This window comes from Pezoporus flaviventris, unplaced genomic scaffold (genome assembly GCF_033815535.1).
Source record: "Pezoporus flaviventris isolate CSIRO_AGI_PZ_B2104156 unplaced genomic scaffold, CSIRO_AGI_Pfla_v1 ptg000179l, whole genome shotgun sequence".
Classification (NCBI taxonomy): Eukaryota; Metazoa; Chordata; class Aves; order Psittaciformes; family Psittacidae; genus Pezoporus; species Pezoporus flaviventris.
The window spans coordinates 367,064-437,753 of record NW_026892727.1 but is presented as its reverse complement, the minus strand read 5'-3'; the positions used below and the strand labels follow the sequence as shown (position 1 = coordinate 437,753).

The 70,690-nt window shown below is 51.7% G+C and overlaps 3 protein-coding genes across 3 annotated transcripts; 1 reads left to right on the top strand and 2 right to left on the bottom strand.

Moving 5' to 3' along the window:
- Positions 1-2,691: 2,691 nt before the first annotated feature.
- Positions 2,692-3,734, top strand: LOC133262024 (olfactory receptor 14C36-like). Its single transcript, XM_061440896.1, has one exon. The coding sequence runs from the start codon at positions 2,757-2,759 to the stop codon at positions 3,732-3,734; it is 978 nt and encodes a 325-aa protein (XP_061296880.1). The 5' UTR covers positions 2,692-2,756.
- Positions 3,735-17,978: 14,244 nt separating this feature from the next.
- Positions 17,979-19,152, bottom strand: LOC133262023 (olfactory receptor 14A16-like). The gene has a single exon (XM_061440895.1). The coding sequence runs from the start codon at positions 18,954-18,956 to the stop codon at positions 17,979-17,981; it is 978 nt and encodes a 325-aa protein (XP_061296879.1). The 5' UTR covers positions 18,957-19,152.
- A 16,163-nt stretch (positions 19,153-35,315) lies between these two features.
- On the bottom strand, positions 35,316-36,581 carry LOC133262021 (olfactory receptor 14J1-like). The gene has a single exon (XM_061440894.1). The coding sequence runs from the start codon at positions 36,477-36,479 to the stop codon at positions 35,514-35,516; it is 966 nt and encodes a 321-aa protein (XP_061296878.1). The 5' UTR covers positions 36,480-36,581; the 3' UTR covers positions 35,316-35,513.
- Positions 36,582-70,690: the final 34,109 nt, after the last annotated feature.

The window sequence follows — 70,690 nt, the reverse complement described above, 5'->3', positions numbered from 1 at the left end:
CATTATTAAAAAAAGTATTTCATTTTCTACTTCCCTGTGTTCCAGGAGAAACAGCAACAAGGGCCTCCCCTTGTGCCGCAGCTTGTGACACTGTGCAAGACGTGACAAGAAAAACAGATGGGCTGGTACTTGTGGAGAAGCCTGTGGCCTGTAGAGCTTCATCAGGGACAAGGACAGGTTTCTGTGTAAGCACTGACTCAGTTCAGCCCAGCTGTGCTGTAGTGTAGAGCAGCACCCCTCGCTGCCCTGTGCAGACTCGGGGCTGGGGTTCATTCTCCCCACTCCTTCTCTCCTGCCTCCTTTGTCTGCAGTGAAACAGAAACTATGTTCTCTGAAGAAATTCTTTCCGGTGAGGGTGGTGAGACACTGGAATGTGTTTCCCAGAGAAGTCCCCCATGCCTCTTGTGAAACTGTTTAGGATTGCGGAAAGAATCACTTCCACAGACGCCGGCAGAAGTTATTTTAATGTGAATTTCTAAAAGCAGGATTCCTCAGGATTTGGTGGCGAGGCCCCACTGCACCATCTACAAAAAGAGATTGTGTCAGACTTGGCAAGGATTTATCCAGGACTGGATTCAAGTGATTTATATAGCATTGAACTGAAATCATGTGTACAGAAACTGCAGTCTCAGGCCTGGTATTCATCTAAAGGATCACAAATGCCAGCTAGCACAAGTTTGCATTTCTAAACTCAATCACAGGATTTCTAACAGCACTTGATCACTGAAGCTAATATACACGCACTTTCAATTAAATATCCAGCCTAACACAACACACTGAGATGGAGCTAGATGGCTGTGCACAGATCTAGATGCATTCCACCCTGTAACTAAAGTCAATCCATCTTTCTCAGAGTGCTGTGCTCACCTCTTGCCTCTGTGCCAACAAACAGAGTTGTGCTGAATTCCAGTTACAAATTGAGGGCAATGTTTGGTTGCTTTACTCAATTGTTAAGAATTTCTTAAATGAGTTTAAGTACAATTATATATATGGACAGGTTTCTGCATCAACATAACTTGTTCAGCTGATTTCTATGCTCTAATGTATAGCAGAATGTTTAACAACAAACAGAATAGGACATAAATTAGTGAAATTAAGGTAGGATGTAAAATTCAACTTTAAAGCCCCCGTTGCTGTTGCTGACCATCCAACTAGGGTATCCTACCAGAGATGTTTTCATGCTCAGTGTGTGGACTTCCCAGAGATAGGTTAATGGTTGGATTTGATGTTCTCAAAGGGCCATTTTCAAATTAATTGATTGATTGTAGGAAACAAAAATTTTTAGCCTTAAATCTTTGTATCATCAGGCTGTTTCCCATGGTGTTTCCCTGGAGCCCCAGGGAGCCCTGGAAGGAGCCCAGTGGGGCAGAGGCAGAGCCACCTTGGGCTGGGCCTCTGCTGCTGAGCTGGGACCGAGGGGAGACCTGCGAGACACAGGGAGCTTAAAGGCACTTGGCAGTGGAGGATGCTGAGGAGGAGGAGGAGGAACCTTCTGAAGGAGAAACCTTCCCCGCCCTGTCTGTGGTAAGGCACTGTGTGCAGGGCAATGCAGCTGCAGTTTCTCTCTGCAGATAAGGAGGAGGATGTGCTGCAGAGAAGGGTCTTCCCCCTGCACCATGCGAGGGGCAGGACAAGGCAGGTCCCTTGTGCCGGGGCTGGCTGCAGGGTGTGAATGTGGGTGTGCAGCCAGGGGTGCCCAGCGCTGCCCTTGCAGCAGGGTCCCTGCAGCCCAAAGGCTGTGTGCAGGGGCAGGGACTCTGCTGCATGCCAGGGTCAGCACTCGGCCTGCCCGGGAGCTCCCCGTGGAGCTCAGGGGGGGAGCTGAGGGGAAAGGAGAAACCCCTGAGAGGGAAGGGAAGTGCTGGGTGGGTGACGCTGCTCCAATCTGCCGTCACGCTGAGCACTTCTTCAGAGGGTCCCTCTGAAAGACACTGAGGCATCATTTACCTGATAGGGAAGGATCCTGAGCTTTGATGGTTTTCCCTCTTGGTGGGCAGGTTGGGCAGTGCGAGCTGGGAATTTACTTCTCTGCTTTGGGGGAGGCACCGAGAGCCTTGAGAGGGCTTGTGTGAGCTGCTCCTGAGCCCCTGCACAGGCAGGGGTGTGCAGGGCAGAGCTGAGCACACAGCCCATGGCATGGGCTCTGCGAGCACTGAGAGGGAGCAGAGCTGGGCACAGAGCAGCAGCTCCTGGCAGGGACAGCTCCAGGCAGCAGAGATATGGATGGGCAGGGAGTGGGGGAAAAGTGCAGCCCAGCCCTGGGGAGGGTGCGTTCAGGCAGCTCTCTTGGGGTCTGGCACTTGAGGTGACTGCTGCCCGTGCTCTGCTGCCCACAGCCCTTTGCTTCTCAGCGTGAGAGCTCTGTGGACTGTCCCTTGAAACCATTCTCCCCTGGTCTCAGCACAGGACACATGTTTGTGGGAGTTCTTAAGATCAATTTGTGTGTGAAGGCACCTTACAGGCAGTGCAAGTTTGAGCACAGGGCAAGTGGGAGAGGACTGATGGAAACTGCAGCTCTCTTGGTTCTGCAAAGAACTGAGACTTTTTGCCTGATGCAATGCTCTTCTGATTGTACCTAGGAGGAAGCCTCAGCAGTGTAATGACATCACTGGTAACGGCGCTGAACCTCTCCTCTCCTGCTAATATGTGCTCAGTTGTGAATGTGTAAACTGAACTTCTGTATCTGACATCCCTCCTGTCCTAACCTGTCACTGCCTTTTTCTCCTCTGACGGTGCCCCATGCCCAGAGGCAGCAGATGTCCAACGGCAGCTCCATCACCCAGTTCCTCCTCCTGCCATTCGCAGCCACGCGGGAGCTGCAGCTCTGCCACTTCTGGCTCTTCCTGGGCATCTCCCTGGCTGCGCTCCTGGGCAACGGCCTCATCATCACCAGCACAGCCTGCGACCAGCGCCTCCACACCCCCATGTACTTCTTCCTCCTCAACCTCTCCCTGCTGGACCTGGGCTGCATCTCCACCACTGTCCCCAAATCCATGGCCAATTCCCTCTGGGACGCCAGGGCCATCTCCTACGCAGGTTGTGCTGCACAGCTCTTTTTTGTTCTCTTTTTCATTTCAGCAGAGTATTTTCTCCTCACTGTCATGTCCTACGACCGCTACGTGGCCATCTGCAAGCCCCTGCACTATGAGACCCTCCTGGGCAGCAGAGCTTGTGTCCACATGGCAGCAGCTGCCTGGGGCAGTGGCTTTCTCACTGCTCTTCTGCACACAGCCAATACGTTTTCACTGCCCCTGTGCCGAGGCAATGCTGTGGAGCAGTTCTTCTGTGAAATCCCCCAGATCCTCAAGCTCTCCTGCTCACACTCCTACCTCAGGGAAGTTTGGCTTCTTGTGGTTGCCTCCCTGATTGCTGTTGGCTGTTTTGTTTTCATTGTGGGGTCCTATGTGCAGATCTTCAGGGCCGTGCTGAGGATGCCCTCTGAGCAGGGACGCCACAAAGCCTTTTCCACGTGCCTCCCTCACCTGGCCGTGCTTTCCGTTCTTCTCAGCACTGGCATATTTGCCTACCTGAAGCCCCCCTCCATCTCCTCCCCATCCCTGGATCTGGTGGTGTCAGTGCTGTACTCGGTGGTGCCTCCAGCAGTGAACCCCCTCATCTACAGCCTGAGGAACCAGGAGCTGAAGGATGCTGTGAGGAAGCTGGTGAATGGATGGGTTTCAGCAGATACACACTGCTTCCTTTACCCTGCAAAGGGCTTCCAGTGTAGCATATGAGAGGCCATGTCTTTCCTGCTTCAATTTGTGGTGATGTCTTCATGTAAATATCAGTTTTCATCTCCTGCTTAAGTAGCCACTCCTGTTGTCTGACACACAGACTTTGTGTCATGGGGGGTCTCTCATTGTATTTAAGCACAATAAACCATCTTGCAGCAACTTCTTCTCCGTGATATGTCCTCACATGGCAGGAATGAAAAGGAATGAAAGCAGCTTTCTGGCTGCTCCAGCTCTGGGATGGCTGCTCTGTGCCTGCAGCAGAAAGAGCTCTTGGGGAGCCCATTGAATGGGGCTGTTGTGCTGGTGTGGGGAGATGGGAAGGCATGGGGGGGCTGCAGAGCTCTCAGGGTGTCCTGGGCAGGAGAGCAAGGGACACAGGGGTCCCTGCAGGGGACTCCCCTGCAATGGCACGGGCTGGGGCTGCCAGGCTGAGAACAGCCCATGGGAAAGGTCTGGGTGGGCAGGAGCTGGACAGGAGGTAGCGTGTGCCCTGGCAGCAAGGGAGGACAGCAGCATCGTGGGATGTATGAGCAGGAGCATGGCAGGGAACAATGGACTGGATGCTCTGGAATCCTCCATCCAGGTTTCACATTCCCAACTCAGGAACGCTATTGGCAAGCAGGAGTGGGTTTAGTAATGATCCCTCAGGTCAGGAGATACTGGGGCACGGTGCCCGTGGGCAGAGTCTGGGGGAGCTGGGCTTCTCCAGCATGGAGAAGGGAAAGCTGATGGGGACCTGAGATCTTGGGAAGGGAAGGCTGTTGGGGACTGGCTGCCTGTAGCGGCAAGGAGGTCATGGAGAATACAGAGCCAGGCTCCTCACCGTGGTGCCTGGCGGGAAGACAAAAGGCAGTGGGGGATAGTGACAGAGGAGAGGTTCAGGCAGGACAGAAGGAAACCTTGTTCCCATCGGCTCAGGCAAGTGCTGCATCAGGTCACCCAGAGAGGCTGTGCAGTCTCTGGCCTTGGGAATTTCCAGCTCAGCCTGAATCGAGCCTTGAACCACTTGCTCTGACCCTGTTCCTGGTGGGTTTGGCTTGAGACCTCCTGGGGTCCCTTCCAACCCCTGTTCACTCTGATCCTACAGTGATGGGCTTATGAAGGGTCACAAAGATGCTCTAAGGGCTGGAACACGTCTCCAATGGAAATAGGCTTAGAGCTGGGGGTGTTCAGCCTGGAGAAGAGAAGGCTCCAGGGAGATATCTTAGCAATCTCTCCATATCTAAGCAGGGCCTACAAGAAATGTGGAGTGGGGTTTTTGCAAGGGCCTGCAGTGACAGAACAAGGGGGAATGGCTTTAAGCTGAAAAAAGGGAGATTTAGCTTAGACATTCAGATGAAGTTGTTCCTTTTGAGAGTGGTGGGACACTGGCACAGGGTGCCCAGAGAAGCTGTGTCTGCCCCATCCCTGGCAGTGTTCAAGGCCAGGTTGGATGGGAGTCAGCTTTGTTCTGAAGCAGTGCTTTGTCCAACTCCGATGTTCACAAGGGATGACAGATGAAATCCAACTTCATTGTAAATTTCACTACTTGTACTCATGACTCAAGTGAGTCTGGGCTGCACAAGAGAGGCTCAGCACGGCCTTAGAGTCATTTGGACTGTGTTATTTATTTACTGGCATAACACTGCTGAGGTGGTTTTTGTTTGTTTTTTTTTTTGGGGGGGGTGCTATAAAACATTTTTTGTATGACAAAAAACCAGAACAATATTGACACAAGGAGAAGTTCTCAGCTCCTTGTAGCTTAGTGCAGAGCAAGGAGAGCTGCAGTGTCCATCAGTCCTTTCCCATTTGCCCTGTGCTTGCAACACTTGTGTATGATGCCTTCACACACAAAGTGATCTTAAGAACCCCCACAAACACCTGTTCTGGGCTGAAAGCAGGGGAGCACAGTTTCAAGGGGCAGATCACAGAGATCTCATGGGGAGAAGCAAAGGGCTGTGGGCAGCAGAGCACGGCCAGCAACCACCTCCAGTGCCAGACCCCAAGAGAGCTGCCTGAACGCACCCTCCCCAGGGCTGGGCTGCACTTTCCCCCCACTCCCTGCCCATCCATATCTCTGCTGCCTGGAGCTGTCCCTGCCAGGAGCTGCTGCTCTGTGCCCAGCTCTGCTCCCTCTCAGTGCTCCCAGAGCCCATGCCATGGGCTGTGTGCTCAGCTCTGCCCTGCACACCCCTGCCGGCAGCAGCGCTCTGCCCAGGGCCATCTCTGCCTCTGCAGGAACCTCACACCTGGCACTCAATGGATCCATCAATGGTGAATGGAGAAACATGGTCAGCCCCTGAGGAAAGCCTTGAGAGCTTCTTAACTCTTCAGTTAGCTACTGTTGGCAATGAGCAGTGTGTAGGGAGGTGAGAGAGGGTGGAGGGAAGTCAGCAAGAAGCAAGGTGATGGTTCAGGGCTTTAACAAATCCTTACAAGTAGGACGGAGCCCAGCAATGGGGAGCAGTTGGTGTCAGTAGGTGGAGGATGATTAGGTGTTCCTGGAGGGTGGCTGCAGGCCCTGGACAAACGAGAGGCTATCTGAGAACTTTCCCTCATGGGAACATGCCTCAGCATGGCACATGGGGAATGCCCACTGCTGGGGGTGCCTGAACGCTGCTCATCATGCCCCATGAGCCCACCTTCCTGTCTCCCTCTCCTGCCCTACCCAAACTTGCCTGGAATGCAGCATCCATCCCTGAGCCTGGGGAATGCAGGAACCTCCTGCAGTGAGGTGTTGCTGCTGCAGGGGAAGTGCAAAGCTTCTGTGAGACACTTGTGAGTGCAGGCAGAGAGCGGGGTGTGTGCAGCAGAGAGGGTGCTACAGGCAGGAAGCTGTCCCAGATGAGGTGCCTGTCCCCAGAGCATGGGGTACCTTGCACCCAAGGACACCACCTTTCCTTTTAGCCCTTGCCAAGAAGTTCTCAATCCAGACCATTGCCTTTTCCCACTGATCTCCCATGGTGCTTAGTTCTCTATACTGATTCAATCACCCTTTCTTCTAGAAGCCTCCTTTAGGTCAGCTTGCTAAGGGATATTCACTCCACCTGCTGAATTGACACTGTAGTAGCAGCCTACAACTAGGTGAAATGTGGCTTCAGAGATGATGTAGTTTTTCTTGCTAGCAGGAAGAGAAGGAAACCTCTGCAAAGTGCAGCCTGGAAGCTTCAGACTCAAAGTTAGGAAAGAGAAATATCTCTCAAAAGGTGGACTTGTGGTGCAAGAGGTCACCCAGAGGGAGTCTGACTCAGCCCATGGCTTTGTGTTTCAAGGAACAGACAGCCATGGGTGCAGAGATGGGACTGCAGGTACAGAAATGCCAGGTGACAGCTGGGTGGGAAAGCAAGATGGGGGTCAACAGCCTGAAGGGAAAGAGGTGCAGGCATGGGCAAGTGTAGGACAGCCTGCAGCAGAGATGACAGGGTTCTGGCATGGCTGAAAGTCCCGAAAGAACAAAAGGCCTCTGTGCCCTGGCCTATGGCAGTTGCCTCTTTCATCAAGGCCTATGAGGAGAACTGTCTTGCTCAGAATTTCAGGCTCTGCTTCTCCAAGGGCTGTGGTCAGGGCTTGGCCTTTCTGCATCATCAAACAAACCAAGGGTTTTCTCACCATCAGACATCTGCACTTTGCCTTTGTCTCCCTGTAATCACAGCCTCCAGTTACTTGCTTTAACGAGTCCCTGGGGAGGCTTTGTCAGTTACAGCCCTCAGTGGGGTCCATTAATGCTGAAGGGACTTGGGGCTTTGTTTGATAGAAGTTATTTCAAAGGGTTATTTGAAAGGAAAATCTACAAAAGATGAGAGGAATGAAGGACGCGGTGTAACAGGCAGGGCAGTGGCAGTGCAGTTACAGGGGAAGATCAGCATTGGATTGGCCATTGGATTGGCAGAGGTCTCTTGGGAGGGAGGACAAGGACATGCTGCAGTTACCTTTGATAAAGGTGCCAAGGGCAACCCAGGGGAGCCCTGGCTGTATAAGCTGCCTTCAGTGAGGCATGTGCCAGCATCAGAGTCCTCTTGGGTGACACCTCTGGGCACCTAAAAGCTCTCCGAAGGGTAACTCCTGCCTGGCCAAGCTGAGAGCCTGCAGTTGTGCGTGAGGAGGCAAAGAGTGGATGTGGTTTCCCTCAGCTTCAGCACGGCTCTTGGCATGGTCTCCCTCAAGGCTGCTGTACCCAAGGGAAGCCATTGCAGCCTGGGTGGGTGGACAAAGAGGAGGGTGAAGCGCTTGTGTCAGCAGAGCCAGCTCCAACAGTTGAGGAGCCACCAGGGACATCCCAGGCACCAGGAGATGCAGGTGCCTGCTCCGGGGCTGTCACCTCCGCAGCCACCACGACACCACAAGAAGCAGCATCAGCCAGGGCCCTTCTCCTGCCCCTGTACCCACAGAGCCAGCAGTGCCACCATGAGTCAGGAATGTTGGGCACTGGGCCCCCACGTGAGGGCAGACCAGGTCGACAGCACCTCAGGCTGAGGTGCCTCTAGCCTCTGACGGTGGCAGCAGGAGGCCAGAGAGAGGCTGCTGCTGCAGTGCACGACTCTGCGTGTGCAAGGTGATCTCAGAGAAAACTCCAGGAACAAACTCACCAACAAAGTTTTCAAGCTGACAAGCAGGTATTCTTTCTTGTGGCGCCGGCAGACACGGGGGATAGCTCCTCCTAGCGTGTGTCTCTCAGTTGCCACACAAGCCGTCCTTTCATAGTCCCTGGGCATACATACATATTTATAAGGCTACATATGAATTACATCATTTTCCAGAGAGTTCCCCGCATGCGTACAGAATTGTGGTGGTGGTGTCTGAGGGTCATTTACTTCTTCCAACAATCTTCATCACTTCTGGCCACCTTGGAGGGATCATAGAGAAGTCATAGAGGAGTCATAGAGAAGTGATATAGGAGTCTTAGTATCATAGTCATAGAGGGATCATGCAGGAATCATAGAAGAGTCATAGAAGAGTCAAAAACAGTCCTAGAGGAGGCATGGAGGAGTCAAAGAGGAGTCATAGAGGAATCCTAGTGGAGTCATAGAAGAGTCATATAGAAGTCATAGAGGAGTCATGTCGGAGTCAGAGAGGAGTCATAGAGGAGTAATAGGGAAGTCATAAAGAGTCATATGTGTCATATATTCTTAGAGATTTCAGAGGAGCCATAGTGGAATCATAGAGGAGTCACACAGGAGTCATAGAGGAGTCATAGAAGATTAATAGAGGTGTCATACAAGAGACAGTGTAGTCATGTTGGAGTCACAGAAGAGTCATAGTGGAGTCCTTGAGGAGTCATAGGGTCGTAGAGGGGTCATCAAGAACCCATACAGAAGACATAAAGGAGTTATAGTGGAGTCATACTGGTGTCAAAGAGGAGTCATAGTGTCATAGAGAAGTCATAGAAGAATTGTAGAGGACTTGTAGAGGAGTCGTAGAGGAATCGTAGAGGATTCATAGAGGTGTCGTAGAGGAGACATGGAAGAGTCATAGTGGAGTCATAGAGGATTCATAGAAGAGTCACAGATGGGTCATCAAGGGGTCATAGTGGAGTCATAGAAGTGTCATAGAGGGGTCATAGAGGATTCATAGTGGAGTCATAGACAGGTCATAGAGGGGTCTTAATGGGGTCATTGTGTAGTCACAGGGGGTCATAGAAGCGTCTTAGAGGGGTCATAGAGGGGTCACAGAAGCGTCTTAGAGTTGTCATAGAGGAGTCATAGAGAGTAATAGTGTCAATGATTCATAGAGGAATTCACAGAGGAGTCATTGAGGAGTCATACAGGGGTCATAGTGGAGTCATAGAGGAGGCATAGAGGAGTCATAGAGGGGTCATAGAGGAGTCATAGTGGAGTAATAGAAAAGTCATAAAAGAGTCATAGTGGAGTCATATAGGAGACATAGTGTCATATATTCTTAGAGGTGTCATAGAGGTGTCATAGAGGAGTCATAGTGGAGTCTTAGACAAGTCATAGTGGAGTAAAAGAGGAGTCATAGTGGAATCATAGAGGTGTCACAGAGGAGTCATAGAGGAGTCACAGAGGAGTCATAGAGGAGTCATACAGACGTCATAGTGGAGTCATGTAGGAGTCATAGTGTCATATATTCTTAGAGGTGTCATAGATCAGTCATAGTGGAATCATAGATCAGTCGTAGGGGAGTCATAGAGGAGTCATAGAGGACTCATAGAGGATTCATAGAAGAGATGTAGAGTAGTTATGTTGGAGTCACAGAAGAGTCATAGTGGAGTCCTTGAGGAGTCATAGAGTCGTAGAGGAGACATAGAGGAGTCATATAGGAGTCATAGAGGAGTGATAGAGGTGTCATAGAGGAGTCACAGTGTCACAGATTGATAGAGGAGTCATAGAGGAGTCATAAAGGAGTCATAAAGGAGTCATAAAGGAGTCATAAAGGAGTCATAGATGAGTCATAGTAGAGTCATCTAGGAGTCATAGGGGAGTCTTAGAGGAATCGTAGGGGAGTGAGTCATGGAGAAGTTAGACATAGAAGAGTCTTACAGTCATAGGGGTGTCTTAGAGACATAGAGGTGTCATAGAGGAATCATAGAGGCGTCATAGGGGCATCATAGAGGAGTCATAGGGGCATCATTGAGGAGTCTTAGAGGAGTCATAGAGGACTCCTTGAGGGGTCATAGGGGGTCTTAGGGGACTCTTAGAAAGGTCATTGGCAAGTGTCCTGGGTTTAGCAGTAGCAGTCATTTTTCTCCTTCTTAGTAGCTGGTGCAGTGCTGTGGTTTTGACTTTTGGCCTGGGAACAGAGCTGGTAACACCAATGTTTTTAGTTTCTGCTCAAATGTTTTGGCCTGAGGAAGGACTTTGTGAGCCTCATGCTCTGCCAGGGAGGAGGAGAAGCCAGGAGGTAGCAGAGACAGGACACCTGACGCAAACTGACCAAAGAGGTATTCCATACCACCACACATCAATCCCAGGATGTAACTGAGAGTTACCTGGAAGGGCTAGGTCTCCAGGTTTGAGGAGGTATTGGTCGCTGCTTGGTGAGGCTGCGGGGTAAGTTATCGGTCGGCTGGTGCTGAGGTATTGTATTCTCTTCCCTTGTTACTTCCTTTATCATTATTATTCTTGGTGGTAGCAGTAGTGATTTGTGTTATACCTGAGTTACTAAACTGTTCTTATCGCAACCCGTGGGAGTTGCATCCTTTTCGATTGTCCTCTCCGTCCCTCTGGGAGTGGGGCGGGGCAAGAAGGGGGTAGTGAGTGATTGAGCTGCCTGACTAGTTTTAAACCATGACACTTGCCTTGCCTAGCCTTGCCTGACTTGGCCTGGCCTGGCCTTGATGTGCCTTCCTTCCATTGCCTTGCCTTGTAATGCCTTGCCTTGTATTGCCTTGCTGTGCATTGACTGGACTTGCCTGGCCTTGCCTGGCTTGGCCTTGCCAGGCATTTCCTTGCCTGGCCTTGTCTTGCCTTTCCTGGCCTTTCCTTGCCTTTCCTGGCCTTGTCTTGCCTTTCCTTGCATTGCCTGGCATTGTCTTGCATTGCCTTGCCTGCCCTTGCCATGCCTGCCCTTGCCTTGCTTTGCCTTGCCTTGCATTTCCTTGCCTTGCCTGGACTCCCCTAGCCTGGCCTTGCCTGGCCTTACCTCTCCTTGCCTTGTCTTTCCTTGCCTTGCATATCCTGGTCTTGCCTTGCATTGACTTATCTTTCCTGGCCTTTCCTGGCATGGCTTGGTCTGCCCTTGTCTTGCCTTGCATTGAATTTACTTGCCGTACCTTACATTGCCTTGAATGTCCTGGCCTAGCCTGGTCTTGCCCTGCTTGACGTGGCCTGTCCTGGCCTTGCAGGGCTTGCCTTGCCTTGCCTTGCCTTGCCCTTCCTGGGCTGGCCTGGACTTGCCTTGCCTTGCATTGCTTTGCCCATCCTTGCATTTCCTTGCCTTGCCTTGCCCTGCCTTGCCCTGCCTTGCCTTGCCTTGCCTTGCCTTGCATTGCCCTACCTTGCATTGCCTTGCCTTGCCTTGCCCTGCCTTGTCTTGCCTTGCCTGGCCTTTCTTTGCCTTCCCTTGCCTGGCCTTGCCTTGCCTTGCCTTCCCTTGCCTTACATTGCCTTACAATGCTTGGCCTGTTGTTGCCTGCCCTAGTCTGGCTTTGCCTGTCCTTGCCTTGCCTGTCCTTGCCTTGCTTTGCCTTGCCTTGACTTGCCTTGCTTTGCTTTGCCTTGCCTTGTCTTGCCTTCCCTTGAATTGACTTCCCTTGCCTTACCTTCCCTTGCTTTACCATGCCTTGCCATGCCTTTAATTCCCGTGCCATGCCATGCCTGGCCTTCCCTTCCCTTGCCTTGCCTGGCCTTCCCTTGCGTTGCCTTCCCTAGCATTGCCTTCCCTCACCTTGCCATGCCTTGCAATGACTTTCCTTCCCTTGCCATGCCATGCCTTGCTTTCCCTTGCCTTGTCTCACCTCGCCTCGCCTGGCTTCGCCAGGACTTTCCTTCCATTGCTATGCCTTGTCTTGCCTTGCCTTGCCTTCACATTGCCTCATCTTGCCTAGGCTTGCCATGCCTTTCCTTCCCTTGCTTTTTCTTGACTTGCCTTGCCTTGCCTTGACTTGCCTCAACTTGCCTCGCCTTGTCTTGCCTCGCCTCGTCTCACCTCGCCTTTTCTGGCCTTAAATGGCCTTGCCTTGCTTTTCCTTGCTTGACCTTGCCTTGTGTTGCCTCGCCAGGTCTTTCCTTCCCTTGCCTTGCCTGGCTTTGCCTCGCCTCGCTTTGCCTTCCTTTGCCTTGCCTTGCTTTCCCTTCCTTTGCCTTGCCTTGCTTTCCCTTCCCTTGCCATGCCTTGCCATGCCATTCTTGCCTTGCCATGCCTTGCCATGCCATTCCTTCCCTTCCCTTGCCTTGCCTCGCCTTGCCTTGCCTTGCTTTGCCTGGAATTGCCTCACATTGCCTCACCTTGCCTCGTCTAGCCTCGCCCTGCCTGGCCTGGAATGGCCTTTCCTTGCCTCGCCTCGCGTCACCTCGCTTCACCACGCCTTGCCTCGCCTTCCCTTGCATTGCCTTGCGTTGCTTTGCTTTGCCCTTCCTTGCTTTGCCTCGCCTCGCGTTGCCTCACCTCGCCATGTCTTTCCTTCCCTTGCCATGCCTTGCCTTTACTTTCCTTTCCTTGCCTTACATTGCCTTGCCTCGCCTCGCCATTACTTTCCTTCCTTTGCCATTCCTTGCCTTGCCTTGCCTCTCCTCACCTCTCCTCACCTTGCCTGGCCTTTAATGGCCTTGCCTGGCCATACCTTGCCTTGCCATACCTTGCCTGGCCATACCTTGCCTTGCCTAACCTCACCGTTACCTACCTTCCTTTGCTTTGCCGTGCCTTGCACTGCCATGCCTTGCATTGCCTTGCCTTGCCTTGCCTAGCCTCGCCTTACATTTCATAGAATCATAGAATCATTGAATCGTTAGGGTTTGAAAAGATCTTAAGATCTTCTAGTTCCAAACCCCCTGCCGTGGGAAGGAACACCTTATGCTAAACCATATCACCCAAGGCCTCGTTCAACCTGGCCTTGAACACTGCCAGGGATGGAGCATTCTCAACCTCCCTGGGCAACCCATTCCAGTGCCTCACCACCCTAACAGGAAAGAACTTCCTTCTTACATCCAATCTAAACTTCCCCTGTTTCAGTTTTAACCCGTTACCCCTTGTCCTGTCACTACAGTCCCTAATGAAGAGTCCCTCCCCAGCATCCCTATAGCCCCCCTTCAGATACTGGAAGGCTGCTCTGAGGTCTCCACGCAGCCTTCTCTTCTCCAGGCTGAACAGCCCCAACTTCCTCCGCCTGTCTTCATACGGGAGGTGCTCCAGTCCCTGATCATCCTCGTGGCCCTCCTCTAGACTTGTTCCAACGGTTCCATGTCCTTTTTATGTTGAGGACACCAGAACTGCACACAATGCTCCAGGTGAGATCTCACAAGAGCAGAGTAGAGGGGCAGGATCACCTCCTTCGACCTGCTGGTCACGCTCCTTTTGATGAAGCCCCGGATACGGTTGGCTTTCTGGGCTGCAAGCGCACACTAAAGCCGGCTCATGTTCATTTTCTCATCAACCAACACCCCCAAGTCCTTCTCCGCAGGGCCGCTCTGAATCTCTTCTCTGCACAACCTGTAGCTGTGCCTGGGATTGCTCCGACCCAGGTGTAGAACCTTGCACTTGGCATGGTCAAACTCCATGAGGCTGGAATCAGCCCACCTCACGTGTGTCAAGGTCCCTCTGGATGGCATTCCTTCCCTCCAGGGTATCAACTGAACCACACAGCTCGGTGTCATCGGCAAACTTGCTGAGGGCGCACTCAATCCCACTGTCCATGTCAGTGACAAAGATATTAAACAAGACCGGTCCCAACACCATCCCTGAGGGACCCCACTCGTTACTGGTCTCCAGCCGGACATTGAGCCATTGACCACAACTCTTTGCGTGCCGCCATCCAGCCAGTTCTTTATCCACCGAGTGGTCCATCCATCAAATTGATGTCTCTCCAATTTAGAGACAAGGATGTCATGTGGGACAGTGTCGAATGCTTTGCACGAGTCCAGGTAGATGACATCAACTGCTCTACCCCTGTCCATCAGTTCTGTAGCCCCATCCTAGAAGGCCACCACATTGGTCAGGCAGGATTTCCCCTCAGTGAAGCCATGCTGGCTGTCACCAAGCACCTTGTTGATTTTCATGTGCCTTAGCATGCCATCCAGGAGAATCTGCTCCAAGATGTTGCCAGGCACAGAGGTGAGACTGACTGCTCTGTAATTCCCCGGGTCATCCATTTTCCCCTTCTTGAAAATGGGGGTTATATTTCCCTTTCTCCAGTCGTCGCGAACTTCCCCTGACTGCCATGATTTCTCAAATATGACGGCCAGCGGCTTTGCAACTTCATTCTCCAGCTCCTTCAGGACACGCGGATGGATCTCATCAGGACCGACGGACTTGTGCACGTTCAGATTTTTAGGATGGTCTCAAACCAGTTCCTCTCCTGCAGTGGGCACAAGGTCTTCATTCTCACAGTCCCTGTATCTGTCCTCTCCATCCCTCTGGGAGTAGGGGGAGGGCAAGAATTGGGGGAGTGAGTGAACGAAATGCCTGACTAGTTTTAAACCACGACACTTGCCTTGCCTAGCCTTGCCTGACTTGGCCTGGCCTGGCCTTGCTTTGACGTGCCTTCCTTTCATTGCCTTGCCTTGTGATGCCTTGCCTTGTATTGCCTTGCTGTGCATTGCCTTGCCTTGCCTTGTTTTGCCTTGCCTTGCCTGGCCTATGAGGAGAACTCATAGGCCTTGATGAAAGAGGCAACTGCCATAGCCCAGGGCACAGAGGCCTTTTGTTCTTTTGGGTCTTTCAGCCATGCCAGCACCCTGTCATCTCTCCTGCAGGCTGTCCTTCACTGGCCCATGCCTGCACCTCTTTCCCTTCAGGCTGTTGACACCCATCTTGCTTTCCCACCCAGCTCTCACCTGGCATTTCTGTACCTTCAGTCCCATCTCTGCACCCATTGCTGTCTGTTCCTTGAAACACAAAGCCATGGGCTGAGCCAGACTCCCTCTGGGTGACCTCTTGCACCACAAGTCCACCTTTTGAGAGACATTTCTCTTTCCTAACTTTGAGTCTGAAGCTTCCAAGCTGCACTTTGCAGGGGTTTCCTTCTCTTCCTGCTAGCAACAAAAACTACATTATCTCTGAAGCCACATTTCACCTAGCTGTAGGCTGCTACTACAGTGTCAATTCAGCAGGTGGAGTGAATATCCCTCAGCAAGCTGATCTAAAGGGGACTTATAGAAGAATGGGTAAGGTCATCAGTATGGAGAACTAAGCACCATGGGAGAGCAGTGTGAAAAGGCAATGGTCTGGATTGAGAACTTCTTGGCAAGAGCCAAAAGGAAAGGTGGTGTCCTTGGGTGCAAGGTACCTCATGCTCTGGGGACAGGCACCTCATCTAGGACAGCTTCCTGCCTGCAGCACCCTCTCTGCTGCACACACCCCGCTCTCTGCCTGCACTCACAAGTGTCTCACAGAAGCTTTGCACTTCCTCTGCAGCAGCGACACCTCACTGCAGGAGGTTCCTGCATTCCCCAGGTTCAGGGATGGATGCTGCATTCCAGGCAAGTTTGGGTAGTGCAGGAGAGGGAGACAGGAAGGTGGGCTCATGGGGCATGATGAGCAGCGTTCAGGCACCCCCAGCAGTGGGCATTCCCCATGTGCCACGCAGAGGCATGTTCCCATGAGGGAAAGTTCTCAGATAGCCTGGGCAGGGAGAGTGGGGGGAAAGTGCACTAACCTAACCCTAACCCTAACCCTAACCCAGCCCTGGGAAGGGCACGTTCAGGCAGCTCTCTTGGGGTCTGGCACTGGAGGTGGCTGCTGGCCATGCTCTGCTGCACGCAGTCCTCTGCTTCTGCCCATGAGAGCTCTGTGATCTGCCCTTTGAAACCGTGCTGCCCTGCTCTCCACACAGGACAGATGTTTGTGGGGGTTCTTAAGGTCAGTTTGTGTGTGAAGGCATCTTACAGGCAGTGCAAGTTTGAGCACAGGGGAAATGGGAAAGGACTGATGGATGCTGCAGCTCCCCTGCCTCTGCACTAAGCTTCAAAGAGCTGAGAATTTCTCCCTGTTTCAGTACCCTTCTGATTTTCTTTCAAAGAAATAATGATTTATACCCCCCAAAACAACCTCAGCAATGTTGTGCCAGTAAATAAATAACACAGACAAAATGATTCTAAGGCCATGCTGAGCTTCAGTCGTACAGCCCACACGCATCCGAATCATGAGTACATGTAGAAAACTTTACAACCAAGTTGGATTTCATCTGACATCTGCTGTGAAAATCAGAGCTGGAGAAATCACTGCTTCAGAGCAAAGCTGACTCCCATCCAATCCAGCCTTGAACACTGCCAGGGACGGGGCAGCCACAGCTTCTCTGGGCACCCTTTGCTAGTATCCCACCACCCTCAAAGGGAGCAACTTCCTCCTAAAGTCAAGATAAATCTGCCTTTTTTTCAGCTTCAAAGACATTCCCCCTTCTCCTGTCACTGCACAGCCTCATAAAAAGCCCCTCTCCAGATTCTTTGTAGGCCCGGCTTAGACACAGGAAGTTTGCTAAGATGTCTCCCTGGAACCTTCTCTTCTCCAGGCTGAAGACCAACATCTGTAAGCCTGTCATCATGGGAGACATGCTCCAGCCCTCAGGACACCTTTGTGATAATTCATAAGCCCATCATTGAAGGATCATAAGAGAAGAGAGGTTGGAAGGGACCCCAGGAGGTCTCAAGTCTAAGCTGTCAGGACCAGAGTCAGAGAAGTGGTTCAAGGCTCGATTCAGTGTAAGCTGAAATCCCCAAGGCCAGAGACTGCACATCCTCTCTGGGTGACCTGATGCAGCACTTGCCTGAGCTGATGGGAACAAGGTTTCCTTCTGTCCTGCCTGAACCTCTCCTCTGTCACTATCCCCCACTGCCTTTTGTCCTCCCACCAGGCACCATGGTGAGGAGCCTGGCTCTGTATTCTCCATGTCCTCCTTGCCGGTACAGGCAGCCAGTCCCCAACAGCCTTCCCTTCCCAAGATCTCAGGTCCCCATCAGCCTTCCCTTCTCCAGTCTGGAGAGGCCCAGCACCCCAGACTCTCCCCACAGGCACTGTGCTCCAGTATCTCCTGACCTGAGGGCTCCTTACTAAACCCACTCCTGAACTGGGGATGTGAAGCCTGGATGGAGTATTCCTGATCATCCCTTCCCTTGTTTTCCTGCCGTGCTCATACATCCCATGATGCTGCTGTCCTCTCTTGCTGCCAGGGCACCCGCTGCCTCCTGTCCAGCTCCTGCCCACCCAGACCTTTCCCATGGGCTGCTCCCAGCCAGGCAGTCCCAGCCTGGGCCATTGCAGGCCAGTCCTTTGCAGGGACACCTGTGTCACCTGCTCTCCTGCCCAGGACATCCTGAGCGCTCTGCAGCCCCCCCATGCCATCCCATCTCCCCACAGCAGCACAACAGCCTCGGCACTTGGGCTCCCAAAGAGCTCTTCCTGCTACAGGCACAGAGCAGCCATCCCAGAGCTGGAGCAGCCAGAAAGCTGCTTTCATTCCCCTTCATTCCTGCCATGTGAGGACATATCACAGAGAAGAAGTTTCTGCAGGATGGTTTATTGTGCTTAAATACAATGAGACACCCCCCATGACACAAAGCCTGTGTGTCAGACAATACGAGTGGCTACTTAAGCAGATGAAAACTGACATTTACGTGAAGACATCACCACAAATTGAAGCAGGAAAGACATGGCCTCTCATATCCTACAATGGAAGCCCTTTGCAGGGTAAAGGAAGCAGTATATGGTTGCTGAAACACATCCATTCACCAGCTTCCTCACAGCATCCTTGAGTTCCTGGTTCCTCAGGCTGTAGATGAGGGGGTTCATTGCTGGAGGCACCACCGAGTACAGCACTGACACCACCAGGTCCAGGGATGGGGAGGAGATGGAGGCAGGCTTCAAGTAGGCAAAGACAGCAGTGTTGACAAAGAGGGAGAGAACGGCCAGGTGAGGGAGGCACGTGGAAAAGGCTTTGTGGCGTCCCTGCTCAGAGGGGATCCTCAGCACGGCCCTGAAGACCTGCGCATAGGACCCCACAATGAAAACAAAACAGCCAATAACAATCAGGGCACCAACCATAAGAAGCCCAACTTCGCTGAGGTAGGAGTGTGAGCAGGAGAGCTTGAGGATCTGGGGGATTTCACAGAAGAACTGCTCCACAGCATTGCCTCGGCAGAGGGGCAGTGAAAATGTATTGGCTGTGTGCAGCAGAGCACTGAGAAACGCAGTGCCCCAGGCAGCTGCTGCCATGTGGACACAAGCTCTGCTGCCCAGGAGGGTCCCATAGTGCAGGGGCTTGCAGATGGCCACGTAGCGGTCGTAGGACATGGCAGTGAGGAGAAAATACTCTGCTGAAATGAATAAGAGAAAGAAAAAGAGCTGTGCAGCACAACCTGTGTAGGAGATGGCCCTGGTGCCCCAGAGGGAATTGGCCATGGATTTGGGGACAGTGGTGGAGAAGCAGCCCAGGTCCAGCAGGGAGAGGTTGAGGAGGAAGAAGTACATGGGGGTGTGGAGGCGCTGGTCGCAGGCTGCGCTGGTGATGATGAGGCCGTTGCCCAGGAGCGCAGCCAGGGAGATGCCCAGGAAGAGCCAGAAGTGGCAGAGCTGCAGCTCCCGCGTGGCTGCGAATGGCAGGAGGAGGAACTGGGTGATGGAGCTGCCGTTGGACATCTGCTGCCTCTGGGCATGGGGCACCGTCAGAGGAGAAAAAGGCGGTGACAGGTTAGGGCAGGAGGGATGTCAGATACAGAAGTTCAGTTTACACATTCACAACTGAGCACATATTAGCAGGAGAGGAGAGGTTCAGCGTCGTCGCCAGTGATGTCATTACACTGCTGAGGCTTCTTCCTAGGTACAATCAGAAGAGCATTGCATCAAGCAAAAAGTCTCAGTTCCTTGCAGAACCAAGAGAGCTGCAGTTTCCATCAGTCCTCTCCCACTTGCCCTGTGCTCAAACTTGCACTGCCTGTAAGGTGCCTTCACACAAAAAATTGATCTTAAGAACTCCCACAAACATGTGTCCTGTGCTGAGACCAGGGGAGAACGGTTTCAAGGGACAGTCCACAGAGCTCTCATGCTGAGAAGCAAAGGGCAGTGGGCAGCAGAGCACGGGCAGCAGCCACCTCCAGTGGCAGACCCCAAGAGAGCTGCCTGAACGCACCCTCCCCAGGGCTGGGCTGCACTTTTCCCCCACTCCCTGCGCACTCCCTATGCATTAGAGCATAGAAATCAGCTGAACAAGTTATGTTGATGCAGAAACCTGTCCATATATATAATTGTACTTAAACCCATTTAAGAAATTCTTAACAATTGAGTAAAGCAACCAAACATTCCCCTCAATTTATAACTGGAATTCAGCAGTACTCTGTTGGCACAGCGGCAAGAGGTGAGCACAGCACTCTGAGAAAGATGGACTGACTTTAGTTACGGGGTGGAATGTGCTGATGCACTTCCCCCCCATTTCCTGGAGCCCTCTGCTTCCCCAGGAGTTCCTGTTAGGCCCCAGCCTTTGCACAGTGCAAGGAGTTGGATGCTGGCTGCTCAAATCAAGGCACAGCAAGGCAGGACAAGGCAGGGCAAGGAAGTTCAAGGCAGATCAAGGCAAGGCAAGGCAAGGTAAGGCAAGGCAATGCCAGGCACGGCAAGGCAAGGCAATGAAAGGCAAGTCAAGTCAAGGCATGGCAAAGCAGGGTAAGGCAGGGCAAGGAAGTTCAAGGCAGATCAAGACAAGGCAAGGCAAGGGAGGCAAGGCCAGGCCAGGCTAGGGCAGGCCAGGCAAGGCCAGGCAAGGCAAGGCAATGCAAGACAAAGGAAAGCAAGGCAAGGGAAGGCAATGAAAGGCTAGGCCAGGCAATGCAAGGCTAGGGAAGGCAAGGCAAGAAATGGCAAGGCAAGAAAAGGCAAGGCAAGGCCAGGCCAGGCAAGCCCGTGACAGGCCAGGCCAGGCCAGGCAAGTCAAGGAAATGCAAGGAAAGGAAGGCAAAGCAAGGCCAGACAAGGCAATGCTAGGCAAGGCAAGGCATATCCAGGCCAGGCTAGGCCAGGAAAGGGCTGTCAAGTCAAGGCAAGGCAAGGCAAGGCAAGGCCAGGCAAGGCAAGGCAAGGGAAGGCAAGGCCAGGAAAGGCAAGGCCAGGAAAGGCCAGGTCAGACAAAGCCAGGCAAGGCAAGGCAAGAAAAAGCAAGGGAAGGAAACGCAAGGCAAGGCAAGGCATGGCAAGGGAAGGAAAGGCATAGCAGGGCATGGCAAGGCAAGGGAAGACAGGGCAAGACACATGAAGGTGAAAAGTTCTTTTTGATGTTAGAGCTGTAAAGCCAGATTTACCTCCAAAGCAACTCAAGCATGGACCAAGGAAACAGGCAGGGAATTTTCAGCTCTACCTGCAGCGGCCTGCAAAGGCAAGGCAAGTCAGGGGCAGGATGCGCAAGGCAAGGCAGGGCAAGGCAAGGCAAGGCAGAGCAAAACAAGTTGTGGCAAGGCAAGGCAAGGTAAGGCAAGGCCAGGAAGGGCACGGCAGGTCAGGGTAAGGCAGGGCACGGAGAGGTAGGGCAAGGCGAGACAAGGAAGTTCAAGGCAGATCAAGGCATGGCAAGGCAAGGTAAGTCAAGGCAATACCAGGAAAGGCAAGGCAAAACAATGAAAGGCAAGTCAAGTCAAGGCACTGCAAGGCAGGGTAAGGCAGGGCAAAGGAGTTCAAGGCAGATCAAGACAAGGCAAAGCAAGGCAAGGAGAGGCAGGGCAAGGCAAGGCAAGGCAAGGCAAGGCAAGGCAATGCCAGGCAAGGCTAGGCATGGTAAAGCAAGGTAAGGCATGGTAAGGCAAGGGAAGGCAAGGGAAGGCAAGGCTAGGCAAGCCCAGAAAGGGCAAGGCAAGCCCTACAAGGCCAGGACAGGCCACGTCAAGCAGGGCAAGACCACGCTAGGCCAGGACAGTCAAGGCAATGCAAGGTATGGCAAGGCAATTCAATGCAAGGCAAAGCAAGGCCAGGCCAGGCCATGCCAGGAAAGGCCAGGCAAGTTAGGTCAATGCAAGGCAAGACCAGGCAATGCAAGGCAAAGAAAGACAAGGCAAGGAGAGGTAAGGCAAGGCAAGGCCAAGCTAGGCCAGTCCAGGCCAGGCAAGGCAAGGAAGTGCAAGGCAAGGCAAAGAGAGGCAAGGTCAGGCAAAGCAAGGCAAGGCAATGCCAGGCAAGTCCAGACAATGCAAGGCAAGGCAATACAAGGCAAGGCATTACATGGCAAGGCAATGGAAGGAAAGCGTCAAGGCAAGGCCAGGCCAGGCCAAGTCAGGCAAGGCGAGGCAAGGCAAGTGTCGTGGTTTAAAACTAGTCAGGCAGCTTGTTCACTCACTCCCCCTCTTCTTGCCCTTCCCCTACTCCCAGAAGGACAGAGAGGAGAATGGAAAAGAGTGCAACTCCCACGGGTTGCGATAAGAACAGTTTAGTAACTCAGCTATAACACAAATCACTACTGCTACCACCAAGAACAATAATGATAAAGGAAGTAACAAGGGAAGAGAATACAACACCTCAGCACCAGCTGACCGATAACTTGCCCCGCAGCCTGACCAAGCACCGACCAATACCTCCTCTAACCTGGAGTCCTAGCCCTTCCAGGTAACTCTCAGTTACATCCTGGGAATGACGTGTGGTGGTATGGAATACCTCTTTGGTCAGTTTGGGTCAGGTGTCCTGTCTCTGCTTCCTCCCGGCTTCCCCTCCTCCCTGGCAGAGCATGAGGCTCACAAAGTCCTTGGTCAGAGGAAACATGACTTTGCAAAAACTAAAAGCATTGGTGTTATCAGCTCTGTTCCCAGGCCGAAAGTCAAAACACAACGCTGAACCAGCTACTATGAAGGAGAAATACGACTGCTACTGCCAAACCAGTATAAAGCCCTTATTGCATACCATTCACGTCATGCTCAGATCCTACATTTTCAATGTGCCATTGCTCTTACATATATACATCCATATATACACAAAGACAGTGAGAAGGAGATCATTTCTTAGTGCATGGACCAATCCCTATAGAGCTGCTGAGTCCACTCGGTGCATGATATCACGTTTCATCTCTTATAACAGTCTTTCAGAACAGGAGAGGCTGTGTGCAGTGTTCACACACGTGAATCACCTGGGCAATAGCATCCATTGCTAAGTCCACCTCTCATCATGAGTCCATCTCTATGTTGCATCTCTGCCCTGATGGCCTGAAGTGCCATGGGCCCACCAGGCTCAACATACTTCACCGTCCCCTTCAGCAGTTTCTGCCCCTTGTTGCTGGGGACTCCATACAGCTGCCTTCCATCTCCGACACTTCCAAAGCACTGGAGGGGGCAACTGGACTAGATACTCTCCCATACTATGCCACACTCCCTGCCACTCATGACTGTACAGCCTTGGGGAAAGCCTCTTGGTCCCCCTATATCATCATCTAACCCTAGACAAGACCCAAACCCGACTCTGCTTAACTTTTCAGATCAGACAAAATGGTGGTGGGTAAAACACACTCTGTGTGTGTGCCAACATGCTGATCCCCACCACAATCAGCAGGCAGGTTCCAAGGGTACCCAAACGCTATTCAAAACCTTCAGACCTCTCAAACAATGCTGCTGTACTTGTCACTGGGGCTGGGGCAGCTCCTGTGCTTGCCGGCACTCCCACCAGCAGCTTCCCTTTTCCTGAGTTCAGATCTTCCTCCTCTGCCTTGCTGGGAAATGCTGCGTGGTCTCCTGCATCCTCCTGGGGCTCGGCTGGCAGCTTCCAGGGAATGCTCTCGGCTGTCGTGGGGCTGGGCTCGGTCACCGGTCTCGGCTCTTCCGCCGCCTTCTCCTGCTGCTCTGCAGCCACCTCCTTCTGCCCCTTGACAGCCCTGACATCCCCCACCAGCAGCCTCTGCCTGCCGGCCTCCAGCCCCGCTCCCGACGCCGCTTGCTCCCTGGGGTTGCCCTCCCAGGCCAGTTCGGCAGCTGCCGGCTCCCGGGGACTCTCCCCATTGGCTCCCCGCAGCCTCTCGAACATGGAGGTGAGGACGACAGCCAGGACGGGGAAGAACAGCATACAGGGACAGGTACAAGTCCACAGCCACGTCCGTCCCGCCCTGCTGCTGGAGCCCACCCGTATTACAAGTTATTGCCATAAAGCACAGTCAGACAAGAACCCTAGCCCAAACCCCACACTTGATAAACACTAAAACAGCAAATACTGGCTCTAAGTAAGTTACAACAGTCTGAAACTGTGAAATGAAGAGGAACAATTCTGAGAGACAATAAATTGGCATTGTGATGAGTGACTATTAATCCAGTCAGATCTGTCCTTATCTCAAACCCTTGTGCCCCACGTTAGGCGCCAAAAAGAACTGTTGTGGATTAAAACCAGTCAGGCCGCTCGTTCACTCACTCCTGCCCTTCTTTCCTGCCCCCTACTCCCAGAGGACGGAGAGGAGCATCGAAAGGAATGCAACTCCCTCGGGTTGAGATAAGAACAGTTTAGTAACTAAGGTCTAACACACATCACTACTGCTACCACCAATAATAATAATGATAAAGGAAATAACAAGGGAAGACAATACAACATCTCACCACCAACCGACTGATAACTCAACCCCCACCCCCCCCCCCCCCCGCACCCCTACCAAGCACCGGCCAATACCTAGTCCAACCCGGCAGTCCTCTAGCCCTTCTGGGTAACTCCCTGTTACATCCTGGGCATGACATGATGTGGCTTGGAATACTTCTTTGGTCAGTTTGGGTCAGGTGTCCAGGATCAGACTCCTCCCGGATTCCCCTCCTCCCTGGCAGAGCATGAGGCTCAGAAAGTCCTTCGTCAGACCAAAACATTTGAGCAGAAACTAAAAACATTGGTGTCATCAGGTCTCTTCCCAGGCCGAAAGTCAAAACCACCGCGCTGCACCAGCTACTAAGAAGGAGAAAAATGACTGCTACTGCTAAAGCCAGGACACTCGCCAATGACCTTTCTAAGAGTCCTCTAAGACCCCTCTATGAGCCCTCAAGGAGTCCTCTATGACTCCTTTAAGACTCCTCAATGATGCCCCTATGACTCCTCTATGATGACCCTATGACGCCTCTATGATTCCTCTATGACTCCACTATGACTTTAAGACACCTCTATGACTGTAAGACTCTTCTATGTCTAACTTCTCCATGACTCACTCCCCTACGATTCCTCTAAGACTCCCCTGACTCCTAGATGAGTCTATGACTCATCTATGACTCCTCTACGACTCCCCAATGACTCCTATATAAATCAATGACACTATGACTCCTCTAAGACTCCTCTAAGACTCCACTATTACTCTCTATGACTCCACTATGACTCCTCTCTGATGCGACTATGACTCCTCTATGTCTCCTCTATGACAAGTCAAAGAAACCTCTATGACCCCTCTATGTCTCCACTGTGACCCTGCTATGACACCTCTAAGATAGTTCTATGACCCCCTATGACTCCACTATGACCCCATTACGACCCCTCTATGACCTCTCTATGACTCCACTATGAATCCTCTATGACACTTCTATGACTCCATTATGACCCCTCTATGACACCTCTAAGATAGTTCTATGACCCCCTATGACTCCACTATGACCCCATTACGACCCCTCTATGACCTCTCTATGACTCCACTATGAATCCTCTATGACACTTCTATGACTCCATTATGACCTCTCTATGACCCATCTGTGACTCTTCTATGAATCCTCTATGACTCCAATATGACTCTTCCATGTCTCCTCTATGACACCTGTACGAATCCTCTACGACTCCTCAACAACTCCTCTACAATTCTTCTATGACTTCTCTATGACACTATGACTCCTCTTTGACACCACTATGACTCCACTATAACTCCTTTATGACTTCTGTATGAGTCCTTGATGACTCCTCTATGGCTCCTCTATCAATCTATGACACTATGACTCCTCTATGACACCTCTGTTAATCCTCTATGACTCCTCTCTGACTCCTCTATGACACCTCTATCACTCCTCTATGACTCCTATATGACTCCTGTATGACTCCTCTACGACTCTATGACTCCTCAAGGACTCCACTATGACTCTTCTGTGACTCCAACATGACTACTCTACGACTCTTCTATGAATCCTCTATGACTCCTCTATGACTCCTGCATGACTCCTCTATGACTCCACTATGAGTGATCTATGATTCCACTATGACTCCTCTATGACACCTCTAAGAATATATGACACTGTCTCCTCTATGACTCCACTATGACTCTTTTATGACTTCTCTATTACTCCTCTATGACTCCTCTATGACTCTTCTATGACTCCACTACGACTCCACTATGACCCCACTACGGCTCCACTATGACTCCTCTTTTGCTCTATGATACTATTACTCCTCTATGACTCCTCTATGACTCCTACATGACTCCACTGTGACTTCTATATGACTCCTCTATGGCTCTTCTATGACTCCTCTATGACTCTTCTGTGACCTCTTTATGACTCCTCTATGACTCCACTATGACTCCTCTATGATTCCACTGACTCCTCTATGACTCTTCTATGAACCTATGAAACTATGTCTCATATATGACTCCAGTATGACTCTATTATGACTTCTCTATTACTCCTCTATGACTTTTCTATGACTCCTCTATGACCCCTCTATGACCCCTCTATGACTCCTCTATGACTCCTCTATGACTCCTCTATGACTGTTTTTGACTCTTCTATGACTCCTCTATAATTCCTGAATGATTCCTCTATGACAAGGGGGAACGGGTTAAAACTTAAATAGGGGAAGTTTAGATTGGATGTAAGGAGGAAATTCTTTCCTGTGAGGGTGGTGAGGCACTGGAATGGGTTGCCCAGTGAGGCTGTGAATGCTCCATCCCTGTCAGTGTTCAAGACCAGGTTGGACAAGGCCTTGGGTGGTATGGTTTACTGTGAGGTGTCCCTGCCCAAGGCAGGGGGTTGGAACTGGATGATCTTCAGGTTCTTTCCAACCCTAATTGTTCTATGATTCTATGATTCTATGATTCTATGACTCTATGACTCTATGACACTAAGACTCCTCTATCACTTCTCTATGACTCCTCCATGAATCCTCTATGACTTCTCTATGATCCCTCAAAGGCAGCCAGAAGTGATGAAGATTGTTGGAAGAAGTAAACGACCCTCAGAGACCACCACCACGATTCTGTACGCATGCGGGGAACTCTCTGGAAAGAGAGTCAGGAGATACTGGAGCACGGTACCTGTGGGGAGAGTCTGGGGAAGCTGGGCTTCTCCAGCCTGGAGAAGGGAAACCTGTCCTTGTCCCTGATGAAGCTCTACAGCCCACAGGCTTCTCCACAAGTACCAGCCCAGCTGTTTTTCTTGCACAGTGTCACAAGCTGTGGCACAAGGGGAGGCCCTTGTTGCTGTTTCTCCTGGAACACAGGGAAGTAGAAAATGAAATACTTTTTTTAACAATGAAACCCATTCCAGTGACCATGGAAAATACGGAACAAGATGCGAGAGCCCTACAGGATTTACCAGGAAGAGCAACAATTAGCTAAAAATTCCCTCCTGTGCTGTTTCTTTCCCAGCCCATGGATACTTTCCTCAGTAACTTTCAAGTGCACATGACACAGAAGAGATCTGTGTGTCTGCTGCACGTGAAGGTGAACAGTTCCTTTTGGTGTTAGAGCTGTAGAGTCAGATTTCTCTCCAAAGCAACTCAACCATGGACCAAGGAAAGAGTCAGGGAATTTTCAGCTGTACCTGCAGCAGCCTGCAAAGGCAAGGCAAGTCAGGGCCAGGATGGGCAAGGCAAGTCAGGGCAAGGCGAGGCAAGGCAAGGCAGAGCAAAACAAGTTATGGCAAGGCAAGGCAAGGTAAGGCAAGGCCAGGAAGGGCAGGGCAGGGCAGGGTAAGGCAAGGCAGGGCAAGGTAGGGCAAGGCAGGGCAAGGAAGTTCAAGGCAGATCAAGGCAAGGCAAGGCAAGGTAAGTCAAGGCAATGCCAGGAAAGGCAAGGCAAGGCAATGAAAGGCAATCAAGGCAAGGCAAGGCAAGGCAAGGCAAGGCAAGGGAGGCAAGGCCAGGCCAGGCTAGGGCAGGCCAGGCAAGGCCAGGCAAGGCAAGGCAATGCGATGCGAGGCAACGCAAGGCGATGCGAGGCATGGCAAGGCAAGGCGAGGTGAGGCAAGGGGAGGAGAGGTGAGTCGAGCCGAGGCAAGGCAAGGCAAGGCAAGGCAACTCCTCATGAGGCGAAACGAGGTGAGGAGAGGTGAGGCGATGCGAGGCAAGGCAAGGCCATGTAAAGCAAGACCAGGGAAGGCAAGGCATTGCAAGGGAAGGAAAGACATGGCAAGGCAACGCAAGGCAAATCGAGGCAAGGCAAATCGAGGCAAGACAAATCAAGGCAAGACCAAGCAAGGCAAAGCAAGGGAAGGCAAGGCATGGCAAGGCAAGGAAAGGCAAGGCAAAGCAAGGGAATGAAGGCAAGGAAAGGGAAGGCAAAGCAAGGCATGGCAAGGGAAAGAAAGACCTGGCGAGGCAATGTGAGGCAAGGAAAAGCAATGCAAGGCAAGGCAAGGCAAGGCAAGGCATGGCAAGGGAAGGAAATGCATGGCGAGACGAGGCAACGCGATGAGAGGCAAGGCAAGGAAATGCAAGGCATGGAGAGGGAAGAAACGCATGGCGAGGTGAGGCAATGCGAGGCGAGGCAAAGCAAGGCAAAGCAAGGCAAGGCAATGCAAGGCAAGGTGAGGCAAGGTGAGGCAAGGACAGGTGAAGCGAGGTGTCGAGGCGAGGCAAGGAAAGGCCATTCCAGGCCAGGCAGGGTGAGGCTAGTCGAGGCAAGGCAATGTGAAGGCAAGGCAAGGCAAGGCAAGGCAAGGCATGGCAATGGAAGGAAAGTCCTGGTGAAACCAGGCAAGGCGAGGTGAGGCAAGGCAAGGGAAGGCAAGGCATGGCATGGCAAGGGAAGGAAAGGAAAGTCATTGCAAGACATGGCAAGGCGAGGGAAGGCAAGGGAAGGGAAGGCCAGGCATGACATGGCAAAGGAATTAAAGACATGGCAAGGCATGGCAAGGCAAGGGAAGGCAAGGCAAGGGAAGGGCAGGCAAGGCATGGCAAGTGAAGGCCAGGCAAGGCAAAGTAAGGCAAGGCAAGGCAAGGCAAGGCAAGACAAGGCAAGGCAAGGCAAAGCAAGACAAGGAATGTCAAGGGAAGGAAAATCATAGAAAGGCATGGTAACACAAGGGAAGGTAAGACAAGGGAAGTCATTTCAAGGGAAGGCAAGAAAAGGCAAGGCAAGGCATGGCAAGGGAAAGAAAGGCATGGCATGGAGACGCAAGGCAAGGCAAGGCAAGGCAAGGCATGGAAAGGGCAAGGAAAGTCAAGACCATGCCAGGCCAGGCAAGGCAATGAGGGGCGATTCAAGGCGATGCGAGGCAAGGCAAGGGAAGGCAAGGAAATGCAAGGCAAGGACAGGCAAGGCAAGGCAGAGCCAGGCAAAACCACACCAGGGAAGGGAAGACCGGCCAGGCCAGGCGAGGCAATGCAAGGCAAATCAAGGCAATGCAAATCAAGGCAAGGCAAGACAAGTCAAGGCAAAGCAAGGGAAGGCAAGGCATTACAATGCATGGCAAGGCAAGGAAAGACAAGGCAAAGCAAGGGAAGGACAGGCAAGGGAAGGGAAGACAAGGCAAGGCACGGCAAGGGAAAGAAAGGCATGGCGAGGCGAGGCAACGCAAGGCGAAGCAAGGCGAGGCAAGGCAAGGCAAGGCCATTCCAGGCCAGGGAGGGTGAGGCTAATCGAGGCAAGGTGAGGCTATGTGAGACGATGCCAGGCAAAGCAAGGCAAGGCGAGGCAAGGCACGGCAAGAGAAGGCAAGGCATTGCAAGGCATGGCACGAAAAGGGAAAGCAAGGCAAGGCAAGGGAAGGCAAAGCGAGGCGAGGCAAAGCCAGGCAAGGCAAGGGAAGGAAAGAACTGTTGTGGTTTAAAACCAGTCAGGCAGGTCGTTCACTCACTCCCCCCACTTCTTTCCCACCCCCTACTCCCAGAGGGACGGAGAGGAGAATCCAAAAGAATGCAAGTCCCACGGGTTGAGATACGAACAGTTTAGTAACTAAGGTCTAACACACATCACTACTGCTACCACCAATAATAATAATGATAACGGAAATAGCAAGGGAAGAGAATACAATATCTCACCACCAACCGACTGATAACTCAACCCCCCCCCCCCCCCCCCCCCCCCCAGCCCGACCAAGCACCGGCCAATACCTAGTCCAACCCGGCAGTCCTCTAGCCCTTCTGGGTAACTCCCTGTTACATCCTGGGCATGACATGATGTGGCTTGGAATACTTCTTTGGTCAGCTTGGGTCAGGTGTCCTGGCTCAGATTCCTCCCAGATTCCCGTCCTCCCTCGCAGAGTATGAGGCTCACAAAGTCCTTCGTCAGACCAAAACATCTGGGCAGAAACTAAAAACATTGGTGTTATCAGCTCTGTTCCCAGGCCGAAAGTCAAAACTACTGCGCTGCACCAGCTACTAAGAAGGAGAAAAATGACGGCTACTGCTAAACCCAGGACACTCGCCAATGACCTTTCTAAGAGTCCCCTAAGACCCCTCTATGGCCCCTCAAGGAGTCCTCTATGACGTCCCTATGACTCCTCTATGATGCCCCTATGACTCCCCTATGATGCACATATGACACCTCTATGATTCCTCTATGACTCCACTATGACTCCAAGTCACCTCTATGACTGTAAGACTCTTCTATGTCTAAGTTCTCCATGACTCACTCCCCTACAATTCCTCTAAGAGTGCCCTATGACTCCTAGATGACTCCTCTATGACTCATCTATGACTCCCCTACGACTCCTCTGACTCCTCTATGAATCTATGACACTATGACTCCTCTAAGACTCCAAGATTACTCCCTATGACTCCTCCATGACTCCTCTATGACGCGTCTATGACGCCTCTATGACTCCTCTATAACGACCCTATGATGTCTCTATGACACCTCTATGACTGCTCTATGAATCTATGACACTAGGGCTCCTCTATTATTCCAATATGACTCCCCTATGACTCTTCTTTGACTCCACGATGACTCCTGTATGATTTTTTTATGAGTCCTCTATGAGTCCTCGATGACTCGTCTATGGCTCCTCTATGAATCTATGACACAATGATACCTTTAAGTCACCTCTATGACTCCAGTAGGAAGCCTCTATGAACCCTCTATGACTCCACTATGACCCTTCTATGACCCCTCTAAGACACTTCTGTGACCCCCTACGACTCCACTATGACCCCATTACGACCCCTCTATGACTCCACTATGACTCCACAACGACTCCACAACGACCCCTCTATGACCCACCTGTGACTCTTCTATGAATCCTCTATGACGCCACTATGACTCATCTATGACTCTTCCATATCTCCTCTTTGGCTCTCTGATAATATGACTCATCTATGACTCTTCCATATCTCTTCTTTGGCTCTCTGATACTATGACTCATCTATGACTCCTACATTGCTCCACTATGACTTCCATATGACTCCTCTGTGACACCTACATGACTCCACTCTGATTCCTCTATGACTCCTGTTTGAATGCACTATGACTTGTCTATGACTCCACTATTATTCCACTGAGTCCTCTATGACTTTTCTATGAATCTATGACACTGTCTCCAATATGACTCCACTATGACTCTATTATGATTCTCTATTACTCCTCTATGACTTCACTATGACTCCTCTATGACTCCTCTATGACCCGTCTATGACTCCTCTATGACCCCTCTATGACTCCCCTATGACTGTTTTTGACTCTTCTATGACTCCTCTATGATTCCTTCATGATTCCTCTATGACTCTATGATGCTAAGACTCCTCTGTCACTTCTCTATGACTCCTCTATGACTTCTCTATGATCCCTCAAAGGTGGCCAGAAGAGATGAAGATTGTTGGAAGAAGTAAACGACCCTCAGACACCACCACCACGATTCTGTACACATGGGGGGAACTCTCCGGAAAATGATGTAATCCGTATGTAGCCTTATGAATATGTATGTATGCCCAGGGACTATGAAAGGACGGCTTGTGTGGCAATTGAGAGGCACACGTTAGGAGGAGCTATCCCCATGTCTCCCGGCGCCACAAGAACGAATACCTGCTTGTCAGCTTGAAAACTTTGTTGGTGAGTTTGTTCCTGGAGTTTTCTCTGAGATCACCTTGCACACGCAGAGCCGTGCACTGCAGCAGCAGCATCTCTCTGGCCTCCTGCTGCCACTGTCAGAGGCTAGAGGCACCTGAGCCCTGCGGTGTTGTCGACCTGGTCTGCCTTCACCTGGGGGCCCAGCGCGCAACATTCCTGACTCGTGGTGGCACTGCTGGCTCTGTGGGTACTGGGGCAGGAGAAGGGCCTTGGCTGATGCTGCTCCTTGTGGTGTCGTGGTGGCTGCGGAGGTGACAGCCCGGGAGCAGGCACCTGCATCTCCTGGTGCCTGGGATGTCCCTGGTGGCTCCTCAACTGTTGGAGCTGGCTCTGCTGACACAAGTGCTTCACCCTCCTCTTTGTCCACCCACCCAGGCTGCAATGGCTTCCCTTGGGTACAGCAGCCTTGAGGGAGACCGTGCCAATCTTCCCCTGTAACTGCACTGCCACTGTCCTGCCTGTTACACCACGTCCTTCATTCCTCTCATCTTTCATAGATTTTCCTTTCAAGTAACCCTGTCAAATAACTTCTATCAGATGCCCTTTGTAATCTTCCTGCACTTCGAAACCTCCCCAGTTCCCTGGAAGACAATCTGGAAGACTTGACAAAAACTACACGGTGAGACATGGCTCCTCAGGGTTTAATGAGTCCCATGGTGTATTTGGGCTGAGTCCGTGAACCTCAGGTGTTGAGAGAAGACTGAGGAAACCTCTCAAGAAGTCAAAGTCAGAAATAAAGCCCCAAGTCCCCTCAGGATTAATGGGCCCCACTGAGGGCTGTTACTGACAAAGCCTCCCCAGGGACTCATTAAAGGAAGTAACTGGAGGCTGTGATTACAGGAGACAAAGGCAAAGTGCAGGTGTCTGATGGTGAGAAAACCCTTGGTTTGTTTGATGATGCAGAAAAGCCAAGCCCTGACCACAGCCCTTGGAGAAGCAGAGCCTGAAATCTTGAGAATGAAAGTTCTCTTCATAGGCCTTGATGAAAGAGGCAACTGCCATAGCCAGGGCACAGAGGCCTTTTGTTCTTTTGGGCCTTTCAGCCATGCCAGAACCCTGTCATCTCTCCTGCAGGCTGTCCTTCACTGGCCCATGCCTGCACCTCTTTCCCTTCAGGCTGTTGACTCCCATCTTGCTTTCCCACCTATCTCTCACCTGGCATTTCTGTACCTGCAGTCCCATCTCTGCACCCATTGCTGTCTGTTCCTTGAAACACAAAGCCATGGGGTGAGCCAGACTCCCTCTGGGTGACCTCTTGCACCACAAGTCCACCTTTTGAGAGACATTTCTCTTTCCTAACTTTGAGTCTGAGCCTTCCAGGCTGCACTTTGCAGAGGTTTCCTTCTCTTCCTGCTAGCAAGAAAAACTACATCATCTCTGAAGCCACATTTCACCTAGTTGTAGGCTGCTACAACAGTGTCAATTCAGCAGGTGGAGTGAATATCCCTCAGCAAGCGGATGTAAAGGGGACTTATAGAAGAATGGGTGATGCCATCAGTATAGAGAACTAAGCACCATGGGAGAGCAGTGGGAAAAGGCAATGGTCTGGATTGAGAACTAATTGGCAAGAGCCAAAAGGAAAGGTGGTGTCCTTGGGTGCAAGGTACCCCATGCTCTGGGGACAGGGCACCTCATCTGGGACAGCTTCCTGCCTGTAGCACCCTCTCCGCTCCACAAACCCCACACTCTGCCCACACTCACAAGTGTCTCACAGAGGCTTTGCACACCTCACTGCAGGAGGTTCCTGCATTCCCCAGGCTCAGGGATGGATCTTGCATTCCAGGCAAGTTTGGGTAGGGCAGGAGAGGGAGACAGGAAGGTGGGCTCATGGGGCATGATGAGCAGCATTCAGGCACCCCCAGCAGTGGGCATTCCACATGTGCCATGTGGAGGCATGTTCCCATGAGGGAAAGTTCTCAGATAGCCTGGGCAGGGAGAGTGGGGAAAGTGCAGCCCAGCCCTGGGGAGGGTGCGTTCAGGCAGCTCTCCTGGGGTCTGGCACTGGAGGCGGCTGCTGGCCACGCTCTGCTGCCTACAGCCCTTTGCTTCTCCCCATGAGATCTCTGTGATCTGCCCTTTGAAACTGTGCTCCCCTGCTTTCAGCACAGAACAGGTGTTTGTGGGGGTTCTTAGATCACTTTGTGTGTGAAGGCATCATACACAAGTGTTGTAAGCACAGGGCAAATGGGAAAGGACTGATGGACACTGCAGCCCTCCTTGCTCTGCACTAAGCTACAAGGAGCTGAGAACTTCTCCTTGTGTCAATATTGTTCTGATTTTTTGTCATACAAAGAATGTTTTATAGCACACCCCCCCCCCCCAAAAAAAAAACAAACAAAAACCACCTCAGCAGTGTTATGCCAGTAAATAAATAACACAGTCCAAATGACTCTAAGGCCGTGCTGAGCCTCTCTTGTGCAGCCCAGACTCACTTGAGTCATGAGTACAAGTAGTGAACTTTACAATGAAGTTGGATTTCATCTTTCATCCCTTGTGAACATCAGAGTTGGAGAAAGCACTGCTTCAGAGCAAAGCTGACTCCCATCCAACCTGGCCTTGAACACTGCCAGGGATGGGGCAGACACAGCTTCTCTGGGCACCCTGTGCCAGTGTCCCACCACTCTCAAAAGGAACAACTTCATCTGAATGTCCAAGCTAAATCTCCCTTTTTTCAGCTTGAAGCCATTCCCCTTGTTCTGTCACTGCAGGCCCTTGCAAAAACCCCTCTCCAGATTTCTTGTAGGCCCTGCTTAGGTATGGAGAGATTGCTAAGGTATCTCCCTGGAGCCTTCTCTTCTCCAGGCTGAACACCCCCAGCTCTCAGCCTGTTTCCATTGGAGACGTGCTCCAGCCCTTAGAGCATCTTTGTGACCCTTCATAAGCCCATCATTGTAGGATCAGAAGTGAACAGAGGTTGGAAGGGACCCCAGGAGGTCTCAAGTCAAACCCACCAGGAACAGGGTCAGAGCAAGTGGTTCAGGGCTTGATTCAGTGTAAGCTGAAATCCCCAAGGCCAGAGACTGCACAGCCTCTCTGGGTGACCTGATGCAGCACTTGCTCGAGCCTGTGGAAACGAGGTTTCCTTCTGTCCTGCCTGAACCTCTCCTCTGTCACTATCCCCCAATGCCTTTTGTCCTACCACCAGGCACCATGGTGAGGAGCCTGGCTCTGTATTCTCCATGTCCTCCTTGCTGGCACAGGCAGCCAGTCCCAACAGCCTTCCCTTCCCAAGACCTCAGGTCCCCATCAGCTTTCCCTTCTCCAGGCTGGACAAGCCCAGCTCCCCCACACTCTCCCCACAGGCACCATGTTCCTATCCCTGCCTGTCCTGAGGGCCTGTTGCTAAACACACTCCTGCTTGCCAATAGCATTCCTGAACTGGGGATGTGAAGCCTGGATGGAGGATTCCAGATCATCCCTTCCCTTGTTCTCCTGCCATGCTCTTGCACATACATCCCCCGATGCTGCTGTCCTCCCTTGCTGCCAGGGCACACGCTGCCTTCTGTCCAGCTCCTGACCACCCAGAGCTTTCCCATGGGCTGTTCTCAGCCAGGCAGCCCCAGCCTGTGCCATTGCAGGGGAGTCCCCTGTGGGGATCACTGTGTCCCCTGCTCCCCTTCCCAGGACACCCTGAGAGCTCTGCAGCCCCCCCATGCCATCCCATCACCCCACACCAGCACAACAGTCCCTGCCCTTTGGGCTCCCCAAGAGCTCTTCCTGCTGCAGGCACAGAGCAGCCATCCCAGAGCTGGAGCAGCCAGAAAGCTGCTTTCATTCCCCGTCATTCCTGCCATGTGAGGACATATCACAGAGAAGAAGTTGCTGCAGGATCATTTATTTCCCTTAAATGAAGTGAGACACCTCCATTGACACAAACTCTATGGGTCAGACAACACGAGTGGCTACTTAAGGAGGAGGAGATGAAAACTGACATTTCTGTGAAGACATCACCACAAATTGAAACAGGAAAACAAATGTAAAGCAGGAAAGACAGACATGGCCTGTCGTAACCTTCACTGGGAGTCTTTTGCAGAGCAAAACAGGCAGTGTATGGCTGCTAAAACACATCTGGTCACGAGCTTCCTCACAGCATCCTTCAGCTCCTGGTTCCTCAGGCTGTAGATGAGGGGGTTCACTGCTGGAGGGACCACCGAGTACAGCACTGATACCACCAGATCCAGGGATGGGGAGGAGATGGAGGGGGGCTTCAGGGAGGCAAATGTGCCAGTGTTGAGAAGAACTGAAAGCACGGCCAGGTGAGGGAGGCACGTGGAAAAGGCTTTGTGGTGTCCCTGCTCAGAGGGCATCCTCAGCACGGCCCTGAAGATCTGCACATAGGACCCCACAATAAAAACAAAACAGCCAACAGCAATCAGGACACCAACCACAAGAAGCCCAACTTCCCTGAGGTAGGAGTGTGAGCAGGAGAGCTTGAGGATCTGGGGGATTTCACAGAAGAACTGCTCCACAGCATTGCCTCGGCAGAGGGGCAGTGAAAACGTATTGGCTGTGTGCAGAAGAGCAGTGAGAAAGCCACTGCCCCAGGCAGCTGCTGCCATGTGGACACAAGCTCTGCTGCCCAGGAGGGTCCCATAGTGCAGGGGCTTGCAGATGGCCACGTAGCGGTCATAGGACATGGCAATGAGGAGAAAATACTCTGGTGAAATGAATAAGAGAAAGAAAAAGAGCTGTGCAGCACAACCTGTGTAGGAGATGGCCCTGGTGCCCCAGAGGGAATTGGCCATGGATTTGGGGACAGTGGTGAAGCAGCCCAGGTCCAGCAGGGAGAGGTTGAGGAGGAAAAAGTACATGGGGGTGTGGAGGCGCTGGTCGCAGGCTGTGCTGGTGATGATGAGGCCGTTGCCCAGGAGCGCAGCCAGGGAGATGCCCAGGAAGAGCCAGAAGTGGCAGAGCTGCAGCTCCCGCGTGTGTGCGAATGGCAGGAGGAGGAACTGGGTGATGGAGCTGCCGTTGGACATCTGCTGCCTCTGGGCATGGGGCAGTGTCAGAGGAGAAAAAGGCAGTGACAGGTTAGGACAGGAGGGATGTCAGATACAGAAGTTCAGTTTACACATTCACAACTGAGCACATATTAGCAGGAGAGGAGAGGTTCAGCGTCGTTGCCAGTGATGTCATTACACTGCTGAGGCTTCTTCCTAGGTACAATCAGAAGAGCATTGCATCAAGCAAAAAGTCTCAGTTACTTGCAGAACCAAGAGAGCTGCAGTTTCCATCAGTCCTCTCCCACTTGCCCTGTGCTCAAACTTGCACTGCCTGTAAGGTGCCTTCACACACAAATTGATCTTAAGAACTCCCACAAACATGTGTCCTGTGCTGAGACCAGGGGAGAACGGTTTTAAGGGACAGTCCACAGAGCTCTCATGCTGAGAAGCAAAGGGCAGTGGGCAGCAGAGCACGGGCAGCAGCCACCTCCAGTGCCAGACACCAAGAGAGCTGCCTGAACGCACCCTCCCCAGGGGCTGGGCTGCACTTTTCCCCCACTCCCTGCGCATCCATATCTCTGCTGCCTGGAGCTGTCCCTGCCAGGAGCTGCTGCTCTGTGCCCAGCTCTGCTCCCTCTCAGTGCTCGCAGAGCCCATGCCATGGGCTGTGTGCTCAGCTCTGCCCTGCCCACCCCTCCCAGCAGCAGGGCTCTGCCCAGGGGCATCTCTGCTTGTGCAGGGGCTCAGGAGCAGCTCACACAAGCCCTCACAAGACTCTCGGTGCCTCCCCCAAAGCAGAGAAGTAAATTCCCAGCTCCCACTGCCCAACCTGCCCACCAAGAGGGAAAACCATCAAAGCTCAGGATCCTTCCCTATCAGGTAAATGATGCCTCAGTGTCTTTCAGAAGGACCCTCTGAAGAAGTGCTCAGCGTGACGGCAGATTGGAGCAGCGTCACCCACCCAGCACTTCCCTTCCCTGTCAGGGGTTTCTCCTTTCCCCACAGCTCCCCCCGAGCTCCACGGGGAGCTCCCGGGCAGGCTGAGTGCTGACCCTGATAGGCAGCAGAGTCCCTGCCCCTGCACACAGCCTTGGGCTGCAGGGACCCTGCTGCAAGGGCAGCGCTGGGCACCCCTGCCTGCACACCCACATTCACACCCTGCAGCCAGCCCCGGCACAAGGGACCTGCCTTGTCCAGCCCCTCGCATGGTGCAGGGGGAAGCCCTGCTCTGCAGCACATCCTCCTCCTTATCTACACATAGAGAGACTGCAGCTGCATTGCCCTGCACCCAGTGCCTTACCACAAACAGGGCTGGGAAGGTTTCTCCTTCAGAAGGTTCCTCCTCCTCCTCCTCAGCATCCTCCACTGCCAAGTGCCTTTAAGCTCCCTGTGTCTCGCAGGTCTCCCCTCGGTCCCAGCTCAGCAGCAGAGGCCCAGCCCAAGGTGGCTCTGCCTCTGCCCCACTGGGCTCCTTCCAGGGCTCCCTGGGGCTCCAGGGAAACACCATGGGAAATAGCCTGATGATACAAAGATTTAAGGCTAAAAATCTTTGTTTCTTGCAATCAATCAATTAATTTGAAAATGGCGCTTTGAGAACATCGAATCCAACCATTAACCTATCTCTGGGAAGTCCACACACTGAGCATGAAAACATCTCTGGTAGGATACCCTGTTTGGATGGTCAGCAACAGCAACTGGGGCTTTAAAGTTGAATTTTACATCCTACCTTAATTTCACTAATTTATATCCTATTCTGTTTGCTGTTAAACATTCTGCTATATATTAGAGCATAGAAATCAGCTGAACAAGTTATGTTGATGCAGAAACCTGTCCATATATATAATTGTACTTAAACCCATTTAAGAAATTCTTAACAATTGAGTAAAGCAACCAAACATTCCCCTCAATTTATAACTGGAATTCAGCAGTACTCTGTTGGCACAGCGGCAAGAGGTGAGCACAGCACTCTGAGAAAGATGGACTGACTTTAGTTACGGGGTGGAATGTGCTGATGCACTTCCCCCCCATTTCCTGGAGCCCTCTGCTTCCCCAGGAGTTCCTGTTAGGCCCCAGCCTTTGCACAGTGCAAGGAGTAGGATGCTGGCTGCTCAAATCAAGGCACAGCAAGGCAGGACAAGGCAGGGCAAGGAAGTTCAAGGCAGATCAAGGCAAGGCAAGGCAAGGTAAGGCAAGGCAATGCCAGGCACGGCAAGGCAAGGCAATGAAAGGCAAGTCAAGTCAAGGCATGGCAAAGCAGGGTAAGGCAGGGCAAGGAAGTTCAAGGCAGATCAAGACAAGGCAAGGCAAGGGAGGCAAGGCCAGGCCAGGCTAGGGCAGGCCAGGCAAGGCCAGGCAAGGCAAGGCAATGCAAGACAAAGGAAAGCAAGGCAAGGGAAGGCAATGCAAGGCTAGGGAAGGCAATGCAAGGCTAGGGAAGGCAAGGCAAGAAATGGCAAGGCAAGAAAAGGCAAGGCAAGGCCAGGCCAGGCAAGCCCGTGATAGGGCAGGCCAGGCCAGGCAAGTCAAGGAAATGCAAGGAAAGGAAGGCAAAGCAAGGCCAGGCAAGGCAATGCTAGGCAAGGCAAGGCATATCCAGGCCAGGCTAGGCCAGGAAAGGGCTGTCAAGGCAAGGCAAGGCAAGGCAAGGCAAGGCCAGGCAAGGCAAGGCAAGGGAAGGCAAGGCCAGGAAAGGCCAGGTCAGACAAAGCCAGGCAAGGCAAGGCAAGAAAAAGCAAGGGAAGGAAACGCAAGGCAAGGCAAGGCATGGCAAGGGAAGGAAAGGCATAGCAGGGCATGGCAAGGCAAGGGAAGACAGGGCAAGACACATGAAGGTGAAAAGTTCCTTTTGGTGTTAGAGCTGTAAAGCCAGATTTATCTCCAAAGCAACTCAAGCATGGACCAAGGAAACAGGCAGGGAATTTTCAGCTCTACCTGCAGCGGCCTGCAAAGGCAAGGCAAGTCAGGGGCAGGATGCGCAAGGCAAGGCAGGGCAAGGCAAGGCAAGGCAGAGCAAAACAAGTTGTGGCAAGGCAAGGCAAGGTAAGGCAAGGCCAGGAAGGGCACGGCAGGTCAGGGTAAGGCAGGGCACGGAGAGGTAGGGCAAGGCGAGACAAGGAAGTTCAAGGCAGATCAAGGCATGGCAAGGCAAGGTAAGTCAAGGCAATACCAGGAAAGGCAAGGCAAAACAATGAAAGGCAAGTCAAGTCAAGGCACTGCAAGGCAGGGTAAGGCAGGGCAAAGGAGTTCAAGGCAGATCAAGACAAGGCAAAGCAAGGCAAGGAGAGGCAGGGCAAGGCAAGGCAAGGCAAGGCAAGGCAAGGCAATGCCAGGCAAGGCTAGGCATGGTAAAGCAAGGTAAGGCATGGTAAGGCAAGGGAAGGCAAGGGAAGGCAAGGCTAGGCAAGCCCAGAAAGGGCAAGGCAAGCCCTACAAGGCCAGGACAGGCCACCTCAAGCAGGGCAAGACCACGCTAGGCCAGGACAGTCAAGGCAATGCAAGGTATGGCAAGGCAATTCAATGCAAGGCAAAGCAAGGCCAGGCCAGGCCATGCCAGGAAAGGCCAGGCAAGTTAGGTCAATGCAAGGCAAGACCAGGCAATGCAAGGCAAAGAAAGACAAGGCAAGGAGAGGTAAGGCAAGGCAAGGCCAAGCTAGGCCAGTCCAGGCCAGGCAAGGCAAGGAAGTGCAAGGCAAGGCAAAGAGAGGCAAGGCCAGGCAAAGCAAGGCAAGGCAATGCCAGGCAAGTCCAGACAATGCAAGGCAAGGCAATACAAGGCAAGGCATTACATGGCAAGGCAATGGAAGGAAAGCGTCAAGGCAAGGCCAGGCCAGGCCAAGTCAGGCAAGGCGAGGCAAGGCAAGTGTCGTGGTTTAAAACTAGTCAGGCAGCTTGTTCACTCACTCCCCCTCTTCTTGCCCTCCCCCTACTCCCAGAAGGACGGAGAGGAGAATGGAAAAGAGTGCAACTCCCACGGGTTGCGATAAGAACAGTTTAGTAACTCAGCTATAACACAAATCACTACTGCTACCACCAAGAACAATAATGATAAAGGAAGTAACAAGGGAAGAGAATACAACACCTCAGCACCAGCTGACCGATAACTTGCCCCGCAGCCTGACCAAGCACCGACCAATACCTCCTCTAACCTGGAGTCCTAGCCCTTCCAGGTAACTCTCAGTTACATCCTGGGAATGACGTGTGGTGGTATGGAATACCTCTTTGGTCAGTTTGGGTCAGGTGTCCTGTCTCTGCTTCCTCCCGGCTTCCCCTCCTCCCTGGCAGAGCATGAGGCTCACAAAGTCCTTGGTCAGAGGAAACATGACTTTGCAAAAACTAAAAACATTGGTGTTATCAGCTCTGTTCCCAGGCCGAAAGTCAAAACACAACGCTGAACCAGCTACTAAGAAGGAGAAATACGACTGCTACTGCCAAACCAGTATAAAGCCCTTATTGCATACCATTCACGTCATGCTCAGATCCTACATTTTCAATGTGCCATTGCTCTTACATATATACCTCCATATATACACACAGACAGTGAGAAAGAGATCATTTCTTAGTGCATGGACCAATCCCTATAGAGCTGCTGAGTCCACTCGGTGCATGATATCACGTTTCATCTCTTATAACAGCCTTTCAGAACAGGAGAGGCTGTGTGCAGTGTTCACACACGTGAATCACCTGGGCAATAGCATCCATTGCTAAGTCCACCTCTCATCATGAGTCCATCTCTATGTTGCATCTCTGCCCTGATGGCCTGAAGTGCCATGGGCCCACCAGGCTCAAAATACTTCACCGCCCCCTTCAGCAGTTTCTGCCCCTTGTTGCTGGGGACTCCATACAGCTGCCTTCCATCTCCGACACTTCCAAAGCACTGGAGGGGGCAACTGGACTAGATAATCTCCCATACTGTGCCACACTCCCTGCCACTCATGACTGTACAGCCTTGGGGAAAGCCTCTTGGTCCCCCTATATCATCATCTAACCCTAGACAAGACCCAAACCCGACTCTGCTTAACTTTTCAGATCAGACAAAATGGTGGTGGGTAAAACACACTCTGTGTGTGTGCCAACATGCTGATCCCCACCACAATCAGCAGGCAGGTTCCAAGGGTACCCAAACGCTATTCAAAACCTTCAGACCTCTCAAACAATGCTGCTGTACTTGTCACTGGGGCTGGGGTAGCTCCTGTGCTTGCCGGCACTCCCACCAGCAGCTTCCCTTTTCCTGAGTACAGCTCTTCCTCCTCTGCCTTGCTGGGAAATGCTGCGTGGTCTCCTGCATCCTCCTGGGGCTCGGCAGGCAGCTTCCAGGGAATGCTCTCGGCTGTCGTGGGGCTGGGCTCGGTCACGGGTCTCGGCTCTTCCGCTGCCTTCTCCCGCTGCTCTGCAGCCACCTCCTTCTGCCCCTTGACAGCCCTGACATCCCCCACCAGCAGCCTCTGCCTGCCGGCCTCCAGCCCTGCTCCCGCCGCCGCTTGCTCCTGGGGCTGCTCTCCCAGGCCAGTTCGGCAGCTGCCGGCTCCCGGGGACTCTCCCCATTGGCTCCCCGCAGCCTCTCGAACATGGAGGTGAGGACGAGGGCCAGGACGGGGAAGAACAGCATACAGGGACAGGTACAAGTCCACAGCCACGTCTGTCCCGCCCTGCTGCTGGAGCCCACCCGTATTACAAGTTATTGCCATAAAGCACAGTCAGAGAAGAACCCTAGCCCAAACCCCACACTTGATAAACACTAAGACAGCAAATACTGGCTCTAAGTAAGTTACAACAGTCTGAAACTGTGAAATGAAGAGGAACAATTCTTAATTAATCCGGTCAGATCTGTCGTTATCTCAAACCCTTGTGCCCCACGTTAGGCGCCAAAAAGAACTGTTGTGGTTTAAAACCAGTCAGGCAGCTCGTTCACTCACTCCCCCACTTCTTTCCTGGCCCCTACTCCCAGAGGACGGAGAGGAGAATCGAAAGGAATGCAACTCCCTCGGGTTGAGATAAGAACAGTTTAGTAACTAAGGTCTAACACACATCACTACTGCTACCACCAATAATAATAATGATAAAGGAAATAACAAGGGAAGACAATACAACATCTCACCACCAACCGACTGATAACTCAACCCCCACCCCCCCCCCCCGCACCCCTACCAAGCACCGGCCAATACCTAGTCCAACCCGGCAGTCCTCTAGCCCTTCTGGGTAACTCCCCGTTACATCTGGGCATGACATGATGCGGCTTGGAATACTTCTTTGGTCAGTTTGGGTCAGGTGTCCTGGCTCAGACTCCTCCCGGATTCCCCTCCTCCCTGGCAGAGCATGAGGCTCAGAAAGTCCTTCGTCAGACCAAAACATTTGAGCAGAAACTAAAAACATTGGTGTCATCAGGTCTCTTCCCAGGCCGAAAGTCAGAACCACCGCGCTGCACCAGCTACTAAGAAGGAGAAAAATGACTGCTACTGCTAAAGCCAGGACACTCGCCAATGACCTTTCTAAGAGTCCTCTAAGACCCCTCTATGAGCCCTCAAGGAGTCCTCTATGACTCCTTTAAGACTCCTCAATGACGCCCCTATGACTCCTCTATGATGCCCCTATGATGCCTCTATGATTCCTCTATGACTCCACTATGACTTTAAGACACCTCTATGACTGTAAGACTCTTCTATGTCTAACTTCTCCATAACTCACTCCCCTACGATTCCTCTAAGACTCCCCTGACTCCTAGATGAGTCTATGACTCATCTATGACTACTCTACGACTCCCCAATGACCCCTATATAAATCAATGACACTATGACTCCTCTAAGACTCCTCTAAGACTCCACTATTACTACTCTCTATGACTCCACTATGACTCCTCTCTGATGCGACTATGACTCCTCTATGTCTCCTCTATGACAAGTCTAAGAAACCTCTATGACCCCTCTATGACTCCACTGTGACCCTGCTATGACACCTCTAAGATAGTTCTATGACCCCCTATGACTCCACTATGACCCCATTACGACCCCTCTATGACCTCTCTATGACTCCACTATGAATCCTCTATGACACTTCTATGACTCCATTATGACCCCTCTATGACCCATCTGTGACTCTTCTATGAATCCTCTATGACTCCAATATGACTCTTCCATGTCTCCTCTATGACACCTGTACGAATCCTCTACGACTCCTCAACAACTCCTCTACAATTCTTCTATGACTTCTCTATGACACTATGACTCCTCTTTGACACCACTATGACTCCACTATAACTCCTTTATGACTTCTGTATGAGTCCTTGATGACTCCTCTATGGCTCCTCTATCAATCTATGACACTATGACTCCTCTATGACACCTCTGTTAATCCTCTATGACTCCTCTCTGACTCCTCTATGACACCTCTATCACTCCTCTATGACTCCTATATGACTCCTGTATGACTCCTCTACGACTCTATGACTCCTCAAGGACTCCACTATGACTCTTCTGTGACTCCAACATGACTACTCTACGACTCTTCTATGAATCCTCTATGACTCCTCTATGACTCCTGCATGACTCCTCTATGACTCCACTATGAGTGATCTATGATTCCACTATGACTCCTCTATGACACCTCTAAGAATATATGACATTGTCTCCTCTATGACTCCACTATGACTCTTTTATGACTTCTCTATTACTCCTCTATGACTCCTCTATGACTCTTCTATGACTCCACTACGACTCCACTATGACCCCACTACGGCTCCACTACGACTCCTCTTTTGCTCTATGATACTATTACTCCTCTATGACTCCTACATCACTCCACTGTGACTTCTATATGACTCCTCTATGGCTCTTCTATGACTCCTCTATGACTCTTCTGTGACCTCTTTATGACTCCTCTATGACTCCACTATGACTCCTCTATGATTCCACTGACTCCTCTAACAAGATGCTAGAGCCCTACAGGTTTTACCAGGAAGAGCAATAATTAGCTAAAAATTCCCTCCTGTGCTGTTTCCTTTCCCAGCCCATGGATACTTTCCTCAGTAACTTTCAAGTGCACATGACACAGAAAAGATCTGTGTGTCTGCTGCACGTGAAGGTGAACAGTTCCTTTTGGTGTTAGAGCTGTAGAGTCAGATTTCTCTCCAAAGCAACTCAACCATGGACCAAGGAAACAGGCAGGGAATTTTCAGCTGTACCTGCAGCAGCCTGCAAAGGCAAGGCAAGTCAGGGCCAGGATGCGCAAGGCAAGGCAGGGCAAGGCGAGGCAAGGCAAGGCAGAGCAAAACAAGTTATGGCAAGGCAAGGCAAGGTAAGGCAAGGCCAGGAAGGGCAGGGCAGGGCAGGGTAAGGCAAGGCAGGGCAAGGTAGGGCAAGGCAGGGCAAGGAAGTTCAAGGCAGATCAAGGCAAGGCAAGGCGAGGTAAGTCAAGGCAATGCCAGGAAAGGCAAGGCAAGGCAATGAAAGGCAATCAAGGCAAGGCAAGGCAAGGCAAGGCAAGGCAAGGGAGGCAAGGCCAGGCCAGGCTAGGGCAGGCCAGGCAAGGCCAGGCAAGGCAAGGCAATGCGATGCGAGGCAACGCAAGGCGATGCGAGGCATGGCAAGGCAAGGCAAGGCGAGGTGAGGCAAGGGGAGGAGAGGTGAGTCGAGCCGAGGCAAGGCAAGGCAAGGCAAGGAAACTCCTCATGAGGCGAAACGAGGTGAGGAGAGGTGAGGCGATGCGAGGCAAGGCAAGGCCATGTAAAGCAAGACCAGGGAAGGCAAGGCATTGCAAGGGAAGGAAAGACATGGCAAGGCAACGCAAGGCAAATCGAGGCAAGGCAAATCGAGGCAAGACAAATCAAGGCAAGACCAAGCAAGGCAAAGCAAGGGAAGGCAAGGCATGGCAAGGCAAGGAAAGGCAAGGCAAAGCAAGGGAAGGCAAAGCAAGGCATGGCAAGGGAAAGAAAGACCTGGCGAGGCAATGTGAGGCAAGGAAAAGCAATGCAAGGCAAGGCAAGGCAAGGCAAGGCATGGCAAGGGAAGGAAATGCATGGCGAGACGAGGCAACGTGAGGAGCAAGGGAAGGCAAAGCAAGGCATGGCAAGGGAAAGAAAGACCTGGCGAGGCAATGTGAGGCAAGGAAAAGCAATGCAAGGCAAGGCAAGGCAAGGCAAGGCATGGCAAGGGAAGGAAATGCATGGCGAGACGAGGCAACGTGAGGAGAGGCAAGGCAAGGAAATGCAAGGCATGGAGAGGGAAGGAAACGCATAGCGAGGTGAGGCAATGCGAGGCGAGGCAAAGCAAGGCAAAGCAAGGCAAGGCAATGCAAGGCAAGGTGAGGCAAGGTGAGGCAAGGACAGGTGAAGCGAGGTGTCGAGGCGAGGCAAGGAAAGGCCATTCCAGGCCAGGCAGGGTGAGGCTAGTCGAGGCAAGGCAATGTGAAGGCAAGGCAAGGCAAGGCAAGGCAAGGCATGGCAATGGAAGGAAAGTCCTGGTGAAGCCAGGCAAGGCGAGGTGAGGCAAGGCAAGGGAAGGCAAGGCATGGCATGGCAAGGGAAGGAAAGGAAAGTCATTGCAAGACATGGCAAGGCGAGGGAAGGCAAGGGAAGGGAAGGCCAGGCATGACATGGCAAAGGAATTAAAAGACATGGCAAGGCATGGCAAGGCAAGGGAAGGCAAGGCAAGGGAAGGCAGGCAAGGCATGGCAAGTGAAGGCCAGGCAAGGCAAAGTAAGGCAAGGCAAAGCAAGGCAAGGCAAGGCAAGGCAAGGCAAGACAAGGCAAGGCAAGGCAAAGCAAGACAAGGAATGTCAAGGGAAGGAAAATCATAGAAAGGCATGGTAACACAAGGGAAGGTAAGACAAGGGAAGTCAATTCAAGGGAAGGCAAGAAAAGGCAAGGCAAGGCATGGCAAGGGAAAGAAAGGCACGGCATGGAGACGCAAGGCAAGGCAAGACAAGGCATGGAAAGGGCAAGGAAAGGCAAGACCATGCCAGGCCAGGCAAGGCAATGAGGGGCGATTCAAGGCGATGCGAGGCAAGGCAAGGGAAGGCAAGGAAATGCAAGGCAAGGACAGGCAAGGCAAGGCAGAGCCAGGCAAAACCAGACCAGGGAAGGGAAGACCGGCCAGGCCAGGCGAGGCAATGCAAGGCAAATCAAGGCAATGCAAATCAAGGCAAGACAAGTCAAGGCAAAGCAAGGGAAGGCAAGGCATTACAATGCATGGCAAGGCAAGGAAAGACAAGGCAAAGCAAGGGAAGGACAGGCAAGGGAAGGGAAGACAAGGCAAGGCACGGCAAGGGAAAGAAAGGCATGGCGAGGCGAGGCAACGCAAGGCGAAGCAAGGCGATGCAAGGCAAGGCAAGGCCATTCCAGGCCAGGCAGGGTGAGGCTAATCGAGGCAAGGTGAGGCTATGTGAGACGATGCCAGGCAAAGCAAGGCAAGGCGAGGCAAGGCAAGGCAAGAGAAGGCAAGGCATTGCAAGGCATGGCACGAAAAGGGAAAGCAAGGCAAGGCAAGGGAAGGCAAAGCGAGGCGAGGCAAAGCCAGGCAAGGCAAGGGAAGGAAAGAACCGTTGTGGTTTAAAACCAGTCAGGCAGGTCGTTCACTCACTCCCCCCACTTCTTCCCACCCCCTACTCCCAGAGGGACGGAGAGGAGAATCCAAAAGAATGCAAGTCCCACGGGTTGAGATACGAACAGTTTAGTAACTAAGGTCTAACACACATCACTACTGCTACCACCAATAATAATAATGATAACGGAAATAGCAAGGGAAGAGAATACAATATCTCACCACCAACCGACTGATAACTCAACCCCCCCCCCCCCCCCCCCCCCCAGCCCGACCAAGCACCGGCCAATACCTAGTCCAACCCGGCAGTCCTCTAGCCCTTCTGGGTAACTCCCTGTTACATCCTGGGCATGACATGATGTGGCTTGGAATACTTCTTTGGTCAGCTTGGGTCAGGTGTCCTGGCTCAGATTCCTCCCAGATTCCCGTCCTCCCTCGCAGAGTATGAGGCTCACAAAGTCCTTCGTCAGACCAAAACATCTGGGCAGAAACTAAAAACATTGGTGTTATCAGCTCTGTTCCCAGGCCGAAAGTCAAAACTACTGCGCTGCACCAGCTACTAAGAAGGAGAAAAATGACGGCTACTGCTAAACCCAGGACACTCGCCAATGACCTTTCTAAGAGTCCCCTAAGACCCCTCTATGGCCCCTCAAGGAGTCCTCTATGACGTCCCTATGACTCCTCTATGATGCCCCTATGACTCCCCTATGATGCACATATGACACCTCTATGATTCCTCTATGACTCCACTATGACTCCAAGTCACCTCTATGACTGTAAGACTCTTCTATGTCTAAGTTTCTCCATGACTCACTCCCCTACAATTCCTCTAAGAGTGCCCTATGACTCCTAGATGACTCCTCTATGACTCATCTATGACTCCCCTACGACTCCTCTGACTCCTCTATGAATCTATGACACTATGACTCCTCTAAGACTCCAAGATTACTCCCTATGACTCCTCCATGACTCCTCTATGACGCGTCTATGACGCCCCTATGGACTCCTCTATAACGACCCTATGATGTCTCTATGACACCTCTATGACTGCTCTATGAATCTATGACACTAGGGCTCCCTCTATTATTCCAATATGACTCCCCTATGACTCTTCTTTGACTCCACGATGACTCCTGTATGATTTTTTTATGAGTCCTCTATGAGTCCTCGATGACTCGTCTATGGCTCCTCTATGAATCTATGACACAATGATACCTTTAAGTCACCTCTATGACTCCAGTAGGAAGCCTCTATGAACCCTCTATGACTCCACTATGACCCTTCTATGACCCCTCTAAGACACTTCTGTGACCCCCTACGACTCCACTATGACCCCATTACGACCCCTCTATGACTCCACTATGACTCCACAACGACTCCACTACGACTCCACTACGACCCCTCTATGACCCACCTGTGACTCTTCTATGAATCCTCTATGATGCCACTATGACTCATCTATGACTCTTCCATATCTCTTCTTTGGCTCTCTGATACTATGACTCATCTATGACTCCTACATTGCTCCACTATGACTTCCATATGACTCCTCTGTGACACCTACATGACTCCACTCTGATTCCTCTATGACTCCTCTTTGAATGCACTATGACTTGTCTATGACTCCACTATTATTCCACTGAGTCCTCTATGACTTTTCTATGAATCTATGACACTGTCTCCAATATGACTCCACTATGACTCTATTATGATTCTCTATTACTCCTCTATGACTTCACTATGACTCCTCTATGACCCGTCTATGACTCCTCTATGACCCCTCTATGACTCCTCTATGACTGTTTTTGACTCTTCTATGACTCCTCTATGATTCCTTCATGATTCCTCTATGACTCTATGATGCTAAGACTCCTCTGTCACTTCTCTATGACTCCTCTATGAATCCTCTATGACTTCTCTATGATCCCTCAAAGGTGGCCAGAAGTGATGAAGATTGTTGGAAGAAGTAAACGACCCTCAGACACCACCACCACGATTCTGTACACATGGGGGGAACTCTCCGGAAAATGATGTAATCCGTATGTAGCCTTATGAATATGTATGTATGCCCAGGGACTATGAAAGTACGGCTTGTGTAGCAATTGAGAGACACACGTTAGGAGGAGCTACCCCCATGTCTCCCGGCCCCGCAAGAACGAATACCTGCTTGTCAGCTTGAAAACTTTGTTGGTGAGTTTGTTCCTGGAGTTTTCTCTGAGACCACCTTGCACACAGAGAGCCATGCACTGCAGCAGCAGCCTCTCTCTGGCCTCCTGCTGCCACTGTCAGAGGCTAGAGGCACCTGAGCCCTGCGGTGTTGTCGATCTGGTCTGCCCTCACGTGGGGGCCCAGCGCCCAACATTCCTGACTCATGGTGGCACTGCTGGCTCTGCGGGTACTGGGGCAGGAGAAGGGCCTTGGCTGATGCTGCTCCTTGTGGTGTCGTGGTGGCTGCGGAGGTGACAGCCCCGGAGCAGGCACCTGCATCTCCTGGTGCCTGGGATGTCCCTGGTGGCTCCTCAACTGTTGGAGCTGGCTCTGCTGACACAAGAGCTTCACCCTCCTCTTTGTCCACCCACCCAGGCTGCAATGGCTTCCCTTGGGTACAGCAGCCTTGAGGGAGACCGTGCCAATCTTCCCCTGTAACTGCACTGCCATTGTCCTGCCTGTTACACCACGTCCTTCATTCCTCTCATCTTTCGTAGATTTTCCTTTCAAGTAACCCTGTCAAATAACTTCTATCAGATGCCCTTTGTAATCTTCCTGCACTTCGAAACCTCCCCAGTTCCCTGGAAGACAATCTGGAAGACTTGACAAAAACTACACGGTGAGACATGGCTCCTCAGGGTTTAATGAGTCCCATGGTGTATTTGGGGCTGAGTCCGTGAACCTCAGGTGTTGAGAGGAGACTGAGGAAACCTCTCAAGAAGTCCAAGTCAGAAATAAAGCCCCAAGTCCCCTCAGGATTAATGGGCCCCACTGAGGGCTGTTACTGACAAAGCCTCCCCAGGGACTCATTAAAGGAAGTAACTGGAGGCTGTGATTACAGGAGACAAAGGCAAAGTGCAGGTGTCTGATGGTGAGAAAACCCTTGGTTTGTTTGATGATGCAGAAAAGCCAAGCCCTGACCACAGCCCTTGGAGAAGCAGAGCCTGAAATCTTGAGAATGAAAGTTCTCTTCATAGGCCTTGATGAAAGAGGCAACTGCCATAGCCAGGGCACCGAGGCCGTTTGTTCTTTTGGGCCTTTCAGCCATGCCAGAACCCTGTCATCTCTGCTGCAGGCTGTCCTTCACTGGCCCATGCCTGCACCTCTTTCCCTTCAGGCTGTTGACTCCCATCTTGCTTTCCCACCTATCTCTCACCTGGCATTTCTGTACCTTCAGTCCCATCTCTGCACCCATTGCTGTCTGTTCCTTGAAACACAAAGCCATGGGGTGAGCCAGACTCCCTCTGGGTGACCTCTTGCACCACAAGTCCACCTTTTGAGAGACATTTCTCTTTCCTAACTTTGAGTCTGAGCCTTCCAGGCTGCACTTTGCAGAGGTTTCCTTCTCTTCCTGCTAGCAAGAAAAACTACATCATCTCTGAAGCCACATTTCACCTAGTTGTAGGCTGCTACTATAGTGTCAATTCAGCAGGTGGAGTGAATATCCCTCAGCAAGCGGATGTAAGGGGACTTATAGAAGAATGGGTGATGCCATCAGTATAGAGAACTAAGCACCATGGGGGAGCAGTGGGAAAAGGCAATGGTCTGGATTGAGAACTAATTGGCAAGAGCCAAAAGGAAAGGTGGTGTCCTTGGGTGCAAGGTACCCCATGCTCTGGGGACAGGGCACCTCATCTGGGACAGCTTCCTGCCTGTAGCACCCTCTCCGCTCCACAAACCCCACACTCTGCCCACACTCACAAGTGTCTCACAGAGGCTTTGCACACCTCACTGCAGGGAGGTTCCTGCATTCCCCAGGCTCAGGGATGGATCTTGCATTCCAGGCAAGTTTGGGTAGGGCAGGAGAGGGAGACAGGAAGGTGGGCTCATGGGGCATGATGAGCAGCGTTCAGGCACCCCCAGCAGTGGGCATTCCCCATGTGCCATGTGGAGGCATGTTCCCATGAGGGAAAGTTCTCAGATAGCCTGGGCAGGGAGAGTGGGGAAAGTGCAGCCCAGCCCTGGGGAGGGTGCGTTCAGGCAGCTCTCCTGGGGTCTGGCACTGGAGGCGGCTGCTGGCCATGCTCTGCTGCCTACAGTCCTTTGCTTCTCCCCGTGAGAGCTCTCTGATCTGCCCTTTGAAACCCTGCTCCCCTGCTTTCAGCACAGGACAGGTGTTTGTGGGGGTTCTTAGATCACTTTGTGTGTGAAGGCATCATACACAAGTGTTGTAAGCACAGGGCAAATGGGAAAGGACTGATGGACACTGCAGCCCTCCTTGCTCTGCACTAAGCTACAAGGAGCTGAGAACTTCTCCTTGTGTCAATATTGTTCTGATTTTTTGTCATACAAAGAATGTTTTATAGCACCCCCCCCCCCCAAAAAAAAAAACAAACAAAAACCACCTCAGCAGTGTTATGCCAGTAAATAAATAACACAGTCCAAATGACTCTAAGGCCGTGCTGAGCCTCTCTTGTGCAGCCAAGACTCACTTGAGTCATGAGTACAAGTAGTGAACTTTACAATGAAGTTGGATTTCATCTGTCATCCCTTGTGAACATCAGAGTTGGAGAAAGCACTGCTTCAGAGCAAAGCTGACTCCCATCCAACCTGGCCTTGAACACTGCCAGGGATGGGGCAGACACAGCTTCTCTGGGCACCCTGTGCCAGTGTCCCATCACTCTCAAAAGGAACAACTTCATCTGAATGTCCAAGCTAAATCTCCCTTTTTTCAGCTTAAAGCCATTCCCCTTGTTCTGTCACTGCAGGCCCTTGAAAAAACCCCTCTCTAGATTTCTTGTAGGCCCTGCTTAGGTATGGAGAGATTGCTAAGGTATCTCCCTGGAGCCTTCTCTTCTCCAGGCTGAACACCCCCAGCTCTCAGCCTGTTTCCATTGGAGACGTGCTCCAGCCCTTAGAGCATCTTTGTGACCCTTCATAAGCCCATCATTGTAGGATCAGAAGTGAACAGAGGTTGGAAGGGACCCCAGGAGGTCTCAAGTCAAACCCACCAGGAACAGGGTCAGAGCAAGTGGTTCAGGGCTTGATTCAGTGTAAGCTGAAATCCCCAAGGCCAGAGACTGCACAGCCTCTCTGGGTGACCTGATGCAGCACTTGCTCGAGCCTGTGGAAACGAGGTTTCCCTTCTGTCCTGCCTGAACCTCTCCTCTGTCACTATCCCCCAATGCCTTTTGTCCTACCACCAGGCACCATGGTGAGGAGCCTGGCTCTGTATTCTCCATGTCCTCCTTGCTGGCACAGGCAGCCAGTCCCAACAGCCTTCCCTTCCCAAGACCTCAGGTCCCCATCAGCTTTCCCTTCTCCAGGCTGGACAAGCCCAGCTCCCCCACACTCTCCCCACAGGCACCATGTTCCTATCCCTGCCTGTCCTGAGGGCCTGTTGCTAAACACACTCCTGCTTGCCAATAGCATTCCTGAACTGGGGATGTGAAGCCTGGATGGAGGATTCCAGATCATCCCTTCCCTTGTTCTCCTGCCATGCTCTTGCACATACATCCCCCGATGCTGCTGTCCTCCCTTGCTGCCAGGGCACACGCTGCCTTCTGTCCAGCTCCTGCCCACCCAGAGCTTTCCCATGGGCTGTTCTCAGCCAGGCAGCCCCAGCCTGTGCCATTGCAGGGGAGTCCCTGTGGGGACCACTGTGTCCCCTGCTCCCCTTCCCAGGACACCCTGAGAGCTCTGCAGCCCCCCCATGCCATCCCATCACCCCACACCAGCACAACAGTCCCTGCCCTTTGGGCTCCCCAAGAGCTCTTCCTGCTCCAGGCACAGAGCAGCCATCCCAGAGCTGGAGCAGCCAGAAAGCTGCTTTCATTCCCCTTCATTCCTGCCATGTGAGGACATATCACAGAGAAGAAGTTGCTGCAGGATCATTTATTTCCCTTAAATGAAGTGAGACACCTCCATTGACCACAAACTCTATGGGTCAGACAACACGAGTGGCTACTTAAGGAGGAGGAGATGAAAACTGACATTTCTGTGAAGACATCACCACAAATTGAAACAGGAAAACAAATGTAAAGCAGGAAAGACAGACATGGCCTGTCGTAACCTTCACTGGGAGTCTTTTGCAGAGCAAAACAGGCAGTGTATGGCTGCTAAAACACATCTGGTCACGAGCTTCCTCACAGCATCCTTCAGCTCCTGGTTCCTCAGGCTGTAGATGAGGGGGTTCACTGCTGGAGGGACCACCGAGTACAGCACTGATACCACCAGATCCAGGGATGGGGAGGAGATGGAGGGGGGCTTCAGGGAGGCAAAATGTGCCAGTGCTGAGAAGAACGGAAAGCACGGCCAGGTGAGGGAGGCACGTGGAAAAGGCTTTGTGGCGTCCCTGCTCAGAGGGCATCCTCAGCACGGCCCTGAAGATCTGCACATAGGACCCCACAATAAAAACAAAACAGCCAACAGCAATCAGGACACCAACCACAAGAAGCCCAACTTCCTGAGGTAGGAGTGTGAGCAGGAGAGCTTGAGGATCTGGGGGATTTCACAGAAGAACTGCTCCACAGCATTGCCCGGCACAGGGGCAGTGAAAATGTATTGGCTGTGTGCAGCAGAGCACTGAGAAACGCAGTGCCCCAGGCAGCTGCTGCCATGTGGACACAAGCTCTGCTGCCCAGGAGGGTCCCATAGTGCAGGGGCTTGCAGATGGCCACGTAGCGGTCGTAGGACATGGCGTGAGGAGAAAATACTCTGCTGAAATGAAATAAGAGGAAGAAAAAGAGCTGTGCAGCACAACCTGTGTAGGAGATGGCCCTGGTGCCCCAGAGGGAATTGGCCATGGATTTGGGGACAGTGGTGGAGAGGCAGCCCAGGTCCAGCAGGGGAGAGGTTGAGGAGGAAGAAGTACATGGGGGTGTGGAGGCGCTGGTCGCAGCTGTGCTGGTGATGATGAGGCCGTTGCCCAGGAGCGCAGCCAGGGAGATGCCCAGGAAGAGCCAGAAGTGGCAGAGCTGCAGCTCCCGCGTGTGTGCGAATGGCAGGAGGAGGAACTGGGTGATGGAGCTGCCGTTGGACATCTGCTGCCTCTGGGCATGGGGCACCGTCAGAGGAGAAAAAGGAGGGGACAGGTTAGGGCAGGAGGGATGTCAGATACAGAAGTTCAGTTTACACATTCACAACTGAGCACATATTAGCAGGAGAGGAGAGGTTCAGCGTCGTTGCCAGTGATGTCATTACACCGCTGAGGCTTCTTCCTAGGTACAATCAGAAGAGCATTGCATCAAGCAAAAAGTCTCAGTTCCTTGCAGAACCAAGAGAGCTGCAGTTTCCATCAGTCCTCTCCCACTTGCCCTGTGCTCAAACTTGCACTGCCTGTAAGGTGCCTTCACACACAATTTGATCTTAAGAACTCCCACAAACATGTGTCCTGTGCTGAGACCAGGGGAGAACGGTTTCAAGGGACAGTCCACAGAGCTCTCATGCTGAGAAGCAAAGGGCAGTGGGCAGCAGAGCACGGGCAGCAGCCACCTCCAGTGGCAGACCCCAAGAGAGCTGCCTGAACGCACCCTACCCAGGGCTGGGCTGCACTTTTCCCCCACTCCCTGCCCATGTCTCTGCTCCCTGGAGCTGTCCCTGCCAGGAGCTGCTGCTCTGTGCCCAGCTCTGCTCCCTCTCAGTGCTCGCAGAGCCCATGCCATGGGCTGTGTGCTCAGCTCTGCCCTGCCCACCCCTCCCAGCAGCAGGGCTCTGCCCAGGGGCATCTCTGCTTGTGCAGGGGCTCAGGAGCAGCTCACACAAGCCCTCACAAGACTCTCGGTGCCTCCCCCAAAGCAGAGAAGTAAATTCCCAGCTCCCACTGCCCAACCTGCCCACCAAGAGGGAAAACCATCAAAGCTCAGGATCCTTCCCTATCAGGTAAATGATGCCTCAGTGTCTTTCAGAAGGACCCTCTGAAGAAGTGCTCAGAGTGACGGCAGATTGGAGCAGCGTCACCCACCCAGCACTTCCCTTCCCTCTCAGGGGTTTCTCCTTTCCCCTCAGCTCCCCCCCTGAGCTCCATGGGGAGCTCCCGGGCAGGCCGAGTGCTGACCCTGGCAGGCAGCAGAGTCCCTGCCCCTGCACACAGCCTTTGGTCCGGTCAGATCTGTCGTTATCTCAAACCCTTGTGCCCCACGTTAGGCGCCAAAAAGAACTGTTGTGGTTTAAAACCAGTCAGGCAGCTCGTTCACTCACTCCCCCACTTCTTTCCTGGCCCCTACTCCCAGAGGACGGAGAGGAGAATCGAAAGGAATGCAACTCCCTCGGGTTGAGATAAGAACAGTTTAGTAACTAAGGTCTAACACACATCACTACTGCTACCACCAATAATAATAATGATAAAGGAAATAACAAGGGAAGACAATACAACATCTCACCACCAACCGACTGATAACTCAACCCCCACCCCCCCCCCCCCCGCACCCCTACCAAGCACCGGCCAATACCTAGTCCAACCCAGCAGTCCTCTAGCCCTTCTGGGTAACTCCCCGTTACATCTGGGCATGACATGATGCGGCTTGGAATACTTCTTTGGTCAGTTTGGGTCAGGTGTCCTGGCTCAGACTCCTCCCGGATTCCCCTCCTCCCTGGCAGAGCATGAGGCTCAGAAAGTCCTTCGTCAGACCAAAACATTTGAGCAGAAACTAAAAACATTGGTGTCATCAGGTCTCTTCCCAGGCCGAAAGTCAGAACCACCGCGCTGCACCAGCTACTAAGAAGGAGAAAAATGACTGCTACTGCTAAAGCCAGGACACTCGCCAATGACCTTTCTAAGAGTCCTCTAAGACCCCTCTATGAGCCCTCAAGGAGTCCTCTATGACTCCTTTAAGACTCCTCAATGACGCCCCTATGACTCCTCTATGATGCCCCTATGATGCCTCTATGATTCCTCTATGACTCCACTATGACTTTAAGACACCTCTATGACTGTAAGACTCTTCTATGTCTAACTTCTCCATAACTCACTCCCCTACGATTCCTCTAAGACTCCCCTGACTCCTAGATGAGTCTATGACTCATCTATGACTACTCTACGACTCCCCAATGACCCCTATATAAATCAATGACACTATGACTCCTCTAAGACTCCTCTAAGACTCCACTATTACTACTCTCTATGACTCCACTATGACTCCTCTCTGATGCGACTATGACTCCTCTATGTCTCCTCTATGACAAGTCTAAGAAACCTCTATGACCCCTCTATGACTCCACTGTGACCCTGCTATGACACCTCTAAGATAGTTCTATGACCCCCTATGACTCCACTATGACCCCATTACGACCCCTCTATGACCACTCTATGACTCCACTATGAATCCTCTACGACCCCTCTATGACACTTCTATGACTCCATTATGACCTCTGTATGACCCATCTGTGACTCTTCTATGAATCCTCTATGACTCCAATATGACTCTTCCATGTCTCCTCTATGATACCTCTACGAATCCTCTATGACTCCCCTACAAGTCCTCTACAATTCTTCTATGACTTCTCTATGACACTATGACTCCTCTTTGACACCACTATGACTCCACTATAACTCCTTTATGACTTCTGTATGAGTTCTTGATGACTCCTCTATGGCTTCTCTATCAATCTATGACACTGTGACTCCTCTATGACACCTCTGTTAATCCTCTATGACTCCTCTCTGACTCCTCTATGACACCTCTATCACTCCTCTATGACTCCTACATGACTCCTGTATGACTCCTCTACGACTCTATGACTCCTCAAGGACTCAACTATGACTCTTCTGTGACTCCAACATGACTACTCTACGACTCTTCTATGACTCCTCTATGACTCCTGCATGACTCCGCTATGACTCCTCTGTGACTCCTCTATGACTCCACTATGAGTGATCTATGATTCCACTATGACTCCTCTATGACACCTCTAAGAATATATGACACTGTCTCCTCTATGACTCCACTATGACTCTTTTATGACTTCTCTATTACTCCTCTATGACTCCTCTATGACTCTTCTATGACTCCACTACGACTCCACTATGACCCCACTACGGCTCCACTATGACTCCTCTTTTGCTCTATGATACTATTACTCCTCTATGACTCCTCTATGACTCCTACATCACTCCACTGTGACTTCTATATGACTCCTCTATGGCTCTTCTATGACTCCTCTGTGACTCTTCTGTGACCCCTTTATGACTCCTCTATGACTCCACTATGACTCCTCTATGATTCCACTGACTCCTCTATGACTCTTCTATGAACCTATGAAACTATGTCTCATATATGACTCCAGTATGACTCTATTATGACTCCTCTATTACTCCTCTATGACTTTTCTATGACTCCTCTATGACCCCTCTATGACACCTCTATGACTCCTTTATGACTCCTCTATGACTGTTTTTGACTCTTCTATGACTCCTCTATAATTCCTGAATGATTCCTCTATGACAAGGGGGAACGGGTTAAAACTTAAATAGGGGAAGTTTAGATTGGATGTAAGGAGGAAATTCTTTCCCGTGAGGGTGGTGAGGCACTGGAACGGGTTGCCCAGTGAGGCTGTGAATGCTCCATCCCTGTCAGTGTTCAAGACCAGGTTGGACAAGGCCTTGGGTGGTATGGTTTACTGTGAGGTGTCCCTGCCCAAGGCAGGGGGGGTGGTACTAGATGATCTTCAGGTTCTTTCCAACCCTAATTATTCTATGATTCTATGATTCTATGATTCTATGACTCTATGACACTAAGACTCCTCTATCACTTCTCTATGACTCCTCCATGAATCCTCTATGACTTCTCTATGATCCCTCAAAGGCGGCCAGAAGTGATGAAGATTGTTGGAAGAAGTAAACGACCCTCAGAGACCACCACCACGATTCTGTACGCATGCGGGGAACTCTGGAAAGAGAGTCAGGAGATACTGGAGCACGGTACCTGTGGGGAGAGTCTGGGGGAGCTGGGCTTCTCCAGCCTGGAGAAGGGAAACCTGTCCTTGTCCCTGATGAAGCTCTACAGGCCACAGGCTTCTCCACAAGTACCAGCCCAGCTGTTTTTCTTGTCACGTCTTGCACAGTGTCACAAGCTGTGGCACAAGGGGAGGCCCTTGTTGCTGTTTCTCCTGGAACACAGGGAAGTAGAAAATGAAATACTTTTTTTAACAATGAAACCCATTCCAGTGACCACGGAAAATACGGAACAAGATGCTAGAGCCCTACAGGTTTTACCAGGAAGAGCAATAATTAGCTAAAAATTCCCTCCTGTGCGGTTTCTTTCCCAGCCCATGGATACTTTCCTCAGTAACTTTCAAGTGCACATGACACAGAAGAGATCTGTGTGTCTGCTGCACGTGAAGGTGAACAGTTCCTTTTGGTGTTAGAGCTGTAAAGTCAGATTTCTCTCCAAAGCAACTCAACCATGGACCAAGGAAAGAGTCAGGGAATTTTCAGCTGTACCTGCAGCAGCCTGCAAAGGCAAGGCAAGTCAGGGCCAGGATGGGCAAGGCAAGGCAGGGCAAGGCGAGGCAAGGCAAGGCAGAGCAAAACAAGTTATGGCAAGGCAAGGCAAGGTAAGGCAAGGCCAGGAAGGGCAGGGCAGGGCAGGGTAAGGCAAGGCAGGGCAAGGTAGGGCAAGGCAGGGCAAGGAAGTTCAAGGCAGATCAAGGCAAGGCAAGGCAATGCCAGGAAAGGTAAGTCAAGGCAATGAAAGGCAATCAAGGCAAGGCAAGGCAAGACAAGGGAAGGAAACTCCTCACGAGGTGAAACGAGGTGAGGAGAGGTGAGGCGATGCGAGGCAAGGCAAGGCCATGTAAAGCAAGACCAGGGAAGGCAAGGCATTGCAAGGGAAGGAAAGACATGGCAAGGCAACGCAAGGCAAATTGAGGCAAGGCAAATCAAGGCAAGACAAAGCAAGGCAAAGCAAGGGAAGGCAAGGCATGGCAAGGCAAGGAAAGGCAAGGCAAAGCAAGGGAATGCAAGGCAAGGCAAGGGAAGGCAAAGCAAGGCATGGCAAGGGAAAGAAAGACCTGGCGAGGCAATGTGAGGCGAGGAAAAGCAATGCAAGGCAAGGCAAGGCAAGGCAAGGCATGGCAAGGCATGGCAAGGGAAGGAAAGGCATGGCGAGACGAGGCAACGCGATGAGAGGCAAGGCAAGGAAAGGCAAGGCATGGAGAGGGAAGGAAACGCATGGCAAGGTGAGGCAACGCGAGGCGAGGCAAAGCAGGCAAAGCAAGGCAAGGCAATGCAAGGCAAGGTGAGGCAAGGTGAGGCAAGGACAGGTGAAGCGAGGTGAGTCGAGGCGAGGCAAGGAAAGGCCATTCCAGGCCAGGCAGGGCGAGGCTAGTCGAGGCAAGGTGAGGCGATGTGAGGCGATTCTAGGCAAAGCAAGGCAAGGCGAGGCGAGGCAAGGCAAAGGAAAGAAAGGCATTGCAAGGGAAGGGAAAGCAAGGCAAGGCAAGGGAAAGGAAAGGAAAGCAAGGCAAGGCAAGGGAAGGGAAAGCAAGGCAAGGCAAGGGAAGGGAAAGTAAGGCAAGGTAAGGGAAGGCAAAGCGAGGTGAGACAAAGCTAGGCAAGGCAAGGGAAGGAAAGACCTGGCAAGGCAAGGCAATGCAAGGCAAGGTCAGGCAAGGAAAAGCAAGGCCAGGTCATTTAAGGCCAAGCAAGGCGAGGTGAGACGAGGCAAAGCAAGGCAAGGAGAGGTAAGACAAGGCAAGGCAAGGCAAGGCAAGCAAAAGCAAGGTAAGGAAAGGCATGGCGAGGCTAGGCCAGGCAAGGCAATGTGAAGGCAAGGCAAGGCAAGGCAAGGCAAGGCATGGCAATGGAAGGAAAGTCCTGGTGAAGCCAGGCAAGGCGAGGTGAGGCAAGGCAAGGGAAGGCAAGGCATGGCATGGCAAGGGAAGGAAAGTCATTACAAGACATGGCAAGGCGAGGGAAGGCAAGGGAAGGGAGAGCCAGGCATGACATGGCAAAGGAATTAAAGACATGGCAAGGCATGGCAAGGCAAGGGAAGGGCAGGCAAGGCATGGCAAGTGAAGGCCAGGCAAGGCAAAGAAAGGCTAGGCAAAGCAAGGCAAGGCAAGGCAAGGCAAGGCAAAGCAAGACAAGGCAAGGCAAGGCAAAGCAAGACAAGAAATGGCAAGGGAAGGAAAATCATAGAAAGGCATGGTAACCCAAGGGAAGGTAAGGCAAGGGAAGTCAATTCAAGGGAAGGCAAGAAAAGGCAATGCAAGGCATGGCAAGGGAAGGAAAGGCATGGCGAGGAGACGCAAGGCAAGGCAAGGCAAGGCATGGAAAGGGCAAGGAAAGGCAAGGCCAGGCCAGGCCAGGCAAGGCAATGAGGGGCGATTCAAGGCGATGCGAAGCAAGGCAAGGGAAGGCAAGGAAATGCAAGGCAAGGACAGGCAAGGCAAGGCAGAGCCAGGCAAAACCAGACCAGGGAAGGGAAGACCGGCCAGGCTAGGCAAGGCAATGCAAGGCAAATCAAGGCAATGCAAATCAAGGCAAGACAAGTCAAGGCAAAGCAAGGGAAGGCAAGGCATTACAATGCATGGCAAGGCAAGGAAAGACAAGGCAAAGCAAGGGAAGGCAAGGCAAGGGAAGGGAAGACAAGGCAAGGCACGGCAAGGGAAAGAAAGGCATGGCGAGGCGAGGCAACGCAAGGCGAGGCAAGGCGATGCAAGGCAAGGAAAGGCCATTCCAGGCCAGGCAGGGTGAGGCTAATCGAGGCAAGGTGAGGCTATGTGAGACGATGCCAGGCAAAGCAAGGCAAGGAGAGGCAAGGCAAGGCAAGAGGAGGCAAGGCATTGCAAGGCATGGCAAGAAAAGGGAAAGCAAGGTGTTGTGGTTTAAACCCAGTCAGGTAACTTGTTCACTCACTCCCAGTGAGTGGTGCCGAGCTGACAACTATCAAGGTCCATGTCCGTCTCCCCCGCCCCCCCGCACCGGGGCTCTCCCCTTCCCCGCTCCCGTAGGAACGGGGAGGAGGATCGAGAGTGCAACTCCTACGGGTTGAGACAAGAACAGTCCAGCAACAAATCACCACTGCTACTATCAGCTAAAACAATGATAAGGGAAAATAACAAGAGAAGAGAATACGATACCACCGGCCAAGAAAGCGAGTTCCACCCGGAAGCCCCTGTTCTTCCGGGTAACTCCCAGTTACCCCCCACCCCGGCCATGACGTGCTGTGGTATGGAATACCTCCCTGGCTAGCCCGGGTCAGGCGCCCCGTCTCTGCTTCCTCACAGCCTCCCCTCCTCCCTGGCAGAGCATGAGCCTCACAGAGTCCTTGGTCAGGGTAAACATCACTTAGCAACAACCGAAAACATCGGCTTCACCAACACTGTTCTCAAACTAGAAGTCAAAACACAGCACTGCACCAGTTAACACAAAGGAAAAACATGACTGCTACTGCTGAACCCAGGACATTATCCACCCCTTATTCCATACCATTCACGTTGTGCTCAGATCCCACATTTTCAATACACCATCGCTCTCCCATATATATACATCCATATACATACAGACCAAGAGGAAAAAATCGTTTTCTTAGTGCATGGACCAATCCCTATAATGCTGCCGAGTCCATTCGGTCCATGATGTTCCAAGTTCATTCTCTGTTGGGATGATGGCTGGAGGGAAGTCAGGGCCAGTCGCTGGTGACCTGGAGACATCTAGTTGATGGGCTATAAAAGCATTACACAGCAGGCAACGGCATACAATTGAGTTCACTGGCTGTTTTCCCCTAAAATCAAATCCCCTTGAGGTATACATCGGACTTCCCCATCTTCCTGCATTACCCACCAAGTATATCCAGGTCCCTGAGCAAAAGCAATCCCACGAGTGGGTTTGCCTTTACCTGAAGCAGGAATAACCCAGACTGTCTTCCCCAGCAAATTCTTCATATGCACCACGGGAACTTTGTCCCCCTCTACAATATGTAAAAGTTCTGACTGGGCTGGGCCGGCCCTGTTGGCAGATCCTCTGGTGTTGACCAACCAGGTGGCCTTTGGTAAATGTGTATCCCAATGCTTGAAAGTTCCCCCACCCATCGCTCTCAGTGTAGTTTTTAACAGCCCATTGTACCGTTCGATTTTCCCAGAGGCTGGTGCGTGGTAGGGGATGTGATATACCCACTCAATGCCATGCTCTTTGGCCCAAATATCTATAAGGTTATTCCGGAAATGAGTCCCATTGTCTGACTCAATTCTCTCTGGGGTGCCGTGTCGCCACAAAATCTGTTTCTCAAGGCCCAGGATGGTGTTCCGGGCAGTGGCATGGGGCACAGCGTATGTTTCCAGCCTCCCGGTGGTTGCTTCCACCATGGTAAGCACATGGCGCTTGCCTTGGCGGGTTGGTGGCAGTGTGATATAGTCAATCTGCCAGGCCTCCCCATATTTATACTTCAACCATCGTCCTCCATACCAAAGAGGCTTTAACCGCTTGGCTTGTTTAATTGCAGCACATGTTTCACACTCATGAATAACCTGGGCAATAGTGTCCATTGTTAAGTCCACCCCTCGGTCACGGGCCCATCTATATGTTGCATCTCTGCCCTGATGGCCTGAAGTGTCATGGGCCCACCGGGCCAAAAATAATTCACCTTTATGTTGCCAATCTAAGTCCATCTGAGCCACTTCAATCTTAGCCGCTTTATCCACTTGTTGGTTGTTCTGGTGTTCCTCAGTGGCCCGACTCTTGGGTACATGGGCATCTACATGACGTACCTTCACCACCAGGTTCTGCACCCTGGCAGCAATATCTTCCCACAGTGCAACAGCCCAGATGGGTTTACCTCTGTGTTGCCAGTTGCTCTGCTTCCATTGCTTCAACCACCCCCACAGGGCATTTGCCACCATCCATGAGTCAGTATAGAGATAAAGTACTGGCCACTTTTCTCGTTCAGCAATGTCCAGGGCCAGCTGGATGGCTTTCACCTCGGCAAATTGACTCGATTCACCCTCTCCTTCAGCAGTTTCTGCAACTTGTCGTCCAGGACTCCATACAGCTGCCTTCCATCTCCGATGCTTTCCCACAATACGGCAAGAGCCATCAGTAAACAAGGCATACTGCTTTTCACTTTCTGACAGTTTATTATATGGTGGGGTCTCTTCAGCACGCACCACCTCCTCCTCTGGTGACATTCCGAAATCTTTGCCCTCTGGCCAGTCCATGATAACTTCTAGAATGCCTGGACGACTGGGATTTCCTATTCGAGTTCGTTGTGTAATTAGTGCAGCCCATTTACTCCATGTAGCATCAGTTGCATGATGTGTAGAGGAGACCCTGCCTTTGAACATCCAGCCCAGCACGGGCAGCCGGGGTGCCAGGAGGAGCTGTGCTTCAGTGCCAATCACTTCCGAAGCAGCTCGAACCCCTTCATAGGCTGCCAGTATCTCTTTCTCAGTTGGGGTATAGATGGCCTCAGATCCTTTATATCCCCGACTCCAAAAGCCGAGGGGTCGACCTCGAGTCTCCCCTGGAGCTTTCTGCCAGAGGCTCCAGGTAGGACCGTTCTCCCCAGCTGCAGTGTACAGCACATTTTTTACATCTGGCCCGGTCCGGACTGGTCCAAGGGCTACTGCATGAACTATCTCGCGTTTAATTTGCTCAAAGGCTTGTTGCTGCTCAGGGCCCCATTTAAAATCATTCTTCTTCCGGGTCACATGATAGAGAGGGCTTACAATCGAACTGTAATTTGGGATGTGCATTCTCCAGAACCCCACTGCACCCAAGAAAGCTTGCGTTTCTTTCTTATTAGTTGGTGGAGACATTGCTGTTATCTTGTTGATCACATCTGTGGGGATCTGTCTACGTCCATCTTGCCATTTTATTCCCAAAAATTGAATCTCCTGTACAGGTCCCTTGACCTTACTCCGTTTTATGGCAAAACCGGCTTTCAGCAGGATTTGGATTATTCTCCTCCCTTTCTCAAAGACTTCTTCCGCTGTATCACCCCACACAATAATGTCATCAATGTATTGCAGGTGTTCTGGAGCTTGGTCCTGTTCCAGTGCAGTCTGGATCAGTCCATGGCAAATGGTAGGGCTGTGTTTCCACCCCTGGGGCAGTCGGTTCCAAGTGAACTGGACACCCCTCCAAGTAAAAGCAAACTGTGGCCTGCACTCTGCTGCCAAAGGAATGGAGAAAAATGCATTGGCAATATCAATCGTGGCATACCACTTGGCTGCCTTTGACTCTAGTTCATACTGAAGTTCTAGCATGTCCGGTACGGCAGCACTCAATGGTGGTGTGACTTCATTCAGGCCACGATAGTCTACTGTTAGTCTCCATTCTCCATTAGACTTTCGCACTGGCCATATGGGGCTATTGAAGGGTGAGCGGGTCCTGCTGATCACCCCCTGACTCTCCAGTCTACGGATCAACTGATGGATGGGAATCAGGGAGTCTCGGTTGGTGCGATATTGCCGCCAGTGCACTGTTGTGGTCGCAATTGGCACTTGTTGTTCTTCAACTTTCAGCAACCCCACAGCAGAGGGATCTTCTGAGAGACCAGGCAAGGTGGACAGCTGCTCAATTTCCTCAGTCTCCAAAGCAGCAATACCAAAAGCCCACCGGTACCCTTTTGGGTCTTTGAAGTACCCTCTCTTGAGGTAGTCTATGCCGAGGATGCATGGAGCCTCTGGACCAGTCACAATAGGGTGCTTTTGCCACTCCCTCCCAGTCAGGCTGATTTCAGCCTCCAGCACAGTCAACTCTTGGGATCCTCCTGTTACTCCAGAAATATAGATGGGTTCCACCCCTTGACAGCTTGATGGCATCAGGGTACACTGTGCACCGGTATCTACTAGAGCCTTATACTTCTGTGGGACTGATGTGCCAGGCCATCTGATCCACACAGTCCAGTAAATCCGATTGTCCCCTACCTCCACCTGGCTGGAGGCAGGGCCCCTCTAATGGTCGTCACAGCTTTGGACACTTAAGTCGTGTTGAAAGGGATTATTCTTCATTATCACAGGAGCTGGAGTAAAATCAGCTATTCCACTCCATCTGGGAAACTGCTCACCAGAGACTGAAGCCGTAGCTCTCATGGGACGATCAGTCTTGGCCCTTGCTCCCCTCTTCAGTTCACTCACCCGTTCCTCCAAAGCTGAAGTAGGTTTTCCATCCCACTTTGTCATGTCTTCTCCGTGATCCAGCAGGTAAAACCATAGGGTACCCCGTGGCGTATACCTTCTGTATCTCCTCTCTTGAACAATAGGACGTCTTTTGTTAATAGCTGAGACGTGTGTTGGTACACGTGAGGAGCTGGATAAATCAGATACATCGTCCCTCAATTTTTCGAGGTCCTGGGACAGTTTTTTCACAGCTGAGATGATGGAAGGGGTGAGATTGTCTTCGAACTCTCGGAGTTTATGAACCATTTCATCCACTGTTAGTGGTACTATGTCATTCCAGGTCACTGTTGCCAATGAATGGGCATATGATGACGGTGCATTCCGGGTAAGTTTTCGCCACATGGGTCGTGTACATTCAACTTCATCTGGATCTATAGGTGTATCCCCGTTATTCGGCTTGATGTGATAGATCATCTCTACGATGGCCGATTCCCTCAGAGACTGGATGCCTTTGTCTATAGTAGTCCACTTGGCCGAACGACTCGTAACATCGTCCTTGTACGGAAACCTTTCTTTCACAGCTGCCAAGAGCCTCCTCCAATGGCTGAGGGACTTTTTCTCTCTTGCAATTGCTTTGTCAATTCCCCCTTCTCTAGCAAGTGATCCCAGCTGCTTGGCTTCTGTACCTTCTAGTTCGTGACCATCGGCCCCATTGTCCCAGCATCGGAGTAACCAGGTGATGATGTGCTCCCCTGGTTGACGGGTAAAATCTTTTCGCATATTCCGCAGCTCGGTTGAGGTCCGAGGTCGAGAAGTTACCTCTTCTTCTTCTTCTTCGTCATGTGATGATGACTCCTGATCAGATTCTGGACCGGGTGGTGAATTCATTGGTTCTTCATCTCGCTTCACCCTTTTTGCCTCCTTTTTGCTTGTTCTCTTGCGTACAGGGGCAACTGATATTGGTACGAATTGGTCCTCTGGTTTGGCTGCAGTGATTATCACCGTGGTTTGAGTAGCGACTGTACTTGTTGCTGGGGGTGGTGTAGCTACCGTGCTTGGAGCTGGGGTAACCGCGCTGTCTGTTGCAGTTGAAGTTTGAGCAGCTGCTGTACTTGCCACTGGGGTAGCTGCGCAGTTCATTGCAGCCAAAGTTTGAGTAGCGACTGTCGCTTTGCCCTCAAATCCGCCGATATTCTTTTCCTTTTGAAGGTGCTGGATAGTGTTGAACAAGGCCCTGTAAGCATAGGCCAAGCCCCAGCACGTTGCCGTGATTTGTTCATCTCTGGTATGGCCAGAATGACCACACACCTCATTTAAGTGTTTTACTAATTCTTCTGGATTTTGCAGTTGTTCGGTAGTGAAATTCCAAAATACTGGAGGGGCCCACTGACCTAGATACTTGCCCATACTGTCCCACACACCCTGCCACTCATTGCTGTCCAGCCTCTGGGAAAATCTCTCGGTCCTCCTACATCGTCGTTTGATCCCTGACAAGACCCAAACCTGAATCTGCTTAACTCTTGAAATCAGTAGTGGGCAAAACACACTCTGTATGCGTGTTAGCATGGTGATTCCCATCACCATCAGCAAACAAGTCTCAACAGCATTAAAAGGCCATTCAAAAAATTCAAAACTCTCAAATGTAAATGGTCTGGGGGGATGACTAGGAGGGTAAAAGGATGTCTCCTTCACAGGTTGAGCACCTGAGGAGGAGAAAAAAGATGTGTAATTGCTAAGCACCTCCATCATATACCTCCCAAAGTATAAAGGTGGTGACCACACTGGGAACATAAGCCAGATCAGTTTCATGATCAATGATTCTATTGTATTACAAGTCATTACCATAAAGTACAATGGGATAAAAACCTTAGCCCAAGCCCCACACTTGAAAAACACTAATACAGCCAATACCGGATGGACGTAAGATATGGTATACTGAAACTGTGAGATCAAGAGGAAAAACCTTGAGAGCCAATAAATCAGCATTGTGACGAGTGACTATCAATCCAGTCAGATCTGTTCTTATCTCAACCCCTCGGGCCCCACGTTGGGCGCCAAAAAGAACTGTCGTGGTTTAAACCCAGTCAGGTAACTTGTTCACTCACTCCCAGTGAGTGGTGCCGAGCTGACAACAATCGAGGTCCGTGTCCGTCTCCCCCCGCCCCTGCACCGGGGCTCTCCCCTTCCCCGCTCCCGGAGGAACGGGGAGGAGGATCGAGAGAGTGCAACTCCTACGGGTTGAGACAAGAACAGTACAGCAACAAATCACCACTGCTACTATCAGCTAAAACAATGATAAGGGAAAATAACAAGAGAAGAGAATACGATACCACCGGCCAAGAAAGCGAGTTCCACCCGGAAGCCCCTGTTCTTCCGGGTAACTCCCAGTTCCAGTTACCCCCCACCCCGGGCATGACGTGCTGTGGTATGGAATACCTCCCTGGCTAGCCCGGGTCAGGTGCCCCATCTCTGCTTCCTCACAGCTTCCCCTCCTCCCTGGCAGAGCATGAGCCTCACAGAGTCCTTGGTCAGGGTAAACATCACTTAGCAACAACCGAAAACATCGGCTTCACCAACACTGTTCTCAACCTAGAAGTCAAAACACAGCACTGCACCAGTTAACACAAAGGAAAAACATGACTGCTACTGCTGAACCCAGGACACAAGGCAAGGCAAGGGAAGGCAAAGCAAGGCGAGGCAAAGCCAGGCAAGGCAAGGGAAGGAAAGAACTGTTGTGGTTTAAAACTAGTCAGGCAGGTCGTGCACTCACTCCCCCACCTTCTTTCCCACCCCCTACTCCCAGAGGGACGGAGAGGAGAATCCAAAAGAATGCAAGTCCCACAGGTTGAGATAGGAACAGTTTAGTAACTAAGGTCTAACACACATCACTACTGCTACCACCAATAATAATAATGATAACGGAAATAGCAAGGGAAGAGAATACAATATCTCACCACTAACGGACTGATAACTCAACCCCCGCCCCCAGCCCGACCAAGCACCGGCCAATACCTAGTCCAACCCGGCAGTCCTCTAGCCCTTCCGGGTAACTCCCTGTTACATCCTGGGCATGAGATGATGTGGCTTGGAATACTTCTTTGGTCAGTTTGTGTCAGGTGTCCTGGCTCAGATTCCTCCCAGATTCACCTCCTCCCTCGCAGAGTAGGAGGCTCAGAAAGTCCTTCGTCAGACCAAAACATCTGGGCAGAATCTAAAAACATTGGTGTTATCAGCTCTGTTCCCAGGCCGAAAGTCAAAACTACTGCTCTGCACCAGCTACTAAGAAGGAGAAAAATGACGCTACTGCTAAACCCAGGACACTCGCCAATGACCTTTCTAAGAGTCCCCTAAGACCCCTCTATGGCCCCTCAAGGAGTCCTCTGTGACGCCCCCATGACTCCTCTATGATGCCCCTATGACTCCCATATGATGCACATATGACACCTCTATGATTCCTCTATGACTCCACTATGACTCTAAGTCACCTCTATGACTGTAAGACTCTTCTATGTCTAAGTTCTCCATGACTCACTCCCCTACAATTCCTCTAAGAGTGCCCTATGACTCCTAGATGACTCCTCTATGACTCATCTTTGACTCCCCTACGACTCCTCTGACTCCTCTATGAATCTATGACACTATGACTCCTCTAAGACTCCAAGATTACTCCCTATGACTCCTCCATGACTCCTCTATGACACGTCTATGACGCCTCTATGACTCCTCTATAACGACCCTATGATGTCTCTATGACACCTCTATGACTGCTCTATGAATCTATGACACTAGGGCTCCTCTATTATTCCAATATGACTCCCCTATGACTCTTCTTTGACTCCACGATGACTCCTGTATGATTTTTGTATGAGTCCTCTATGAGTCCTCGATGACTCGTCTATGGCTCCTCTATGAATCTATGACACAATGATACCTCTAAGTCATCTCTATGACTCCACTAGGACGCCTCTATGACCCCTCTATGACTCCACTATGACCCTTCTATGACCCCTCTAAGACACTTCTGTGACCCCCTACGACTCCACAATGACCCAATTACGACCCCTCTATGACCTCTCTATGACTCCACTATGACTCCACAACGACTCCACTACGACTCCACTACGACCCCTCTATGACCCATCTGTGACTCTTCTATGAATCCTCTATGACGCCACTATGACTCATCTATGACTCTTCCATATCTCTTCTTTGGCTCTCTGATACTGTGACTCATCTATGACTCCTACATTACTCCAGTATGACTTCTATATGACTCCTCTGTGACTCCTACATGACTCCACTATGATTCCTCTATGACTCCTCTTTGAATCCACTATGACTTGTCTATGACTCCACTATGATTCCACTGAGTCCTCTATGACTTTTCTATGAATCTATGACACTGTCTCCTATATGACTCCACTATGACTCTATTATGATTCTCTATTACTCCCCTATGACTTCACTATGACTCCTCTATGACTCCTCTATGACCCGTCTATGACTCCTCTATGACCCCTCTATGACTCCCCTATGACTGTTTTTGACTCTTCTATGACTCCTCTATGATTCCTGCATGATTCCTCTATGACTCTATGATGCTAAGACTCCTCTGTCACTTCTGTATGACTCCTCTATGAATCCTCTATGACTTCTCTATGATCCCTCAAAGGCGGCCAGAACTGATGAAGATTGTTGGAAGAAGTAAACGACCCTCAGACACCACCACCACAATTGTGTACGCAGGCGGGGAACTTTCTAGAAAATGATGTAATCCATATGTAGCCTTATGAATATGTATGTATGCCCAGGGACTATGAAAGGACGGCTTGTGTGGCAATTGAGAGACACACGTTAGGAGGAGCTATGCCCCGTGTCTGCCGGCGCCGCAAGAAAGAATACCTGCTTGTCAGCTTGAAAACTTTGGTGGTGAGTTTGTTCCTGGAGTTTTCTCTGAGATCACCTTGCACACGCAGAGTCGTGCAGTGCAGCAGCAGCGTCTCTCTGGCCTCCTGCTGCCACTGTCAGAGGCTAGAGGCACCTCAGCCCTGCGGTGTTGTCGACCTGGTCTGCCCTCACGTGGGGGCCCAGCGCCCAACATTCCTGACTCATGGTGGCACTGCTGGCTCTGTGGGTACTGGGGCAGGAGAAGGGCCTTGGCTGATGCTGCTCCTTGTGGTGTCGTGGTGGCTGCGGAGGTGACAGCCCGGGAGCAGGCACCTGCATCTCCTGGTGCCTGGGATGTCCCTGGTGGCTCCTCAACTGTTGGAGCTGGCTCTGCTGACACAAGAGCTTCACCCTCCTTTTTGTCCACCCACCCAGGCTGCAATGGCTTCCTTTGGGTAGAGAAGCACTGAGGGAGACCATGCCAAGAGTTGTGCTGGAGCTGAGGGAAACCACATCCACTCTTTGTCTCATGCACAACTGCAGGCTCTCAGCTTGACCAGGCAGCAGTTACCCTTCGGACGGCGTTTAGGTGCCCAGAGGTGTCACCCAAGAGGACTCTGATGC

Bases quoted from the DNA above. Each gene is read 5' to 3' on its own strand.
- LOC133262024 (XM_061440896.1), top strand. From the start codon at position 2,757: ATGTCCAACGGCAGCTCCATCACCCAGTTCCTCCTCCTGCCATTCGCA.
- LOC133262023 (XM_061440895.1), bottom strand. From the start codon at position 18,956: ATGTCCAACGGCAGCTCCATCACCCAGTTCCTCCTCCTGCCATTCGCA.
- LOC133262021 (XM_061440894.1), bottom strand. From the start codon at position 36,479: ATGTCCAACGGCAGCTCCATCACCCAGTTCCTCCTCCTGCCATTCGCA.